This window comes from Myxine glutinosa, chromosome 1, assembly GCF_964187855.1.
Source record: "Myxine glutinosa chromosome 1, kmMyxGlut1.1, whole genome shotgun sequence".
NCBI classification, from domain to species: domain Eukaryota; kingdom Metazoa; phylum Chordata; class Myxini; order Myxiniformes; family Myxinidae; genus Myxine; species Myxine glutinosa.
Genome location: NC_136261.1, coordinates 372,380,838 through 372,452,926, shown reverse-complemented (window position 1 = coordinate 372,452,926; position 72,089 = coordinate 372,380,838). Strand labels below are relative to the sequence as shown.

The following is a 72,089-nucleotide window of genomic DNA, read 5'->3' as shown; positions in this document are numbered from 1 at the left end:
AACATCTCCATTAGCCACAATCCCTCCTGGACCAACTAAATATCTGAGTTGGCTTGCAAAGCTATTGCCTCATTGGGAATTCTCCATCATGCAAAGACAAATTGTAATTTTTAACAACCCACAAGGCTTACAGTTGCAGCCCAATGGAGTATTGCTTTCCTTCTGGGCTCATGTTCCTATTTCACACCTTTTCAACTTGAATCCACGGATATCAAGGCCTTCAAAAGCAGTGGAATCTCCTTCAGCAATGCGGCATCCCTGGGCCTGTTACTCCTGCATCGCTGACAGCTTGGTTGGCTCTCTATCTTCTCCTGTGTCCTTGCTAGCCTTTCACCCTCTCCCCTTTTAATGTTCTGTCTCCTCACCCTTCAACCCCCCATAGGGTTCTGCCACGAACTCACTTCTTGTGAAACTCCCAAAATCCAGACTCACTGCTCACATCCATCAAGGAATGACTTAACACGACAGAGAATGCCCGATCTGTGGTTGCTTTTGCAAACCAACTTTGTAACATATTCAACCGAAGAGATGTCAGAAGATAGACACTGAATCTCGAAGACACTCGGTGGTTGAACATGGAAATATGTGGGTTTATGTAATGGTCCTTCTGGTGTGAGACTGAGAGAAATGCCAGGAAGGCAAGGTGTGATCCATTTTGTTTGTCCAACCATTACAAATCGTGAGGCAGTGATGCAGCTGCTATATCTGTCTGTCTGCAGGATACAGTGCTGTACTATATAATGTGGAGTCATTTGTGCAATTGCTGGAAGCAAATAAGCCAGGTGTGATAGCTTTCTTGAATGCAGCAGTTAGTGAGCTTGACAAGTCGAACAGGATGCTACTTCATATTGATTATCGAAAATATGTCCAAGCCATGTTATATCGACATGTATCTTGACGATTTGTTTCAGATTCAAGCCTTCTTACCATTTCTAATTGCGAAGCAAAATCGTTTGCAAAGTTGAATGACACAGAATCCAAAATGATGATCCATGATTAGGTTCTTTGAAAAGACAAAAGACTTTCCATCTTTATCGATAATGGTTGACATGATTTTGCTTGCAATGGAAGTGCGCTTACCGAAACTACACACACTGTTTTGATGAAACTTGCCCACAACCTTCATCACTCATGATGTACAAAAGTTTGTTCACCGCATTTAAAAATATCATGGTCTCTGGGGGGTTTGAGTGATTGTTGCTCTTGATGCAGGTGAGCTTGAGGACCCGCGGTCTTATTTTTGCTTGGCTCATGGGGGCGATCCCCAAAATGTTGGGCATATAAATTTTTTGACCCCGGTAGTAATTCTTGCGAAAAATGCCAGGGGTATGGAAAAGGCCTCTTTATATGGTATGTGCCATGTGGCAAAGTACAGAAAAGAAGGGACATTTCATAGCTTGTAGAAAATGTCAAAGAATAGAAAAGAAGGCACTGCCCTCTCTCCACCTCACCCCCAGGAATACCTTTGGCTACGGCTTCCCCTTCGCTCCCACCTTTTGTTCACGTGTGTTGTACCGTCCACCAAACAGTGATGACTCCATCTGCATCTCGCTGTCTGATAATACGGGCCAACTTCTATTTACCCATCCCAACTCTCTCTTCCTCATATGTGGTGATTTCAATTGTCACCATGCCAGTTGGCTGGGTGTGGGTACCTCTCACCAGCCATGGCTCTTCAGCAAAGGACTTCTGTGACTCACTGGGACTGACGCAATCTGTCAATTTCCCGACCCGGATCTCAGTCAACGGAGCATCGTCTCTTCTGGACTTGGTTATGACTAACTTCCCTGAAAATGTCTGCTGCTCCAATCGGCTCATCTGATCATGTGCTTGTTAAAGTGGACATCTCTCTGACCATTCTCAGAGAGCCTCCTCAGCCTCCTCAGCGTCGTCGAGTCTGGCACTTCACTCAGGCCAACTGGCACGGTCTTCAAGCAGCCATCAATCATCTGGACTGGTCTCACATCTCTACCGCCTCTGACATCAACTCATCCTGGGAATTCTTCCAAAGTAAATTGCTCTCTCTCTCATGCACAGATTTATCCCATCTTGTCTTCAGTTGTCATACCCTTCCTCCCATCCATGGTACACGAATCTTGTGGTGAGGCTATTGCCCAGAAACAACTTGCTTTTGTCTCCTGGAAAGCAAATCCAATGGAAGGAAATCTCATTTCCTTTCACAAAGCCCGAAACAAGTGTGTGTCCACCCTCAGGAGAGCCAGGAAACAATATCTCTCCGTTCTCAGGACCGAACTCTCTTATCTGTCTCCCTCTTCCAAATCCTGGTGGCGTCTGGTCAAATCTGTTTCTGGTGTTTGTTCCCCCTCCATCCCTTCCCTCACCTCAAACGGCCACACGGCTGACTCCGCATGTGGAAAAGCTGAATGCCTCAACTCTGTGTTTGCCTTGAAATCTTGTGTCCCAAACCCATCCCTCTCTGCACCCACCGTACCCAGTCGAACCCAGCTGCTCCTGGACTCTGTGTCCTTTCCTCCTGACAAGGTGGAAAAGTTTCTGTCAACCCTCGACTCTGATTCTGCAACTGGACCTGACGGCATCAGCCCACGGGTCCTAAAATCCAGTTCTTCCGCTCTTTCACTCCCTCTCTCTGTTCTCTTCACCCTCTCTTTTGCTCAAGGTCATCTGACATCTGCTTGGAAATCTGCCAACATCACCGCTTTGCACATAAAGGTGCAAAAACAGATCCCAGCAACTACAGACCAATCAGCCTTCTCCCAATTATCAGCAAAGTCATGGAATCCATCATTGCTTCAGATATGAAATCTTTCCTCTTCTCCAATGGCTTGATTTCTGATCATCAATTTGGTTTCAGACCTGGACACTCTACTCTGGACATGCTGCTTCTGCTTTCTCAACAATGGATGGAGGTCCTCAATGCCAAACAGGAAATTAGAGCTGTCTCCCTTGACATATCACGTGCCTTCGATACGGTCTGGCACCCCGCTCTGCTCACCAAACCCTCCTCCTTTGGTATCCATCGAAATCTCCACGCATGGCTTGTGGACTTCCTCTCTGGTCATAGTCAATGTGTGGCCCTGAATGGGTTTCTCTCATCTCCTCTTCCTGTTCAGGCTGGAGTTCCCCAAGGCAGTGTTCTGGGCCGTGTGCTTTTTCTGGTCTTCATCAATGATCTCTCTGACTCTCTTGAAAATCCTCTCTTTCTCTTTGCTGATGACTCTACTCTCTGTCGCTCCATTCTTCATCCCTCAGATCGGCAGTCTGCAGCCTCCTCACTCTCTGCAGACCTGGACAAAATCACAGACTGGGCAAACAAGTGGAACATGTCTTTCAATCCTGACAAATCTCACACTCTTATGATGTCTCTCCGAAAAGACCGACTGGACAACCCTCCCATCCACTTTCTGAATAATCCTCTCCAAGAAGTTCTGTCACTCAAGCTTTTGGGTCTCACTATCTGCCATGATCTTTCCTGGGAAAACCACATTTCAAATCTGGCCTCCAAAGCCAGTCACCGACTGGGCATCCTCCGTCGTGCGAAGTCCTTCCTTGGCACACCTGAGCTCCTCAACACATACAAGGCTTTCATCCGTAGCTCAATGGAATACTGCTCTCCCCTCTGGGCTGGTGCTCCTGCCTCGTCTTCCGAGCTCGTCTTCACGATGTTGAAACCAAAGCATTCAGAATCATTGGAATCTCCCGCGATGAAGCTAACTCCAAGGGCCTCTCACTCACTCACCGCAGGCAGGTTGGTGGTCTTTCCGTCTTCGACCGACACCTCTCTGGCCTTGCCCCCCCAGCTCTCTTTGGGCTCTGTCCCACAAATATTCCTACAGGTCGCACAAGATCTACCTGCAACCCTCTTATGGTTAAACTGCCAAAATCAAGACTCTCTGCCCACCTTCACTCCTTCATTCCTCTTTTCTCCCACCTCTGGAACAAACTCCCTCACTCTCTTCAATCCCACTCCACCCTCCAGGTCTTTAAAACAGCTGTTCACCACCATCTCTTATCTTCCCCCATCCAAAACCTTGATATTTTCTACCCCCGCTAATTTCACCCCAATTGCACTTTTTGGGAATACCAACTTCTGTCCTGGAAGTCCTTGGTGTCCTTGTGTTTTATACTTCTCCCACCCCCCCCCCCCCTTCTCATACCTCCTCCCCCCAAGCCCTCTCCCTCCCACACATCTCCCTGCTCTCAAATGTTGTGTTTGTGTGCTTCCCCTTCTACACCCATCTTGTCTTCCGCTCCCTCTTTTTATATATTTTGTTTGTCTGGTTGATTCGTTTGTGATGTAAATGTTAGCTCTTTCACGAGCCTCGATTCAGTATACAAAAAAAAAAGAAAAGAATCGACATTTCATAGCTTGGACAAAATGCCAAAGTATAAAAAAGAAGTGACATTTCATAGCTTGTAGAAAATGCCAAAGTACAGAAAAGAAGTGACATTTCATAGCTTGTAGAAAATGCCAAAGAATAGAAAAGAAGGGACATTTCATAGCTTGTAGAAAAGGAGCGACATTTCATAGCTTGTAGAAAATGCCAAAGTATCGAAAAGAAGCGACATTTCATAGCTTGTAGAAAATGCCAAAATATAGAAAAGAAGCGACATTTCATAGTTTGGAGAAAAGGAGCGACATTTCATAGCTTATAGAAAATGCCAAATTATAGAAAAGAAGCGACATTTCATAGCTTGTAAAAAATGCCAAAGAATAGAAAAGAAGCGACATTTCATAGCTTGTACAAAATGCCAAAGTATAGAAAAGAAGCGACATTTCATAGCTTGTAGAAAATGCCAAAGAATAGAAAAGAAAGGACATTCAAAAAATCTCATGTGCATGTTGGTCTACCCTTATGTTCTGAGGAGGAACCAAGTAATGCTCCAGAAAAGTTCATATGAAGGGTGCCAATTTCATTCATTCAGCTGCATGAAGAAGTAAATGTATTTTATTTGCCAGATGTAGAGCGCCCCTTTGTAGTCCACCTCTGCTTCCTTTAACGATCAATTATTCACCATGATAAATAATGTTGATGACCTCTCTTCTCATGCAGTTGTATAAATAAAGAAGAGTTGATATTTATTTTGGAATCTATAAATGTCTAGTCTCCACTTTTTTTGCAAATACATTTTAAAATCATTTTGTGCAGTTTGTGCCTCATCGTTTCCACATACAGATGAACAATTCCGTTTACCTGGACTTATTTATTCTGTGCAGGGCGTTTTGGCTGCAAAGTGTCCTGAACTATCAAAGTGAAAGCAGCACCTTGAATCCCAACTCCATCAGCTGAAGCGGCAGGTTGAACAAACACAGGTATGAAATACCAAGGAATTGACGTGATTGAAGGAAAGAGAATTAGCATCTGGAAAAAATATTTGTTCTACAATGGGTGACATCACCACAGCTCAAACTACACAATATTACTTGCATCTCAGCCATCTCAGGCCACCTCTGGCCATCTACACACACTAGCCACCAACCACATGACCCAAAACAATTTCAATCCATGACCATTAATGTCAGATTTATTTTTAAATCCAACTGAACAGACTTTTTTTTTGAAAGTTGTCTCCTTAAAATGCTTTCAAGTTATTGTTTAAAATGCTCTTTTTGGATACAAAAGTCAGCTCATGGAAGAGCAATAAACAGAGTGAAAAAAGGAAATGTATTGACGGTGGGGCAGTGGGGCAAAAGGTGGAATATGAAAAAGTTAGGGAATTAATTAATGGGCAAAAAAGAAAAACAACAAGATGTGAAGAACACAGTAATCTGCAAGACGATTGGTTTGGGGAAGTGGGGAGTGGTGGTGAAAAGTGGTAAAATAGTTGAAGTGGTAAAATATTGCAGGTTTGGATGGTTCACGATGACGGGAGAGGGTAGTTGGATGCCAACATCTCGCCGTGGAGGGTAGAGCGGGATTGAACTTTTTCATGAAGATTGTTTCACAAGCCAGAGAAAAGAGTGGAGGTAGGCAGGTATCCTGTAATATTACTGCCCACCTTTGTGCAATTCCCTGGAAACAAACTCTGTCCATATCTGAACAAGTGTTGGTGTTTTTTTGTGATCAGGAAATCTGAAATTTTATTTTATTTCTTTCACTTTTAAAGATTTATACCTTTTCTGCCTAATTCTGTCCATCACATGCGAACTAGTTAAAATCTCCCTCATCTCGGTTGGGTAAATGTTGAAATTTTCCATCAACCCATCAACTCACCCCAATAAGTGTTGTGGATAAGGGTCCTGTCCAATACATTGTCCTTCTGAACGTACTCGTGCAATATGTCCTCATCCTTCCTCAGTCGGAATTCTTTGTTCTCTTTAGTTTTAACCTTCTTTCTGATTGTTTATTCTTGACTTTTAACTCTAATCACACAATGATTGATTTATTCCAGGATTCAGGCAAAGGGACTGTGGACAGGATGGAGGAAAAGCGATTGGCGTTGTACCAATATGTGGATAAATCCGTGGATCTGATGAAGAGTGGGGTGATCAAAAGGCAAAATGAGAAGATTTGTCTTCTTCAGAAGCAGATGGACAAGGTGAAGGAGCAGTTGAACTCTCTCCAGGAAACAAATTCCACATTGAAAGCAGCACTCCAGGATCTTGAGATTATTTCATTTTTACAGGTAGGCATTCTTCTTCACCTTTTACAAAAGTGGTAATGTTTAATTGTCAATATTTTTTAAATTACATTTTTTTAGAAGAGGAAAATTTGACTAATCATAAACTTTCAGGACATGAGAACCGATTGAATGCTCGGACTTGGGGTATTGCTCGGAGAGTGAATTAATGGTACATTGTACTTCAGAAGGACAATAACACAACATGAATATACCATCAGATGTGGAGATATCGTCCTTGACACAGACCCTGGAAGTTCATTTATCACTCTTGTTTCGGGATTATAGTTCCACATTTACCACAATATTTATGAAGCATTATTTACATTTATGACGAGAGCATTCATTAACGAAGAAGTCTTGAGGTAATTCACTTTTCTTCCTTTTCAGGGTTATAAGGATGTCATAAAAAGGTGAGACTGTGATGGTGTCCATCACATTGTTTGACACATCATCATGCTTTTTTCCTCCTCTCTGTTCCTTCTTCAGAACCATCATTCATTTTCAATCATCTCCAGATATATTTTATTTTCTACTTCTTCCAAAAATATGTAATTCACAAAAATGTCTCAACTCGTTCTCATTTGATGATCCTTGTTATGTAATGTAACCTGAGTCCATATTATATTGGAGAACATGAAGAAAATAAAAGTTTATCAAGTCTATTTGTTTCACCCATTCTCCTTTTCATATATGTGTTGAATTATACATTCTCATCGAAAGATTGGCACAAATATAAATTCCATCTATCATTCTATTTCAACCACAAGATTTTGTTTTTTTTTGTTTTTTTTTTGTATACAGAATCGAGGCTCGTGAAAGAGCTAACATTTATCACACAAACAAATCAAACAGACAAACAAAATATATAAAAAGAGGGAGCGGCAGACAATATGGGGAGAGAAGGGGAAGCACACAAACACAACATTTGAGAGCAGGGACATCGGGAGATGTGTGGGAGGGAGATGGCTTGGGGAGAGGTGGTGTGGGAAGGGGGTGGGGTGTGGGTGGGTGCAAGAAGTACAAAACACAAGGACAACAAGGACTTCCAGGAAAGAAGTTGGTATTTAAAAAAAGTGGATTTGGGGTGAAATTAGCAGGGGTAGAAAAGATCAAGGTTTTGGATTTTATTTATTTTTATTTTTTTTATTTTTTTTGTATACAAGATCGAGGCTCGTCAAAGAGCGAACATTAATCAAACAGAAAGACAAACGGACACATAAAACAAATAACATCGGAAGCGGTAGACAAGATGGGGAGAGAGTGGGAAGGACACAAACACAACATTTGAGAGCAGGGACCGAGAGAAATGGAGACATCGAGAGATCTGTGGGAGGGAGAGGGCTTTGGGGGGGGAGGCATGTGAAGGGGGGGGGGGGTGGGAGAGGTATAAACATATGGACACCGCCAGGATTTCCAGGAAAGAAGTTGGAATTTCAAACAAGGTGGATCTGGGGTGAATTAGTGGAGGTAGAAAAGATCAAGGTTTTGGATGGGGTAAGATAAGAGATGGTGGTGAACAGCTGTTTTAAAGACCTGGTGGGAGGAGAGGGATTGAAGGGAGTGTGGGAGTTTGTTCCAGAGGCGGGAGAAAAGAGGTATGAAAGAGTGAAGGTGAGCAGAGAGCCGAGATTTCGGCAGTTTAACCATCAGAGGGTTGCTGGCAGATCTTGTGCGACCTGTAGGAATATTTGGGGGACAGAGCCCAGAGAGAGTTGGGGGAGCAAGGCCGGAGAGGAGGAAAGATTTCATATCCGAAGCAATGCTGGATTCTATGACTTTGCTGATAATTGGGAGCAGGCTGATTGGTCTGTAGTTGCAAGGATCTGTTTTTGCACCTTTTTTGTGTAAAGCGGTAATGTTAGCTGATTTCCAGGATGCTGGCAGATGACCTTGAGCAAAAGATAGGGTGAAAAGAACAGAGAGAGGGTGATATAGAGCGGCAGAGCAGGATTTTAGGACCCGTGGGCTGATGCCGTCTGTTCCAGTTGCAGAATCAGAGTCGAGGTTTGACAAAAACTCCTCCACCTTGTCAGGAGAGAAGGACACAGAGTCCAGGAGCAGTTGGGTTCGACTGGGAAAGGTGGGAACAGAGATAGATGGGTTTGGGACGAAGGATTTTGAGGCGAACACAGAGTTGAGGCATTCGGCTTTGTCACGTGCGATGTCAACTGTGTGGCCATTTGAGGTAAGGGAGGGGATGGAGGGGGAACAAACACCAGAAACGGATTTGACCAGATGCCACCAGGATTTGGAGGAAAGAGACAGGTTTGAGAGTTCATTCTTGAGTGAGGAGAGATAGTGCTTCCTGGCACTCCTGATGGTAGACACACACTTGTTCCGAGCTTGGTGGAAGGAACTGAGATTGCCTTCAGTTGGATTAGCCTTCCAAGAGGCAAAGGCAAGTTGTTTCAGGGCAACTGCCTCACCACAAGATTCAGTGTACCATGGATGGGAGGAAGGGTAAGACAACTGAAGGCGAGATGGGATAAATCTGTGCATGAGAGAGATCAGTTTGCTTTGGAAGAATTCCCAGGAAGAATTGATGTCAGAGGCAGTGGAGATGGGAGACCAATCCAGACGATTGATGGCTGCTTGAAGACCGTCCCAGTCGGCCTGAGTGAAATGCCAGACTCGTCGACGCTGAGGAGGCTCTCTGAGAATGGCCAGAGAGATGTCCACTTTGACAAGCACATGATCAGAAGAACCGATTGGAGCAGAAGAAGAGCAGCAGACATTAACAGGGAAGTTTGTCATTACCAAGTCTAGAAGAGAAGATACTCCATTGGCTGAGATCCGGGTCGGGAAATTGACAGACTGTGTCAATCCCAGTGAGTCACAGAAGTCCTTTGCTGAGGTGCCATGACTGGTGAGAGAGGAACCCACACCCAACCAGGTGGCATGATGACAGTTGAAGTCACCACATATGAGGAAGAGAGAGTTGGGATGAGTGGATAGAAGTTGGTCCATGTTGTCAGACAGTGAAATGTAGATGGAGTCATCACTGTTTGGGGGACGGTACAGATCACATATGAACAAAAGGTGGGAGCGGAGAGGAAGCCGGAACCAGAGGTACTCCTGCGGGTGAGGAGGAAAGAGGGCAGTGCAAGGAGAGTGAGGAAGAGAGTTTTTGACAAAGATAGCCACCCCACCACCAGGCCGAGGCTCAGGTCTATCATACCGGAGGAGGGAGTAACCAGGAAGAGATATTATGGAATCAGAGACATCTTGAAGGAGGAAAGTCTCTGTTAAGCAGATCAAGTCTGGATTGTCAGAAGCAACCTGTATGGAGAGATCAGTCAGGTTTGAGCGAAGGCCCCGGATGTTTGAGGTCCATACCGCTAATGAAGAGAGAGGGGGAGCATCGGGTACAGGACAGGGGAGGGGAGGAGTAGGGTAAGATGAAGGATGAGAGGGGGAGGTAGGGAGAGCAGTTGATAGTGTGTCAGATGTTGCAGAAGAGATCCAAGAAAGGGAAGGATGAGGAGGATGAAAGGTTTGATGGTGAAGGGATGAGGCACAGTGAGGGGTTGTTTGAGGGGGGGCAGAGGAAAGTAGAAGGTTTGTGGGGGTGGAGGTATGAGATAGAAGGGAGACGAAGTGGGGAGGAGGCAGCTTGGAGGAGGAGGGGGGAGGAGGGAGAATTGGAGAGGAATGGTATGGGGGGAGAATTGAATGGGAGGGATTGGGGGGGAGTTTTGAAGGGGAGGAGTGAGGGGGGAGTTTAGGAGGGGAGGGGCAAGGGGGTTGTTTTGGAGGCAAGGGGCAAGGGGGGAGTTTAGAAGTGGAGGGGCAAGGGGGGAGTTTAGGAGTGTAGGGGCAAGGGGGGGGATTTGGAGGGGAGGGGCAAGGGGGGAGTTTAGGAGGGGAAGGGCAAGGGGGGAGATCAGGAGTGGAGGGGCAAGGGGGGGGATTAGGAGGGGAGGGGCAAGGGGGGAGTTTAGGAGGGGAAGGGCAAGGGGGGAGTTCAGGAGTGGAGGGGCAAGGGGGGAGTTTAAGAGTGGAGGGGCAAGGGGGGAGTTTAGGAGTGTAGGTGCAAGGGGGGGGATTTGGATGGGAGGACAAGAGGGGAGTTTAGAAAGTGGATGATTTATGAAAGACGAACATTGATAACAAATTGAGTTTGTTGTGATTTTCAAGTTAGCAATCCGATTCAGAACGATGGAGGAGGGATGGAATGAATGTGAATTTAGACCATGTAGTGAGGGAGACGTATAAGATATTGAATTTCTTTTTTTTGAAGTGGAATGAGTTGGAGAGGAAATTGAGAAAAGCCTTTTAAATAGGAAGAAACACATCGTGTTGTAATATACCACTGAATAAAACACAGAAGGGGAAAGGTTAAACATATTTAAATAATATTTAAACAGAACTGTGAACAATCTTATATGCACAAAAATACCAACGGGGGGAGAGCCGAGAGGGACCACCACGAGTCACGTGAACAGGGCAAATGGTGGATGGCAAGGAGATAATGGGGGCGGGGCGAACAGCACACCTGGACAGAAAATACAGGATGAGACAACAGTACACGTGGAGAAAAGAAAATAAATGTTTTTGTTTTTTTGTTTTTTTTGGGGGGGGGGGTGGGGATTTAGAACGTTAGACAGAGTATTATGTTCGGGGTAGAAGGGAAAAAACCAAGAGCCAAGCAAAACACGCTTAAGTTAACAAAACACCGACGGGGGTACAACTACAAGGCCACACACGAGGAGCAGAACACAATTAATTACGAGTTACAGGAAATTCAAACCAAAACTAACTATAATCAAACAATATCGCATGGACGATAAAATAACGAGTTGAAATTTGACAATCTATCTGGGGAAATGGGGGAGAAACACGTGGTCGAAGAACGAACGAACGAATAAGAATGAATAAACGAATGAGCACAGAGAAGGTAATGTCTTTTTTTGTTTGTTTTTTTGAGTTGAGATTTACATAAGGAAGTAGGCTTTGGGGTGGAAAGACTGGGAAAACAGAGAACGAAAGTTATTGGATCACAAACGACAGACCGCTGAGAGAAAAACAAAGCCTCAAGGTTGTACAGTGTACACTGTACAAGGCCTCAAGACCAAGATAAAATGATAAAATGGGGGATGGGGGAAGATAAAAGATGGTGGTGAACAGCTGTTTTAAAGACCTGGTGGGAGGAGTGGGATTGAAGAGAGTGAGGGACATTGTTCCAGAGGTGGGAGAAAAGAGGCATGAAGGAGTGATGGTGAGCAGAGAGTCTTGATTTTGGCAGTTTAACCATAAGAGGGTTGCAGGTAGATCTTGTGCGACCTGTAGGAATATTTGGGGGACAGAGCCCAGAGAGAGTTGGGGGAGCAAGGCCGGAGAGGAGTCGGTAGAAGACGGAAAGACCACCAACCTGCCTGCGGTGAGTGAGTGAAAGGCCCTCGGAGCTAGCTTCATCGCGTGAAATTCCAATGATTCTGAACGCTTTGGTTTCAACAGCGTGAATACGAGCTTGGTGTGAGGCAGGAGCACCAGCCCAGAGGGGAGAGCAGTATTCCATTGAGCTGTGGATGAAAGCCTTGTATATGGTGATGAGCTGAGGTGTTCCAAGGAAGGACTTCGCACGACAGAGGATGCCCAGTTGGCGACTGGCATTGGAGGCCAGATTTGAAATGTGGTTTTCCCAGGAAAGGTCATGGCAGATAGTGAGACCCAAAAGCTTGAGTGACAGAACTTCTTGGAGAGGATTGTTCAGAAAGTAGATTGGAGGGTTGTCCAGTCGGTCTTTTCGGAGAGACATCGTAAGAGTGTGAGATTTGTCAGGATTGAAAGACATGTTCCACTTGTTTGCCCAGTCTGTGATATTGTCCAGGTCTGCAGAGAGTGAGGAGGCTGCAGACTGCCGATCTGAGGGATGAGGAATGGAGCGACAGAGAGTAGAGTCGTCAGCAAAGAGATAGAGAGGATTTTCAAGAGAGTCAGAGAGATCATTGATGAAGACAAGAAAGAGCACAGGGCCCAGAACACTGCCTTGGGGAACTCCAGCCTGAACAGGAAGAGGAGATGAGAGAAACCCATTCAGGGCCACACATTGACTATGACCAGAGAGGAAGTTCGCAAGCGATGCGTGGAGATTTCCATGGATACCAAAGGAGGAGATTTGGTGAGCAGAGCGGGGTGCCACACCGTATCGAAGGCACGTGATATGTCCAGGGAGACAGCTCTAATTTCCTGTTTGGCATTGAGGACCTCCATCCATTGTTGAGAAAGCAGAAGCAGCATGTCCAGAGTAGAGTGACCTGGTCTGAAACCAAATTGATGATCAGAGATCAAGCCATTGGAGAAGAGGAAAGATTTCATATCCGAAGCAATGATGGATTCCATGACTTTGCTGATAATTGGGAGAAGGCTGATTGGTCTGTAGTTGTTGCTAGGATCTGTTTTTGCACATTTTTTGTGTAAAGCAGAGATGTTGGCTGATTTCCAAGCAGATGGCAGATGACCTTGAGCAAAAGAGAGGGTGAAGAGAACAGAGAGAGGGAGTGAAAGAACGGAAGAACAGGATTTTAGGACCCGTGGGCTGATGCCGTCAGGTCCAGTTGCAGAATCAGAGTGGAGGGTTGACAGAAACTTTTCCACCTTGTCAAGAGGAAAGGACACAGATTCCAGGAGCAGCTGGGTACGACTGGGTATGGTGGGTACAGAGAGGGATGGGTTTGGGACACAAGATTTAGAGGCAAACACAGAGTTGAGGCATTCAGCTTTTTCACGTGCGGAGTCAGCTGTGTCGCCGTTTGAGGTAAGGGAGGGGATGGAGGGGGAACAAACACCAGAAACAGATTTGACCAGACGCCACCAGGATTTGGAAGAGGGAGACAGATAAGAGAGTTCGGTCTTGAGAATGGAGAGATATTGTTTCATGGCTCTCCTGAGGGTGGACACACACTTGTTTCGGGCTTTGTGAAAGGAAATGACATTTCCTTCCGTTGGATTTGCTTTCCAGGAGACGAAGGCAAGTTGTTTCTGGGCAACAGCCTCACCACAAGATTCCGTGTACCATGGACGGGAGGAAGGGTATGACAACTGAAGACGAAATTGGATAAATCTGTGCATGAGAGAGAGCAATTTACTTTGGAAGAATTCCCAGGATGAGGTGATGTCAGAGGCGGTAGAGATGGGAGACCAGTTCAGATGATTGATGGCTGCTTGAAGACCGTGCCAGTTGGCCTGAGTGAAATGCCAGACTCGTCGATGCTGAGGAGGCTCTCTGAGAATGGTCAGAGAGATGTCCACTTTAACAAGCACATGATCAGCTGAGCCGATTGGAGCAGAATAAGAGCAGCAGACATTCCCAGGGAAGTTAGTCATAACCAAGTCCAGAAGAGAAGATGCTCCGTTGACTGAGATCCGGGTCGGGAAATTGACAGAATGTGTCAGTCCCAGTGAGTCGCAGAAGTCCTTTGCTGAGGAGCCATGGCTGGTGAGAGAGGTACCCACACCCAGCCAACTGGCATGGTAACAATTGAAATCGCCACATATGAGGAAGAGAGAGTTGGGATGAGTAGATAGAAGTTGGTCCTTATTATCAGACAGAGAGATGTAGATGGAGTCATCACTGTTTGGTGGACGGTACAACACACATATGAACAAAAGGTGGGAGAGAAGGGGAAGCCGTAGCCAGACGTATTCCTGGGGGTGAGGTGGAGAGAGGGCAGTGCACGGCGAGTGAGGAAGAGTTTTTGATAAAGATGGCAACCCCACCTCCAGGACGAGGCTCATGTCTATCATACCGGAGGAGGGAGTAACCCGTGAGAGATACTAAGGAATCAGAGACATCATGAAGGAGGAAAGTTTCTGTTAAGCAGATCACGTCTGGTTTGTCAGAAGCAACCTGTATGGAGAGATCAGTCAAGTTTGAGCGAAGGCCCTGGATGTTTGAGGTCCATACCGTTAATGAAGAGGAAAAGAGGGAGCATCGGATACAGAACAGAGGGGGGGAGGGGTAGGGTAAGATGTGGAAGAGGAGGAGGAGGTCGGGAGAGCTGTTGAAGGTGTGTCAGAGATTTCAGAATAGCTTGCAGAAAGGGAAGGATAGGGCAGACAAAAGGTTTGATGGTGATTGGGTGAGGGACAGAGAGGTGTATTTGAGGAGGGGGAAGAGCGAGGCAGAATGTTGGGGGAGATGAAGGTGAGAGTTGGAAGGGGGTAGAAGCGGGGAGGATGCTTTGAGGAGGAGGGGAGAGAGGGGGGAGGTTTGAAGGGGAGGAGTGAGGGGGGACTTTATGAGGGGAGGGGTTAGGGGAGAGTTTAGGAGGGAAGGGACAAGGGGGGGATTTGAAAGGGATGGGAGATGGGGGAGATTTGGAGGGGAGCAGTGAGGGGGGAGTCTAGGAGGGGAGGAGTGAGGGAGAGTCTAGGAGGGGAGGGGTGTGGGGGGAGTTTAGGAGGGAAGGGGCAAGGGTGGGATTTGAAAGGGATGGGTGATGGGAAGGATTTGGAGGGGAGGGGCAAGGGGGAAGATTTTAAAGGGATGGGTGATGGGGAAGATTTGGAGGGGAGGGGGAAGATTTGGAGGGGAGGGGGAAGATTTGAAAGAGATGGGTGATGGGGAAGATTTGGAGGGGAGGGGAAAGGGGGAAGATTTGGAGGGGAGGGGTGATGGGGAAGATTTGGAGGGGAGGGGTGAGATTGGATTTTAGAAAGTGTACGAGTAATGGGAAACGAACATTTATTGCAAAATGAGTTTCTTGTGACCTTTGAGTCAAAAATACGTTTAAGGATGCTGGAGGGGGGGGGGGGGGTGGAGTGCAGGTGAGTTTAGGGAATGTATGAAAGAGACACTGTAATAGATGGAAAAAATTTTTGGAAATAATACATTTGGTGAGCAAGTTGAAAGCATCCTTTTAAAGAAGAAGAAAAAGGTGTTACAATATACGACAGAATACAGTACTTCAGGGGAAAGTTTAAACATTTTTAAATTGAGCAGTGAAAACTATCTGGGGAAATGGGGGTGAAACACGTGGTCGAAGAATGAACGAACGAATAAGAACAACGAATAAACGAATAAGAACAACGAATAAGAACAGAGAAGGAAATATATATTTATTTTTTTTTGAGTTGAGATTTTAAACAAGGAAGTATGTGGTGAAATGACTGGGAAAACTGAGAGAACGAAAGTAATTGGAGCACAATCGAAGGACCGCTGAGAGTAGTTTATCGATATCTTCTATATTTGAGGCTTTTATAATATCATTTTACAAACCTTTTTCTACTCCAATGACCCCCTGACCTTCCTGAAGTTTTTTCTTTTTTCATACCAAGGCTCGAGTCGGTGTCACATTTTCAATCTCTGAAGATGGCACAACCCACAGTGTTGGACTTCTCCAAGGAGGAGAAGAATCTGGGCTCATTCATTGAACTCCATGAGATCTTTCTGAAGAATATAATGAGTGAGTGACAAAAATGTGCTATTTTGTAAGGAGAATAATTCTTTGGGGAAAATGAGATGCGAGAGAACCAGGAAGGATAATAGAAAAGTTAAAAGTATATAAATGACAAAGATCATTGTCTTCCTCTCATACACAACTTTCAAAAGGACATAATCTGTTGGGGCACCTTAGCGGTGTTTGGGGCACCTTAAAGGATACCGTACATCCGGGGCCTTCATGATTCAGAAAGTGTTCACACCCCTCGACTTTTTCACATTTTGTTGTGTTATGGCCTGAATTAAAAATGGATAAAATGTAGATTTTTTTGGTCAATGATCTACACATAATACCCCCATAATGTGGAATTAATTTTTTTAGAATTTCCTTTCACAAAATAATTTAAAATGAAAAGCTGAAATGTCTCGAGTCAACAAGTATTCAATACTTTTCCTATGACACTCCAAATTGAGCTGAGGTGCATCCAATTTCCTTTGATCATCCTTAAGATGGATGTTCAACTTAATTGGAATCCACTATGGCCAATTCAATCAATCAATCAAAATGGTTTGTCGAAAGCATGTCTGGCAGCGAATGGCTGAATTGCACATGCATACATATTCATAATTTTCAATCAAAGATTGCATACAAGATAAAAGTTTATAAAATACAATTAGTGCATTGACAAAAAAATGTTAAATTAAAAAACAAACATGGCACGTTTCAAACAGAGCTAATGGAGCTCAATTGATTGGAAATGATATTAGAAAGAAACACATCTTTCTATACAAGGTCCCACAGTTGACAGTGAATGTCAGAGAAGAAACTACCATAAAGTCCAAGGAAATGTCCGTATAACTCTGAGATAGAATTGTGAGGAGGCGTCCATCTGAGGAAGGGTATCAAGCAATTTCTAGAATGTTGAAAGTTATGTTCGACCAAACTGATCAACTGGGCAAGAAGCACCTTGGTCGAGGAGGTAAACAATAACCCAATGACCACTGTGACCGAACGATATTTCCTTGGCTGAGATGGGAGAACCTGCTGGAAGGATAAGAGTCTGCAGCACTTCACAAATCTAGGCTTTATGGCTGGATTTGTGAAGCCAGACAAAGCCACTCCTGAGAAAAATGCACATGTCAGCATGCCTGGAATTTTCAAAACGATATGTGAAAGACTCTGCGAGTGAGGCAAAATATTCTGTGGTCTGATGAGACGACAATTGAACTCTTCGGCCTGAATGCAAAGCGCTATTTCTGGCGGAAACAGAGCACAGCTCATCACCTATCTAACACCATCCCTACTGTGAAAAACGGTGGTGGCAGCATCATGCTGTGGGGATGCTTTTCAGTGGCAGGGACTGGGAGACTTGTAAGGACAGAGGGAACATTGAATGGAGCCAAGTACAGGCAAATCCTTGATTAGAACCTGCTTCATAGAGGAAAAGACCAAACGAGATTTTGGAGCTGTGAGGGCTGGTATTAATATATTTTCTTTGTTTCCTTTTTCCTGTTTCCAGGGGGACGGGGCAAGATAAATTATACTTGATTTTTGCATTTATTGCTTGAAGGTAAGGCGTGTGTGTGTGTGTGTGTGTGTGTGTGTGTGTGTGTGTGTGTGTGTGTGTGTGTGTGTGTGTGTGTATTTTTGTGTGTATCCCCAGCTCACTTGTATTCACAGGAAATGAACAGAACTAAACACCTCTCAGTCTCATCCACAGATATTTCTCGTATTTCCTATTTTTCCAGGAGTCTGATTTTCATCCAGGAGCAAAACAATTAGGGTTAATCATCTATGATTTGCCACTCGTTTAAATGCTGAAAATCATGTTTTAAAAGACTATTTGAGTTACACACTTCTCCCGAGCAGCGGCAGGTTAAAAGTGCCTTGATGAGCAGAAGCAAGTCCCTGAAAATTCACACACAGCACATGCGGGAAAGGCCTCGTTAGCATTCACACATTGTTCAAATCTGTTCATGTTTATAAATTGTTCCTTAAAGCAAAAAATATTTACTGTATAAATAAACAGCAGGGTGTCCACATTGATTGTGATGTTGCTTTATTTTCCTTCTTTCAACAGAGCCAGTGGAGCTCCAAATGTCTGAGCTGGACCAGAGCAGCTTGAGAAGACTTTGTAAGTGAAATGAAGGGCAATGGGACATGTAGGGTGAAGGGATTGAAAAGAATGATATTTAACGAGGAAATTCATTGTCTTTCTTTGGTTTTTCTCTTTTTCCATGATCTTTCAAAATTCCCACTTTCTTGACTTTAATTCCTTCCCTTTCCTTTGATTTTGTTTCCCTTTTTTATTCATTCTGATACACTTGTTTCTTTTCTCTCTTGCATGGTTTGTTTGTTCAACATAGTTAAAGCTTTCTTGTATTTCAAAAGTTCACTTTTAAAATTTTTCTCAAAAGTTATGAAGGAAAAAATATAAAGAAATTTCAAACAGATAATGCATCACCAAAACTAATTTCAAACAAAGAATGCATTTTCATCTGATCATGTGCTTGTGAAGATCAACATCTGTTTGGCCATTCTCAGTAAACAGGCAATCCTTACATCACTGCCTCATTTACACTTAATCAATTAATTGATTCAATCTGCCACAAACACTCCACTGGTTGCAGCATTACTTGATTACTTGTAGTGTAGCCACATACTGAGACTCTACAAATTATCAGCCTGAGTAGAATGTTATATCAGTTCATGATCATCAACTTCTTACAAACTGCATGGACATCTCCAATAACAGCATTCTATAATTATCTGCATTTGTGATTGGTTACTCAAAGTTGATAAAAAAAGAAAAGTAGGAGAGACAACTGAAGTTGCAAGAAGTCCCTGAAATTTTATAGGAGCTTCTTATACTTATGCAGAAATGAAATATTTGAACTTCTCATACTTTTAGCTTGGCCTATCCCGAGACAATAGTCTGGAGGCAGTGATGTCGGGATTGTAATGTGATGGCAATATTGTCAGCTACTCTCTAAAGTCTAAACCAACATCATCCAAATCTTGTTTCGGCCTTTTTTTAGACTGTAGTTAGTCATCCCTGCATTGCTTTTTTTTATTTCGTATAATTTTTTTTATTCACTTGTTTCTGTAATTTTTTTTACAACGTGGAATAACACAATGGTATGGTACTCAGAGGATACCCAATATTAAAAAAAACACCTTTAGAGGCCAGAGGATACCCAATATTGGAGCAAAAGTGCCAAGACATCTTGGTCAGCAATGTCAAACACTACACGTGTTCCTATATTGCCTTACATAACCCATGATCTTAATTATGCACGATCTTAATTTCACAACCCATAATGAGGTATTTATGCACGGCCAGATGGAAGACACTGTCTGGTTTTTACTGTTTTGCTGACTTGAAGTGTCAATAAAACTTATTAAACAGAAAGACGTTAGTCAAACACACTGTACACGTGACACACTTTTTTATCTGAGCATGCGCATAGCAAGGTTAAGGTTTGATCGAGTAGGGAAACTAGGATCTTTATAGCCGGTGAAGCCGGTGTTGTCAATAAACGCGTACGTATTATGTCGAAAACCAGATTATGCTGTTTCCCTTGGCTTGAGAATTCCGAAGCTCAATGGAGGCCGCCATCTTGCGGATGCGTAAGTATGCATAACAAATTGAAAACGTTCCATAGGAGTTTCTTTCACCCATCTTTGTTTGATTCACAATCTTATGCACCTCTAATTTATTATTAAAATACTTTAAGACCAACCTCGGCCCGCACGGGCCTGGTTATCTTCAACGAAACGCGTCACCAAACACCGGACCCAATGAGATTCGAGCATTTGAAAAAATATTTCTAAAACCAAATCATCCAATGGAGGCCGCCATCGACTGGATGCGGAAGTTTGCATAAAACAATTGCGAAAAAGTTCAATAGGAGTTTGTTTCACCCGTCGTTCTTTGATTCACAATCTAATGAACCTCTAATTTGTAATTAAAATACGTTAAGACCAACCTCGTTATCTTCAACGAAAATCGTCACCAAACACCGGAACCAAAGAGATTCGAGCATTTGAAAAATATTTTTTAAAAGCTTATTACACGTTTCGGAGGGTGAAAACGGCGTCAAATATTCTAAAATTGACGAATAATTATTTTTTAGAAATCTCGCGGCCGTAGGGGATAGTTTTTCACGGCCAGAAATATCCGAAGTTGAGACGGAATTCACCGAATTAATCAAGAAGTACATTTTATCAATTTTAATCTCAAGAGAATGCAAATGGTGCCTACTACACCTACTACACCTACGGTACCTACTTCACCTACGATACCTACTACACCTACCTACTGCCAACTACCTAACCTACTGATGCCATAGTGATGGGTAAAATAGTGGCAAGAGGCTTTGGCTTCGCCGGCTCATTGCGGCTTTGCAGTCGGGTACTAGTATTTAAATATCAATTAATTGACCATTGACCAGTCCAGTCAATGCAGTATGCCAAAACAAAGATGAAAGGAACACGAAATGTCAATTCAAATATTTATTCAATTCAGAGTTCGAGTGGATCCCTTGTTCAGGCTGTTCAATAAGACAGCATCAGTGATGCGCCGATGTAGCGAATCTGCCGCCGAGAAACCGTGACTGGAGATGGTTATTGATCATGGGGTTCGCTTTTGCCTTGACCTGTGACTGGAGGGTTCGTGATCACGTGTCCCGTGTGCGGTTCCGGTTTGTAGCTATTATATTATTTTCATAAATGTAACACTGAAAAACAAGGCATTTCCTGAGGCATGATATTTCTGCTGATATCATTTGATTCCACATTATCACGCACAACGCCGACACTGAGGCAAATATGTCTAGCGGCCCCGCCTCCATCAAGCTGATTGGCTGTCACAGCCACGCCTACCCTGGTCCTATTCTTTTGCAAAGGAATGTAGTTTTATGTACTTTTCGTGGAATCATTTCAAGCTATTAGAATTATAATACCAAAGGATGTCACAGGAAGTAAAATTCTGTCGGATGGTCGCCGAATCATTGCCATTGATGCAGAGGCAACTCAGAAATATGCCGTCTGAAGACGATTATTATGAACGACAAGATGAATTCCCGGAATTCAAGATGAATTTGACTGATCTATTTTGTCCTTGCTTTTTTTGCCTTGGCCATGGTCTGGAGAACTCAAAAGTGATCCCTGCCTTGATTATCAGGTGAACAGACCAGGTAGGCTCTCATATGTAGCCGAAGCGACTTTTTAAAGAGGATACTCAAACTTTAGTTTTGTATGTAGCAGATGGGACCGACATTTTTTTCCGCGCCATCCCGACATAGAAAGTACCAGCGTACTCTCTGATCTATACACGAGTAAAAAGCTCGTCAAAAATGACGGGTAGGAACAATTTATTCAATGGTGCAGCCTCGTGAGCGTGCCAAAGTCTGAAGCCTCGGCCTAGTGTCAGGTGTACTCATGTCTTTTTTTATTTATTAGACATCTTACGGATGTAAATGAAAACTCGTTTTACTCTGCACACATTGCACATCAGGTGCAGCAAATTTCACCTCCCTGCCCCTTGTATTTATTGTTATTTTTAAAAAACGCTTCTGCACACCGCCCTTGAGGCTTGTTTTGCAAGCCACCACCTACACCTCCAATTGAAGAGACAATTACTATTTCATGGAAAATGATTTTCATGTTTTTTTTGTCCTCAAAAATAGACCGTAGTGAACACATTCGTTTTAAAAGATTGGCCTTTAAAACCTTCCCTTGTGAAGGGGGATAGACATCTGTACAAACACACAAACTGACACTGTGGTTTATATGGTAGATATCTGTCTGTACTATTTCTGTACTATTGTCTGTACTATTTGAGATATGGGAGTTATAAAATCACAAAAATCCCATTTGATTGTCATGGGGTGAAATTGATGTCATGGAAACCGTTAACATTTAAAAACAGCTAAATTGATTGTTATCTCTACCTCCAAAGGTGGATGAAGGTGAGGTTTTCACCCGTTGGTCTGTCTGGCTGATCGTTTGTCTATCTGTAAGCAGGATATATCAAAAGGTTATGGGCGAATACTGACGAAATTTTGTGGACATAATCTGTGTTTTACAAGGACGAATTGATTTGATTTTCGTGAAGATCCAAATCAAGATCCAGATACGACAATTTTAAGTGATTCTTCACCATTGAGTGATCGGGACAAAAACGATATATAGCACAATATCTCAAAGTTATGGACGGATTCAGACAAAACTCGGTGGACGGATTGTGCAGGTGACAAGAACAACCCGATTACATTTTGGTTCAGGTCCGAATGCAGATCGGCCCATCAGTGGGATACAAAACGTAAACTCAGGTGCGTGTCTGCGTTCCAGCGAGTGCCATTCCAGGTTTATCTTCTTTGATGTTTTAGCCCGTTTTGATTTTGGTAAACGAATTCAGCGACCAAATCTGCAAATCTTATTCAAATTTCACGTCAATCGGATGTAAATTGACCATTTTAGATAAGTTTGACCTTGACCGCTTGAAAACATGGCTGACAAAAGGTGATCGAGCAAATCGACTGATTTCAAAGTGCTGATGGAGTAGAATGTGGTGATGCAAACCGGAAGTCTCTCAACAACGACTCTGTGCCAAGTTATCGAGCAAAAATTATGTCAGGAAACATGACGTTGCTGTGACCTTGACCTTTTGACCTCAAAAACAATAAGCTTATAACCTTTGACGAGCCTTAGCAGTTGGTTAACTTTCATTAAGATCGGTGAAGAATTCGGACAACAGACAGACAAACAAACAAACTAAATAAGACCAGTTCGCTTTGTAATGATTAAGAATCCTCTACAAACAAAAACATAATCGGTAAACAAATATACAGTACAGCACTGTACTTGTGAATCTTTGATTGTGTAAATAGCAAACACTTCTCGAATTGCATATAGTACTCGCATAATAATGATAAACGGGACATTATCTCCATGAATACGGGACAAGAGCATTTCATTCTTTCCAACAAGAAAGTTTTTCATCCTTCGTGTTTTCTCTAAGCATTCCTTCATTTCATGTTCGATTCATTAATTCCTCGTTTTTCCACCTGTGAAACCAACTTCCACATTCTCTTCAATGTCATTCTTCCCTCCAGGTATTCAAGACACCTGTCCACCAACATCTCAATCCAAAATCGATCGTCCCCAATCCAAAACCATGATCGTTCCTGTCCTCGTTATCCACCCCAGTTCCTCCTCCTTCCAAATTTCCATCTTCACCTCCTTAGAGTTTCCTTCTGTGTCCATGTTGTCCACACCTTGGATCACCTTGTCCATCCTCTGCATCCACTCCTGCCTCACATTCCTCCCCATACCCATTGTTTATCCAAGTCTCCCTCGATATTGGCCTTCAACTAGACTAGACCATTGGTGTTTCCCCCCTCTCTCTCCACTGTTCCTTGTGCGTCCTGTCACGTCCTGATTCGTTAATCACACTCACACTTCCACGAGCCTCCACGATGTATTATAAAAAGAACGACACTCTAGACGTCACAACGCAGACCGATATGCCTCCACCCACATTATTACCAAGTTTAATTCAAATACCTTCAGCTGTTCACAGGATATCACATTTTTACCTGACATGACATCTGACGTTTGACCTCTTGATGCCAAAATCTAATCACTTTATCTTTGCATCATTTATACTTGTACCAAATTTGATAAATATCCCATGACTGGTTCACAAGTTATCACGGTAACAGATTTTACCTGACGGACGTCTGACCTTTGACCTCTTGACCCCAAAATCGAATCTTTGAATCTTTACCTTATTATACACACCTGCACAAAGTTTGACTAAGATCCCTTCAGTCGTTCTTTAGTTGTCGCGGACGGACGGACAGCCGGACGGACAACCCAATTACAAAATGGTTTCAGTGACTTGGTCGGTGGAGGCACAAAAAAGGGTGGAATATTTCACCTCCACAACTTTAGTACAAATGAGATAACCGGCTGTGTTTCTGGAAAAAGGAAAACTTAACTCCCACATCCAGCCACACCTCCACCCCCCCACCCGCCACCCGCCCCCCTCCCTCCACTTCCCAAATCCCGCGACTGCAATAACTTCAGGTGAAGAAGAAACCCCTTATGGTGAGATCAAACAAGAGATTCCAGTAACTTCACGGTGAGCTCCAGATGAAATGAGTGGATAACTTCAACTCATTCACAAGATGTTACTTCTGTTGTTGTTTCGTATCCAGCCTTCGGCTGCTGGTTGCATCATTTTCTGGAAGTGTGGCTGTGCCGCAGACGCAGTGCCACTGTTAACAGTAATAACTACAAGGGCACTCGGTAGTGGGATTACCACCGGCAGAGTGCATACCTCTGGTAGAGTTTCTACCTTAGGCAGTATGTATACTCTTGGTAGTGGCCATACCTCCAGCATACCTCTGGTGGAGTGCATACCTCCATCAGAGTGAATAACCCTGGTAGAGTGAATACCTCCAGTAGATGGTATACCTCAGGTTGAGTGCATACCTCCAGTAGAGGGCATACTTCCGGTAGGGTGCATACCCCTGGTAGAGTGCATACCCCTGGTAGATTGCATACATCTAGTAGAGTGCATACCCCTGGTATATTGCATACCCCTGGTAGAGTGCATACCCCTGGTAGAAGGCATACCCCTGGTAAATTGCATACCTCTGGTAGAGTGCATACATCTGGTAGAGTGCATACCCCTGGTAGAGTGCATACTACCGGTAGGGTGCATACCCCTGGTAGAGTGAATACCCCTGGTAGAGTGCATACCCCTGGTAGAGGGCAAACCCCTGGTAGGGGCAAACCCCTGGTAGATTGTATGCCTCTGGTAGAGTGCATACCCCTTGTAGATTGTATACCCCTGGTAGAGTGCATACCCCTGGTAGAAGGCATACCCCTGGTAGATTGCATATCCCTGGTAGAGTGCATACCCCTGGTAGAGTGCATACTTCCGGTAGGGTGCATACCCCTGGTAGAGTGCATACCCCTGGTAGAGTGCATACCCCTGGTAGAGTGTGTACCCCTGGTAGAGTGCGTACCCCTGGTAGAGGGCAAACCACCTGGTAGGGGGCAACCCCCTGGTAGATTGTATACCTCTGGTAGAGTGCATTCACCTGGTAGAGGGCATACCAGGGTGATTTATTCCATTTTTATCTCACTGATCGAATCCGGATTCGAACCTTCACCAAAATCGAATCACCTCTTCCTTGTCACACACCCAACTTATCCACCAAGTTTCGTCCGAATCTGTCCATAACTTTTTGAGACATCGTGCTGTATATCATTGTTCGCCCGATCATTCAATGGTGAGGTTGGTGTTGGCTTCACGGTTAAGGTGGCTGGCTTTAAATATTCGGGTCCTGAGTTTGAGCCCCTGCCATGATGTTGAACACCAGGTGGGCTGACACAGCCTGTCATCCTTTTGAGGTGGGCAAAATGAGTACCTGCCGACTGGTAATGGGGGCATTGCATCAGTGCACGTCCTGTCCCCAGAAAATGATGCAGCCAAACAGCCACAGGCTGCATCTGAACCACCACCAATCAATGAAGAAGAATCCCGAAAATAATTCTCGTATCCGGATCCGGATCTTCACCAAAATCGAATCAATTCTTTCTTGTCACCTACCCAACCGGTACACCGAATTTCGTCCGAATCCGTCCATACCTTTCTGAGATATCCTGCACACAAACAGACAGGGTAGAAAACATAACCTCGGTCCACCTTCGTTGGTTGGAGGTAACAATAAAATTCCTTTCACGCCATTTCATTGGCTAAGGAGTGCAGTACTGACCAGGTCGCCACTCCGACGCAGGATACTCGAATGGTTTATTACTCCCAGTAAGCTGGTACTCACCTGGTCCACCTTGGAAGGATGACAGGTTGAATCAGCCCACCTGGACCCGGTTGCTCGAAGCTCTCCAGTGGATAAATATGTGATATCCTTCCAGCAACAGGGCCCAGGTGTTATTTTAACGGTAAGACAGGTGCTCAATCTCAGGACCTTAAGATGTTAAACCCGCCACCTTAACCGTTAAGGTAACACCAGGTTTATGTTACCCCATAACCCATTCACAAGATGTTACAATTTCCATGAAACGTCATTATTTTTATTTTAAAAGAAAATCGAACGAAGGCGAAAATTAAATAACCGGATGTTCGGGGGAGGGTTTTGTTATATGGGAACAAGAGGATGTTCGGGGGAGGGTTTTGTTATATGGGAACAAGAGGATGTTCGGGGGAGGGTTTTGTTATATGGGAACAAGAGGATGGTCGGGGGAGGGTTTTGTTATATGGGAACAAGAGGATGGTCGGGGGAGGGTTTTGTTATATGGGAACAAGAGGATGGTCGGGGGAGGGTTTTGTTATATGGGAACAAGAGGATGGTCGGGGATTCCTAACCAGGTACAGAAAGGTGAATTGTGTTTCGTAAAGAAGATGAAATTAAAAATGTATTTAATATTTCAAATGTTATAAAAGAGATTAATGTATTTGTGTTTCTGTCCGTTTGTCTGACAAAGTCTGTGACCCCGCGTCGTGTCCACAGATGGACGGACCCCGAGTCTGGACCCAAACTCTGCACATCGACGGATCAAGATCTCCCGGGATCTCAGGACGGCGACTCGAACCGAGACCGACAATCAGTTCCCGGAACATCCTGATCGGTTTGATTTTTGGTCACAAGTTCTTTCCTCTGATTGTTTCTCCTCGGGTCGTCATTACTGGGAGGTCGATGTGAGGTCGAGTAGTCGGTGGAGAATCGGAATCTGTTTAAACTCCATGGGGAGGAAAGGGGGAGGGAATGAGTGCAGGTTGGGAAGGAATCCCGAGTCTTGGTGTTTACGGAAATATGAAAACAAATACTACACACGGCACAACAATCAAAGAACCCATGTCCTGTCCATGCCGGGGGATCCTGAACGGTTTGGGTTCTTGTTGGATTGTGAGGAGGGAGAGTTTACGTGTTTCCGGGACTCGCAGGTTCTGCACGTGTTCAGGGGGAACTTCCTGGTCCCCGTTAAACCCGCGATTGGCGTTTATGATGATGATGACTCCGTGCGGTTTTGCTCGTTTTAATGATTTTGTTCATTCCATTGTGTTCGTTCATTCCCTTCTGATTATTTGCTTTGTGATTATAACAATGTATTTACAATCTGATTGTTGATTTGTTAATAAAGTTTATAAAATTAAATACATTTATTGTTTTTCTAATTTGGTGTTTGATGAAAATGCATTTATTTCCTTCACATTCCTCACATATTCACAACAATATCTGGGCATGACGTATGTCTAATGATTTTGGGATGAGAGAAAAAGTCATGGGACGTGGTTTTCTGAATTGTTGGAGTGAAAAAAACCCCAAGAATCACATCAGACTCCATCCTCATCCTGTCAGATTACCGTCTCCACCAACACTCCATCACCAACGTCTCCACCAACAAGTTTCTGTCAACCCTCAACTCTGATTATGCAACTGGACCTGACGGCATCAGCCCACGGGTCCTAAAATCCTGCTCTGCCGCTCTATCTCACCCTCTCTCTGTTCTCTTCACCCTCTTTTTTGCTCAAGGTCATCTGCCAGCATCTTGGAAATCAGCAAACATTACCGCTTTGCACAAAAAAGGTGCAATAACAGATCCTTGCAACTACAGACCAACCAGCCTTCTCCCAATCATCAGCAAAGTCATGCAATCCATCATTGCTTCGGATATCAAATCTTTCCTCTTCTCCAATGGCTTGATCTCCGATCAATAATTTGGATTCAGACCAGGTCATTCTACTCTGGACATGCTGCTACTGCTGTCTCAACAATGGATGGAGGTCCTCAATGTCAAACAGGAAATTAGAGCTGTCTCCCTTGAGTATATCACGTGCCTTCAATACGGTCTGGCACCCCGCTCTGCTCACCAAACTCTCCTCCTGTGATATCCATGGAAATCTCCACGCATGGCTTGCGGACTTCCTCTCTGGTCGAAGTCAACGTGTGGCCCGAAATGGCCCATTGGGAGTACTTGACAATGTGCCAAGTTTCAAAACATTTCCATTCAGTCGTTTCCGAGAAATATTTTTTAATTATTTGCGTTTAATCCAAGATGGCTACCATACCACGTGACCTATGACATCACAATTATCATATAAACATTCTGCATGGGTGTCACTTCTATCCTGAAAGTTTCGTCTGAATCGGACATATGGTTGCTGGGATAAACGAGGTCTCGCCCGTATGGACGGACGGAAGGACGGATGGACAACCCGAAAACATAATCCTTCCTGCCACCTTCGGGGGCAGAGGCATAAAAAGCAAATGAAGGCAACATCCCTCAACATAAATGGAGGCCGCAGCTGTATGCGGTGTCTCGAGGTGTTACAACTATTTCAGAAAGAAAAGATTGATATTTTCAGGTTACAAAACACATACACCCACCAATCTTGTGAAGACGAGTGGCACAGAATGTTTAAAGGGTGCCATGTTTTTTCCAGTGCCGTTGAAGAAGCTAAAGCGGGGGTGGCAATAATCTTGCATCCTCGTCTCCAACCATCTGAGAATCACTACAGAGAGATTTGTAAGGGTTTCTTCATCGCTGTGGATTTTATCAGCAGAAATCAAAAGGTTAGCATTATTAATTTGTATTGCCCCAGTCACAGTGCTGAAAGGGCTCTATTTCTTCCAAAATTAGCGGATTATTTAAGCACTGTTGATTTGACGAGTTTAATTTGTATGGGGGGAGACTATAACTGCACACTGAACCCTCGACTGGACAGGAACACTCCTGAGCCACATGCACCCAGTGCAAAGTCCTTGGCACAACTTGTGAAAAAATACAAACTTGGAGATGTATGGCGATTACAAAAGCCAAACACCCGTCAATATACATGGGTGTGCTGTGCAAAAAACTGGTTAACTATGGGCCGACTGGACAGATTGTACGTGAACCAAGGAATGGTGAATCTGGTTGGGAGAACATGTGTATGTCCTTCTGGCTTTTCTGATCACCATATGATTGTAATGGAATATGAAGTGACCAATATCAGCAGATGATGGAAAAAAGACTCTTCTGGCCGAACTGGTCAAAGAGCGTGCGGCTGGAGCAATGATTCACCTGCGGATGAGCAGAATAAAACTCGAGACTCCAAACAAAGATTTCTTCAAAATTCAGAAGGCCGCCAACACTTATCGGCAGATTCAGAGTATACGCTCGTCCGATTGTGTACTGACTTGCCAGAGTGACATTGAATACTGAATGCAAGAGTTTTACTCAAACTTGTTTATGCCAAGAACTGTATCTAAAACGACAGCAAATGAGATGATTGAACTTCTCCCATCTCTTTCTGAAGAGCAGCAACGTCAACTGGAATGTGACATTTCTCTTGAGGAGCTCACTGCAGCATTAAAACAACTCAAAGACGGCAAGGCCTCTGGACTTGACAGACATCCTGCTGAATTCTCCAAAGTTTTTTTGAATTTTCTGGGTCCTGCTCTAATTGAGACTTTTCATGAGAGCCTAGATCAGGGGCAATTGCCCCTTATCTGCAGGAGAGCTGTCTTATGTCTTCTTCCAAAGAAAGGGGATTTGCAGCAGATTACAAACTGGCGGCCTGTGTCATTGCTAAATACTGACTACAAGATTGTGTCAAAAGTGCTTGCAATGCGTCTTAAGAAGGTCATCTCTTTCTTAGTTGTAAATGACTAAACGTATTGTATACCTGAACGATCCATTTATGACAGTGTTGTTTTTGGTTGGAGATTTGATTACTATTGGTCAAACTGCGTCTCATGGTTTTGGGTTACTACTCATGGTTTGGGTTTTGGGTTTTGGGTTAGGAGAAAGCCTTTGACAGTGTGGATCACTCATTTTTGTTTGCAGTTCTTACTCGAGCAGGATTTGGAGAAAATTCATTTCTTGCATAAAACTTTTATATAGCAATGTATCATGGCTGCTAAAAGTAAATAACAGTCTGTGTCATCCTTTACCCTTTCAGTGAGATACTGTCCATCGAACCCTTACTGGCTCTCCTTCGTACCACCTTATCTGGGTTGTCCTTGTCAAACAATTTCAAAATTGTTAAGTCAGCGTATGCGACGACTTGTGTGTTGTGGTTAAAAAACAGGAAGATGTTTTTTGAGCTATCCCGTTGTTTCCCCAAATTTGAAGTTGCTTCATCAGCAAGAGTAAACTGTAACAAGAGCTTAGCTCTTTCTCTGTGCCCAGATACCCTTTCCTCATAACGGTCTTCACACGCAGTTCCCCCAACTCTTCCAAGAGGAATGTTATGGAAAATGTATGGGTTTAAATACTGTCCTGTCCATAGCTGTGAAGACCAGCCTTGGATGAATAGCCGAGACAGTTTTACTCTGAGGCGACCAGCCGAATATATAGTGGTTATTTTTGAGGTGCGCGAGAGGAAAGAGATGTGAGGTATTTATCTCACGAAACACATGGGTTTATTCTGAAACCACAAACAAGTAAACACGACAAGGAAATTCAAAAAATAAGTTTTAATGAAAATAAATCAAGAAATAAAATGAAGGCCGAGGTGAAACTAAATCCTATTTTGCGGTCTCACACACTCAAAAACACACAAGTTAAAGATAAAATCAAAATATAATCCCTTCAGCCGACACTTAACTTGGCGTCACAACGAGTACTTTTAGGAGCTTGGTGGCTGTTGAAACTGGGGTAGCCAGTCGTGCGGGAAGTGCTCCAAAATGTTGGCATCTAATGCCGCATGTCGAAGGCACTACAAGCGTGAGGCCAGCAAATTAGACAGCCTCCTTTCGATTCTCTCCCGTCAAGTGCAATGCGGCCTTCTGCTTCCAAGACCCCAGCAGTCGTCCAAAACCTTGTGCAAAACACTGCCGACGCAGCAAAGAGCTCCTTGCTTCCCAAAACGTGCCCAACACAGTCAGCACACAATCATCCATGATCAGAACAAAATCGTCCCTTCTTCACCGACCAAGAACCAGCCAAGAGAAAGCGACGCACTCTTCTTCCTCCTCTTGAGACCCAATCACCCAACGTCCCTCCCACTTCACCCTGCCCACAACCTCTCGGCTAGTCATGCCCCTCCGGGGCGTGGCCTGTTTCCTAGGGTGCTTTCGAGGCTGGGCTTAGTCCGATCGGCAATGTTCGGGTTCTGTCAGCATGCATTGGAAGGTTGTTGTCATTAAAAGTAGATTTTCATCGCCAGCCTTGCAAATGTAAAACGTAAAAGGAAAGTCAGATAAAGAAATCACATAATGGGGAAAACTAACCTTAATCCCTAACTAATTATCACTGCTTCACCCCTCGTGTGAGGGCACATAAACAATCTTAAGCTACAGTTTCCCTCCTTAAATACATCGAGATTTCTCCTATGCGTCCACAGTCCACGCTGTAATTATACAATCCTACCTTTACTATGGGATTCCATCATCTACCCCCACAAACGTAACAATACTTGGGCATCCATTTGGGAACTTCAAGCTGTATGCAAAAGAACTGGGATGGTTTCTGAGATAACATGAAGCAGAAACGATTAAAATGGAAAGGAATGCTCCATGTCTTGTCACATAAGGCATTGGTAACCATGATAAACAACCTGGAGGTATCAATCGTATGGCATAAGGCCATCGCACTCCAGCATCCTCAAGCTCTGATCACCAGCATTCAAAAGGATCTAATTGATTTTTTTTCTGGGGAGGCCACCACTGGCTTAAGCGTTTATTTATAGTTCTGGAAAAGTTTGGTCTCGGAAGTGTTTTTGTTGCTCACATTAAAATGTTATGCAATCAACTTTATCCATTATTTAAAGTCAATAATGAACTGATACTTTCAGAGGGGGATTCGTCAGGGCCGCTCTCTGTCTGGTATTTTACATGTCTTGAGTATTGAACCGCTATCGATCGTGTTTCGGAAATTTTTTGTGGGCTTAAAAGTGTTGGCAGAGCATGAAGTGAAAGTGTCGGCCGATGCGGACGACGTTTGTGTTTTGGTTAAAAAAAAAATGCCAAAGACGTTGGTTTGGTTGAAGAGAACTTGGAGTTATTTAACAAAGCGACAACAGCTGTCGTAAATTGGGGCAAAAGCCAGGCCTTGTGGACGGGTCAGACCAGTGGACCCTTGCCTTCCCTTCCACTTCAGCTCAAATGGAGTTTTGAAGGTATTAAATACCTGGGAGTGTTTCTTGGAAATGAAAATGTGGAAAAGAAGAACTGGGAGTGGTTGGTGGATGCCTTTGAGCAAAGACTGATGAAGTGGAGAGGCTTGCGTGTTCAACTTTCATACAGGAAAAGTGCTCAACAATCTTGTGGCTGGCATCCATTCTGTGGCATCGTTTCAACACGGTGCAACCCCTAGAAAGTTTGGGGAAAAACCTACAGAGGATTATGGTTGACTTCCTTTGGAGCGGCAAACACTGGGTTCGTCCTGGACTGCTGAGTCTTCCCGTGGAAAAAGGAGGTCAAGGCCTTGTGGACTTGATCAGAACGATTATGGCCTTTCATATGACTGCGATTAATAACCCGTCGGGCCGTGGAGTTATCTGTGGCCTGGTGGCCTCGTGGCCTCAGGGTCCATAGTGATGATGAGTCCAAGTACGCACCTCGAGAACCTGGCGCGTGTGCCGATACCTTGGCTGTGCACACTGAAAAATCATCACAGGCTATCAAGTTTGGTCTCAAAACTTTACGAAGAGGTCCATCTACTTGATACAGTTTACTAAACAGTACTTAAGGTTTCATTTAAATAATGAGAATAAGTCCTGCTCATTTGATTGAGAAATGTGATGAAGATATCTCAAAAAGTTGTGGATGGATTCCGAGGAAATTTTGTGGAGAGATTGGAAGTGCGAGCAGGACGAAATGATTAGATTTTGGTGAAGATCCGGATCAGAGAATTATTGAAGTGATTCTTCACCATTGAGTGATCGGGCTAAAACGATATAGAGCAGGATATCTCAAAAGGTTATCGACGGATTTGGACGAAACTTGGTGGAGAGGTCGAGAGTGTGAGAAGGACTAATCGATTCGGATTTGCTGAAGATCTGAATATGGATTCGGATATGAGAATTTTTTTAATTTCGAAGTGATTCTTCACCATTGAGTGATAGGGCTTAAACTGATACAAAGCACTATATCTCAAAAGTGATTGATGGATTTAGACGAAACTTGGAGGACAAGTTGGGTGTGTGACAAAGAATAATCGATTGAACTTTGCTGAAGATCCGAATCCGGATATGAGATTTAAAAAATGTTTTTAAAAGTGATTCTTCACGAGAGTGATGGGGCGAAAAACGATATATAGTATGATGTCTCAAAAAGTAATGTAGGGATTGGGACAAAACTTGGTGGATGAGTTGGGAAGGTGACAAGAACAATCCGATTAGATTTTGGTTAATTTGGTTATTACCTTTAGGTGATCCTGTGGAGATGGTTCTCCTAGTTTCTGGACTAGGTGAAGAACCAGGCAATCTTCTTCTTATTATTTTTCTTCTTCGTTGCCTTCCACATGCTCGTCTTCTTCTTTGATACTGTCATGGATCAATATTTGATAAATCGATTAATTGATTAATCAATAAATCAAAAATAATATTTAGAGCCAAATCACTTGGTTACTGTGGTGTCCGAATATTAGCTTCCGAACTCAAAAGGTACATGAGATATTGTCCAAATGTGAAAGAAAATAAATAAGTGATTAATAATGAAAAATCTACAAGAAAAACACAATGTGTGTTGTGTGTTGTGTGTGTGTGTGTGTGTGTTCCCCTACATAAGGGTAGGTTTTAAAGGCTTTGAGTAGCGCTTTTGGAGGGATTTGAGTGGGGGGAGGGAAGGGGTTAATGGGCAACCTTTGAACACGACTTAAAAACCATCCACCGGCTGAATGAATGAATGAATGATCGTTTTAAGGCCATTTTTCCCCGCTAGAGTGGGGGTTGGCCTTGCAGGCCCCATGACCTCATGGGGCCCTGTTTGAGGCAATGTTTTATGGCCGGATGCCCTTCCTGACGCCAACCCTTAGTCGCCTCTTACGATGCGCAGGGATACGGTGTACCTATTCTAAATCGGGGTACACACCGTGATCATTCATCCAGCAAGCTGGTACTCAATTTGCCGACCTCGGAAGGATGACAGGCTGAGTCAACCACCCCGGGGTTAATTCAGCGATCGACCGGGATTCGAACTGAGGATCCTAGGATCCCAAGCTAGCCCCCTAACCACCAAGCCATTAAAGGAACTAAAAGACTTTGGGGACCCAAAATACCCAGAAGACCCCAAGGACAAAGAAGACCCCAATGACTTGGAAGACCCATAAGACCCCGAATATCCAAAAGACCCTGAAGACCCTTGAAGACACCAAGGTCCTAGTGGACCCCAAATACCACAATTATCCCAAAAACCCAAAATGCCCCAAATACCCCTAAATACCCCCCAAATCCCAGAGGACTGGAAAGACCCAAGGACCCCAAAGACTCAAATTACCCAAAATGCCCCAAGGATCCAAAATACTCAAATGAGCCAAAAGACTCAAATGACCCAAAATACCCCCAGGAACCAGAAGACGCCAAAACACAAAAGACCCCGAAGACCCAAAAGACCCTTAAAGACCCAGACGACCCAAAGACCCAGGTAATCATGTTTCAATAGCATGTAATTAATGGATGTACTGCACTCACATTCAAATAGTATGTATTTAATAGACGTATTCAGTCAGGTTTCAATTATATCTACAATATAAAACAAAATGTGTGTTTGTGTCTGAGTGTGTGTCCCCTTCAGAAGGGTAGGTTTTAAATGCTTTGAGTAGTGCTTTAGGTGGGATTTGAGTGGGGGGGTTTAATGGGCAATTTTTGAACATGCCTCTGTGTCCACCAGTTAAAAGACCTAAAAGACTCTGAGGACCCAAAATAATCTCAAGAACCTAGAAGACCCCCGAAGACCCAATGCACCCCAAACACCCAAAATACCCCTGAGAAACAAAATACCCAAAAGACCCTAAAATACCCCAAATATCCAGAGGACCCAAAAGACCCCGGTGACTGAAAGGATCGAAAGACCCAGAAGAATGAAAAGACCCAAAAGATCCCAAGACCCAAAATACCCCCAAAGAACCTTAAAGACCCAGAAGACCCAAAAAATCCTGAAGACTGAAAAGATAGAAAATACCGAGAAGACCGAAAGGACCCCAAAGACCCAAAATACCCCCCAAAGACCCTTAAATACCCCAAGGATCCAGAGGACCCAAAGGAATCAAATGACTCAAAGACCTAGAGAACTCAAAAGTCTCAAATGACCCAAAAGATGCTGAGGAACTAAAAGACACAGAAGATGCTGAAGACCCAAAAGACCTCAAGGACCCAAATGACAGAGGACAAAAAAGACCCTAAGGACTCCAAAGACCCAAAAGAAGAGTAATTATAATAATAATAATAATAATAATAATGCATTTATTTTATATAGCGCTTTTCAGGAAGCCCAAAGACGCTTTGACAGAGTGCAAAACATAATGCATAGCAAAACATAAAAACAATTGCAAAAAAAAGAAGAATCAATAGGGAAATATTCAAAGCACAAAGGAGGGAGAAGGAGAGGAGATAGTCAGGGGTTAGATGCTGTGGGTTAAATGTTGAATGCAGTGTTGAGCAGGTGGGTCTTGAGTGATGTTTTGAATGTGGTGAGTGAGGAGGAGTCTCTGATGGTGTGAGGTAGCGAGTTCCAGAGGGTGGGAGCAGCGATGGAGAAGGCCCTGTCCCCCCAGGATCTAAATTTGGTCCGGATGGGGGGGGGACAGGAGGTTGGCACCAGCAGAGCGGAGGTTGCGGGTGGGAGTGTGTCTGGAGAGGAGGTCAGCCAGGTAGGATGGGGCCAGGTTATGGAGGGCTTTGTAGGTCAAGAGGAGGATTTTGTACTGGATTCTCTGGGAGATGGGGAGCCAGTGAAGCTTATAAAGGACGGGGGTGATGTGGTCATGGGTCCGGGAATGGGTGAGTAGACGGGCAGCGGAGTTCTGAATGTATTGGAGTTTATTGGTGATTGTTGAGGGTGAACCATAAAGGAGGCTATTGCAGTTGTCCAGACGGGAAGTGATGAAGGCGTGGATGAGGGTTTCCGCAGCCATGGAGGAGAGGGATGGACGGAGACGGGCGATGTTTTTCAGGTGAAAGAAGGCTGTCTTTGTGATCTGTTTAGTGTATTTGTCGAAGGAAAGGGTTTGGTCAAAGATGATGCCAAGATTCCGGATGTGAGGGGAGGTGGATACTGGGAAACCGTCGATGTTGAGGGCAAAGTTATGGGTGGACTTGGTGAGCGTTTTTGGGCCAATGATGATTATTTCAGATTTATCACAGTTAAGCTTGAGGAAGTTGATTTGAAACCAGGATTTTATTTCAGTGATGCAGTTTGTCAGGATAGAGTGGGTGGCGGTGGAGATGGACTTGGTGGAGATGAAAAGCTGGATGTCATCGGCGAAGCAGTGGAATTGGAGACCATGACGGCGGATTAAGTGACCGAGGGGGGACAGGTAAAGGATGAAGAGGAGGGGGCCAAGAACTGAACCTTGGGGGACACCTTGGGGGAGGGGAGCAGTGGGGGATTTGCAGTTATTGATGGAGATGAACTGGCGTCTGTCAGAGAGGTATGATTTAATCCAAGAGAGGGCAGTGCCGGTAATGTTAAAGGTGGTTTCAAGTCGGGTGAGGAGGATGGTGTGATCGATGGTGTCAAAGGCGGCGCTGAGGTCGAGGAGGATGAGAATGTTGAGGTTGCCAGCGTCAGAGGAGAGGAGAAGGTCGTTGGTGATTTTGAGGAGAGCAGTTTCAGTACTGTGGTTGGAGCGGAATCCGGATTGGAATGTTTCATACAGGTTATTGGCAGAGAGATGATGTTTGAGTTGAGTGGCTACAGCGCGTTCCAAAACCTTTGACAGAAAGGGTAGGTTGGAGATGGGTCTGAAGTTGTTTAGGGTGTCAGGGTTTAGTCCAGGTTTTTTCAGAATGGGGGTAACAGCAGCAATTTTGAGGGATGGTGGGACGATGCCTGTAGACAGGGAGGAGTTTATTGTTGCAATGATAAGTGGAGAGAGAGCAGGAAGGGAGGCCTTGACAAAGCTGGAGGGGATGGGGTCAAGAGTGCAGGTGGCAGTTTTCATTCCGATGAGGAGTTCAGAGAGGTCAGTAGGGGAGACTGGGGAGAATTGAGACAGGGGATGGCAGGATAAGGGGGGGCAGGTGGTTTGAGGGGGAGCGGGTGCAGCGGTGGTCAAGCTGTTGTAGATGTTTTCAATTTTGCGTTGGAAGAATGAAAGGAAGGAGATGCAGAAAGGAATGAATTATGCCTTTTACATTGGAATTGTAGACGGTGGCTTGCAAACTGAGTCTCAATGTCGGTATACAGAAGCGGTATTTTATTAATCACAGTAAATACAAAGCACAGGGAGGTGAAATTTGCTGCACATGATATGCAATTCGCGCAGAGTAAAACAAGTGTTAATTTACGTCTGTATGATGTCTCATAAATAATGAAGATATAAGCACAGCTGACATTAGGCCCAGACTTCAGACTTTGGCATGCTCATGCAGCTGTACCGTCAAAAACTGTTCCAACCCGTCATTTTTGATGGACTTTATACTGGTAAATAAATAATAATTGTAAAAAATAATGAAATTATTAAACAATTGGCTAATATAATACCTAAACCAACACCGTTTCATCAGAATCTGTAACATAAAAAACATGAAGCAATTCATTGATTAATTACATAATTGATCGATTAATTGACTAATTAATAAATCAAAATATCCTTTATAGCCAAATTACTTGGTCACTGTCATGTCCGAATATCAGTTTCCCAACTCACAAGGTGCCTGAGATATTGCCCAGATGAGAAAGAAAATAAATAAATGATTAATAATGAAAATAAATAAATAAGAATCGTAAAAAATAATTAATATATTAATCAATTGGCTAATAGCATACCGAAACCACCATCCTTTCATCCAAATCTGTAACTTTTTGAAAATTAAGTAATAAATCGAATAATTAAATAATTAATTGATTAATCAATAAATCAAAAATATCTTTTACAGCCAAATCACTTGGTCATTGTGTCCAAATATCAGCTTCCCAGCTCAAAGGGTTCCATCTGCCAGTAACCCTCTCCTTATTGTGTTCAATCTCCAATCAATATATCGTTTGGTGATTGTATACCTGTATCATGATTGTATACCTGTATCATGATTGTATACCGAAATTCTCACCCTGATGAGACAAGCGTTGGTTGGAACACTAAAACTGGTTCATTGAACTTAACGATATTATTTTAATAACACACTGCATTTGTGATTCTTTAAAAAAAAACTTTAGGACAGGAGGACAGCTGGCTTTAACGTTTCCACGTGGAAAAAGATTTAAGAAAAAGACAGGACGGGCGTCCTGGATTCGAACCCAGACAAGTACCCCGCCGAATGACGCTGTTGTGAAACAAACACGATCAACGTCCGTCACGTAGCAACGGCGTCGCAACAAAGGAGGTCGGAGTTCCTGAGAGGCCGGAGATCCCCGTGAGGCCGGGGTTCCCGCGAGCTTGAAGTTCCCGCGAGGCCGGGGTTCCCGCGAGGCCGGAGTTCCAGCGAGGCCGGGGTTCCCGCGAGGCCGGGGTTCCCGCGAGACCGGAGTTCCAGCGAGGCCGGGGTTCCCGCGAGGCCGGGGTTCCCGCGAGACCAGAGTTCCAGCGAGGCCGGGGTTCCCGCGAGGCCGGGGTTCCCGCGAGACAGGAGTTCCAGCGAGGCCGGGGTTCCCGCGAGGCCGGGGTTCCCGCGAGACCGGAGTTCCAGCGAGGGCGGGGTTCCCGCGAGGCCGGGGTTCCCGCGAGACCAGAGTTCCAGCGAGGCCGGGGTTCCCGCGAGACCGGGTTCCCGCGAGGCCGGGGTTCCCGCGAGGCCGGGGTTCCCGCGAGACCGGGGTTCCCGCGAGACCGGAGTTCCCGCGAGCTTGAACTTGAAGTTCCCGCGAGGCCGGGGTTCCCGCGAGCTTGAAGTTCCCGCGAGGCCGGGGTTCCCGCGAGGCCGGAGTTCCAGCGAGGCCGGGGTTCCCGCGAGACCGGAGTTCCAGCGAGGCCGGGGTTCCCGCGAGACCGGAGTTCCAGCGAGGCCGGGGTTCCCGCGAGACCGGGGTTCCCGCGAGGCCGGGGTTCCCGCGAGGCCGGAGTTCCAGCGAGCTTGAAGTTCCCGCGAGGCCGGGGTTCCCGCGAGCTTGGCCGTCCCCTTGAACCGCTCAGGACATCGAGAAATCACTGCACAATGGTCGATCCCAGCGGCCCCGAGCTGCCGAAAGTTGGCACCGATCGTGACGTCATTGAGAAACGTCCTAAAAATGTGAGCTTCGTTCTCTCACTCCCACGAAACGGGCCGAGTGGGTTCAATGAATTATTGACACGAGTTAATGATTGGTTAATTGTGAGATAATGACGTCACTGCCGAATGGAGATCTTCATTGATCTGTTACTGTTGCTGTTCCATCTGAGAATCCCGTGTGCGAGACCGAAGTTCAAATCCCATCCATAAACGAGATGTGTTTCTTCATTGTCCACAAATGTCCTTGTAATGAATGTAAAAGTGCATTGATGTCTATTAACGTCTTTGTCCTTCATCGGATTGATGTATAACAGTACAAGCTCCAACATGAACGTTCTCACTTAGATCGATGTAAACAATTAATTAATTAATTAAGGGTACAACGGAGGATGTCTGAAGGTTTCTGGACGTCGGAATCCTCAATGACAACACGTGGGTCATTAAAAAACGTCACTCAGATTCCTATTGATTATACCTGTACCTGTACCTGCACCTGCACGAGGGTCTTCAAATAACGTCACTGAGATTCCTATTCAATATACCTGTACCTGCATGACGGACTTCAAATAACGTCACGCAGATTCCTATTGATTATTTCTGTACATGCACCTGTACCTGCACCTGCACCTGCACGAGGGTCTTCAAATAACGTCACTGAGATTCCTATTCAATATACCTGTACCTGCATGAAGGACTTCAAATAACGTCACTCAGATTCCTATTGATTATATCTATATCTACTTGCATGAGGGTCTTCAATTAACGTCACTGAGATTCCTATTGACTATACCTGTATCTACCTACACGAGGGTCTTCAAATAATTTCACTGAGATTCCTATTGATTATTTCTGTATCTACCTGCACGAGGGTCTTCAAATAATGTCACTGAGATTCCTATTGATTATTTCTGTACCTGCACGAGGGTCTTCAAATAACGTCACTCAGATTCCTATTGATTATTTCTGTATCTACCTGCACGAGGGTCTTCAAATAATGTCACTCAGATTCCTATTGATTACTTCTGTACATGCACGAGGGTCTTCAAATAACTTCACTCAGAATCCTATTGATTATTTCTGTACATGCGCGAGGGTCTTCAAATAACGTCACTGAGATTCCTATTGATTATTTCTGTACCTTCACCTGCACGAGGGTCTTTAAATAACGTCACTCAGATTCCTATTGATTATATCTGTATCTACCTGCACGAGGGTCTTCAAATAATGTCACTGAGATTCCTATTGATTATATCTGTATCTACCTCCACGAGGGACTTCAAATAACGTCACTCAGATTCCTATTGATTATATCTGTATCTACCTCCACGAGGGACTTCAAATAACGTCACTCAGATTCCTATTCAATATGCCTGTACCTGCATGAGGGACTTCAAATAACGTCACTGAGATTCCTATTCAATATGCCTGTACCTGCATGAGGGACTTCAAATAACGTCACTGAGATTCCTATTGACTATACCTGTACCTTTACCTGCACGAGGGTCTTTAAATAACGTCACTCAGATTCCTATTGATTATATCTGCATCTACCTGCACGAGGGTCTTCAAATAATGTCACTGAGATTCCTATTGATTATATCTGTACCTGCATGCGGGTCTTCAAATAACGTCACTCAGATTCCTATTGATTATATCTGTACCTGCATGAGGGTCTTCAAATAACGTCACTCAGATTCCTGTTGATTATACGTGTGCGAGGGTCTTCATTCATGCTTCGTATTGATTATACCTGTACAAGGGTCTTCATTCATGCTTCGTATTGATTATACGTGTACAAGGGTCTTCATTCATGCTTCGTATTGATTGTACGTGTACAAGGGTCTTCATTCATGCTTCGTATTGATTATACGTGTACAAGGGTCTTCATTCATGCTTCGTATTGATTATACCTGTACAAGGGTCTTCATTCATGCTTCGTATTGATTATACGTGTACAAGGGTCTTCATTCATGCTTCGTATTGATTATACGTGTACAAGGGTCTTCATTCATGCTTCGTATTGATTATACGTGTACAAGGGTCTTCATTCATGCTTCGTATTGATTATACCTGTACAAGGGTCTTCATTCATGCTTCGTATTGATTATACCTGTACAAGGGTCTTCATTCATGCTTCGTATTGATTATACCTGTACAAGGGTCTTCATTCATACAGGTGTATGAACGTGTTACGCTTGAGCTACTTTTTCCAGTGTAAACTTAATTTGTCGATTCCGGATCATGCATGTATCATGTATGAACCAACATGACCATATTGGTGTGTGATGGATGTACTGTGACTGGACCCACAGAAGTATCCACGCCCCAAAGGTGCGGTCGTGTTTCGAGTGGACTCACCATGGAAGCGTCTGCACACGACGCACACCCTGAGCAGCGCCCGGGCCGTGTTTGACTACTTCGATCCCCAGGTACGTAATTACTGATTGGGTGCAGAGGAGAGGTGAAGCACATCGTGCTTGTTGGGACAGGGTGGGGCTTGATATCTTCCTCGGTCCTGGTTATACCTTCAGTACGCTGAACACACATTCAACGGACGGCACACGTATTGATGAATCACCCTGCATGTGAACCACCAGGTTGACAGTTTATACCTGGGTCGGGATTCAAACCTAGGCTAAACAGCTGAGAGGTGAGTGCCTCGAAGCTATCCCATCAGCCTTTTGTTCAAATAATTTGGGGGGAGGGGTAAGGGATGGGGGGGGGGGGGGGTTAAGATGAAAATTGATGATTTTAGAAGTTTGACCTTGAGTTGACCTTTGACCTCAAATAGTTGCTTCCCCGATTCAATGATGCACTATGCAATTGATGTTTAATTTTCAAGCCAATCGGATGAAAAATGACAATTTTAGCAATTCGACCTCAAGATTACCTTTATCCCCGAAATCAATAGGCTTCTTCATCATGATCAACTCCACCATCTGGTGAGGTTTCGTCACGATCGGTTTAAAATTGTGACCTGTCGGCGATTGACATACAAACATACAGAACAACGAACAAGACCAACAATATAAAATCTTCCATTTTGCAAGGAACAAATAGCCAAGATCAAATTCATCGACCTGACAATAACATCGCGGCCGTGTTACTGACCATTGATCGATTAATGTGTCCTTGTTGTTCGTCCCAAGGCCCCGCTCGACGATCTGGATTTCGTGCTCAAAGCACAGTACGATCACAGCACGGACTGCCTGCAGGACAAGAGCAGGACTGTGATACAGAAGGAAACTTTGGGGGATGACCATGGGTGAGTGGGAGGCCAACTTAAATTAAGGGACAGTGTCATGAAATGGGTCACTTTATTTTTCATTGGAACAGCAAGTAGTTTAATTTAAGTCGAGTTTAACTCGTTTTTGTGGTTTAATCGTAAAATTAAAAACATCCCACGCAAATCCAAAATGGCGACGGATGTTCTCAAGATGGTGGAAGGAGGTTCGATGCGAATGGCATTGACATCAGGGCGAGTTAGGCCTCAAGTTCAAAGAAGGGTGATTAGAGCTGGAATTTGTTCAGGATTCCGGCGATAAGTCGCCGACTCTTCGCGAAGGGCACCGTGGGATCTTTACCGTCCACCAACGAATGCTGGCAGAAGGGACATCCATTTCGCATCCATCCGAAGTATGTCACACAAATTGATGACTCATTCTGCCTGTGAAACACTTGGATGACAGTTTACAGCTGGTTCAGGATTCAAACCCAGGCTTGACAGCTTAAAGGTGAGTGTGCGTACCTCGAGGCCATCCTGCCATGGTGTGGGGACGACAAGGCATAAATAATTTTAATTATATAATGAATGCTACTTTCACAAATTGAACTAGAAAGCATGTGCAAATGCAAGGCCCGTCCGCCTCCGTTTGTATTCATTCGGCATCTTCTCCTTCCTCTTCTTCTTCTTCTTCTTCTTCTGTATGTTCAACATAACGAAAACAGTTTCAAAGAAATGCAAAATGAAATTGATGATCATATGCATTGACCTTGACCTTTAACCTTTTTATCAAATAAAAAAACAACTGACTCCCACCTTTTGATTGGTGAACCAATCCAGTGACCCGATATGCAAATTCCTGAAATTTTAGGTGGATAGGGTGAAAATTGGTGTTTTTATGCAACCTTGACCTTTGACCTTTTAGTCCGAAAAACAATCTGCTTCTAGATTTTGATTGGTGAACGAATTCTGTGACCCAATATGCAAATTCTTAAACTTTCAGGTCAGTCGGATGAAAATTGACGATTTTACGTGTCGTTTACCTTTGACCTTTTGACCAAATTGTTAACTTGCCTTCTCCGTATTATCATAATAATGGTTTGGTGAAAATTTGATGACAAAACTCAAATGGTAAAAGAGTTTTGGCTCGGACACACACACACACACACACACACACACAGACACACACACACACACACACACACACACACACACACACACACACACACACACACACACACACAGAAGTGATTACAATACCCCATCTCATGCTGCGCAGGGAACTGACTAATACGGCATTCTCTTATCTATATGCTTCGAATGATCACCGCAATCATTAATCAACGCTTAAAATGAATCAGCCAATCGGGTTGAAGTGCACAATAAATTTAGAAGCAAATACATTATCATTATTACATACAAAATCTGGATTCTAAAAATACAGGACATGTTCATACTTACACACCTGGTGTGTCCGTGTAGGTTTTGTCAGCCAAAGAGAACAAAAGGTATCCACGTCACCATGGCAACCTATTGATGAAATTTTGCATTGTTTTCTAAAGATGGAGGGCAATGCAACTTATGATATGTTGTGTGAAATAGTAAAACGTGATTTCGTGACGAGCACTGTTTTGTCCTCTTGATTCAGACGGATTTTGAAGAACATACCAAAGGAATTAGTGCTGGATGATGACCCCATGAACCCCCCTCTCGTGAAATGGACAAACCTGACCAAGAGCTCCATTTACAGCAGAAAGGGAACAATCGGTAAGACACAGTTTCTTTGGCATGAGCAAACGCTGAACGTCGTGTTTTATACCCTCTCCCCTTCCGTCGAGATCACTCTGCTCTCTCACCCTCCTCGGCTCCTCCAATACACGCAATCTTCCATTATCCCACTCCTGCTTCAAACCTCCATGTCTGTCTGTCTCGAAGAAATTCTTTTTTGCAATCCCATAAACCGAAAGGTACAGTTATTCAGGTTTGTGCCGCTGATGCAGTGCCCCAATTACCAGTGAGCTGTTACTCAATTTGCCGAACTCGGAAGGATGACAGGCTGAGTCAACAATTTGCCGACATCGGAAGGATGACAGGCTGAGTCAACAATTTGCCGACATCGGAAGGATGACAGGCTGAATCGACCCCCCTGCCGTTCATTTATTTTTTTTATTTTTTTTTGTATACAAGATCGAGGCTCGTGTGGTGTCAGAGCTAACATTAATCACAAAAAAACCAACGGACACATAAAACATGTAATAAAGGGAGCGGGAGACAAGATGGGGAGAGAGGGTGAAACACACAAGTACAACATTTGAGAGCAGTGACATCGGGAGATTTGTGGGAGGGAGAGGGCTTGGGGGGAAGAGGCGTGGAAAGGGGGGTGGGTGGTGGAGGGATAAAACACATGGACAGAGCTAGGACTTCCAGGAAAGAAGTCGGTATTTCAAAACAGTGGATCTGGGGTGAATTAACAGGGGTAGAAAAAAATCAGGGTTTTGGATGGGGGAAGATAAGAGATGGTGGTGAACAGCTGTTTTAAAGACCTGGAGGGAGGAGTGGGATTGAAGAGAGTGAGGGAGTTTGTTCCAGAGGTGGGAGGAAAGAGGAATGAAAGAGTGAAGGTGAGCAGAGAGTCTTGATTTCGGCAGTTTCACCAGAAGAGAGTTGTCGCAGATCTTGTGCGACCTGTAGGAATATTTGTGAGACAGAGCACAGACAGAGCTGGGGGAGCAAGGCCGGAGAGGAGTCAGTAGAAGACAGAAAGACCACCAACCTGCCTGCAGTGAGTGAGTGAAAGGCCCTCAGAGTTAGCTTCATCGTGGGAGATTCCAATGATTCTGAAAGCTTTGGTTTCAACAGCGTGAAGCCGAGCTAGGTGTGAGGCAGGAGCACCGGCCCAGAGGGAAGAGCAGCATGACATTGAGCTGCGGATGAAAGCCTTGCATGTGGTGAGGAGCTTTTTCAACCCAATTTTTTTTTTCATCCTTTTTCAACCTAATACATCGATCGACTGGGATTTGAACTCAGCATCCTCGGATCCCAAGCCAGCTCCCGGACGGCGAAGCAAACACCAGGCTGGGGAAGGGGGCGAGCGGGGTTAAGGCCAACTCCACTCTTGGGTTACTGACCTCCTTTACTCTCGTAGCCAACATGTGGCTCTCAAGGGAATCATTTCATCCATTCCTCCTGTTAAGGCTGGAGTGCCGCTAAGCAGGGCTCTGGGCCCAGTCCTATTCCTGATCTTCATCAATGATCTCTCCGATTTTGGAAAATCCTCTTATCGATTTGCTTATGATTCCACACTCTGCCGTGACATCCCTCATCCTTTAGACAGGCAGGCTGCATCCTCTTCCATCTCTTCAGACTTTGAAAAATCACAAGATGGTCAAATACTTGTAATATGTCTTTCAATACTGACAAATCTCACACTCACTATTTCTCCAAGAAAGGACTGCCTGGGAAACCTTCCGATCTACCTTCTCAACAACCCTCTTCAGCAAGTTCAGTCATTCAAACTCCTGGGTCTCACTCTCAGCCATGATCTCTCTTCGGCAATCCACATTTCAAAGTTGGCTTCCAAAGCCAGCCACCGACTGGTCATCCTCCGTCATACAAAGTCCTTCCTTGGCACACCTGAACTCCTATCCACCTCCAAGGCCTTCATCTGCAGCTTGATGGAGTCCTGCTCTCTCCTCTGGGATGGCTCCCCTGCATCACATCTTACTCAGCTTGACAATGTGGACACCAAGGCCTCCAAGATTATTGGAAGATCCCCCAATGAAGCTGAGTTTTTGGGTCAATCACTTTACCGTCGCAGAGAGATCATTGGTCTCTGTGTTCTACCCCTACCTTTCTGGTCTTGCACCCTCTGCTCTTCCCATACTTTGTCCACCCTCCCCCTCCCCAGGTTTCTGCAGGGCGCACGTGGTCCGCCATCGACCCCTTCATGGTGAAAATCACAATATTCAGAATCACTGCTCACATCCACTCATTAGGTCTTCTTTTTCCCACAGTGGAACAAACTTCCATATTCTCTTCAATCTCATTCTTCCCTCCAGGTTTTCAAGACAGCTGTTCCCCACCATCTCAGATCATCCCCAATCCAAAACTATGACCATTTATACCCCTGTTAACCCCCACTCTCCAACCTACCCGTTTGCATTTTTCCTTCTTGAGAGTTTGCTTCCATCATCCGTCTTGTCCACTACATGGATGCTCTGCTTCCTCACCCCTCATTCCTTCCCTCTTTCCTTATTTGTCCAAGTCTCCCTCTAGTTTATCCTTCAACCTCGCTATTGGTGGCACCCACCCCCCCCCCCTCTCTCTCTCCAAAATCTTATTGGCTTGTTCCTGTCAGCTCACCAACTCATCCACCTAGTTTTGTCATAACTCGTCCACAACTTTTTGAAATATCATGTTATTTATCATTTTTGGCCCCATCTCTCAATTATTTAGAATCACTTCAAAAATAATTAATGTATCCTTATCTTTACCAAAATCGAAACTGTTCGTACTTGTCACATTCCCAATCTGTCCACCAAGATCCATCCGAATCCGTCCATAACTTTTTGGGATATCGTGCTGTATATAGTTTTTGGCCCCGTCTCTCAATGGTGAAGAATCACTTAAAAATTTGAGTATTCGGATCAGGATCTTCACAAAAATAGAATCACTTCATCCTTGTCACACACAACCTGTCCGCAACATCTAACCTGTTCATATTTTTTTGGAGATATCCTGGTGACAGTTAGAGAGAGAGGGGTGAAAACACAACCCCAGGCAGAGGTAATTACAAGAACATGCATTTTTTACATTACGTACCTATTTCTCTGAGATACCCTTGTTACCTCTGCCACCAAAGGTGGACTGGTGAACAGTTTACGTTTTGTATCTCAGAGTAGACCAGAAAATCACAATACAGAATCACATTGAATCAAAATCAATCACAGGAATCACCATAGATAGGTCCAGTCCATCATACCCTGATCTACTCCTCGTTTTTGGCCATCTTATTATTATAGATCTAACGTATGTATGTTTATATGTTTATATGCGACCAAACGTCTTCTTCTTCAAATAAAATTAAAACCCAAAACACAGTCCGTGAACTCTAAATTACGTTTGGACTGCTGAGACACCTCAGACGTTTGACGACCCTCCCTGAAGACCCAAAATACCCTTGAAGACCCCAAAGCACCTGAAGACCCAAAAGACCCAGAATAACCGGAAGACCCAAAAGACCCCGAAGACCCAGAAGACCCAGAATAACCGGAAGACCCAAAAGACCCCGAAGACCCAAAAGACCTCGAAGACCCAAAAGACCCTGAAGACTTTGGACCATAACCCAAGACCCCAAAGACAAAAATTTAGTAGCCGGATCCGAATTTTCACCAAAATTGAATCTATTCCTCCTTGTCACATGCAGGACATCTGTGCCAAATTTCGTCCGAATCCGTCCACAACGTTTTGAGATATTTTGTTCACAAACGGACAGACAGACTGACAAACAGGGGTGAAAACATAACCTCCATCCACCTTTGGTGGCGGAGGTAATTACAAGAACATGCACTTTTTACATTACGTCCTTATTTCTCGAAGATACCCTTGTAACAAGAGTGTGTTTGTTTGCTGTGACTCCATGACATCACAATGCGTTGGGTGCAGCAGTAAATACTTAATGAAATGCTGAAAGTGCAGTGGCTTTGTCCTATCTCTCCCCTGTTCAATTGAGAACCATTTTGTAATCTTGAATAACTGAACCTTTTGGTTGATTAGTCTGTTTCGTCTGTTTTTCAGTTGGACGTTAACCACTATTTCCGGACCGTTAACCACTCTGGACATGCTGCTTCTGCTTTCTCAACAATGGATGGAGGTCCTCAACGCCAAACAGGAAATTAGAGCAGTCTCCCTTGACATTTCACGTGCCTTCGATACGGTCTGGCACCCTGCTCTGCTCTCCAAACTCTCCTCCTTTGGTATCCATGGAAATCTCCACGCATGGCTGGCGGACTTCCTCTCTGGTCGTAGTCAACGTGTGGCCCTGAATGGGTTTCTCTCATCTCCTCTTCCTGTTCAGGCTGGAGTTCCCCAAGGTAGTGTTCTGGGCCCTGCGCTTTTTCTGGTCTTCATCAATGATCTCTCTGACTCTCTTGAAAATCCTCTCTATCTCTTTGCTGACGACTCTACTCTCTGTCGCTCCATTCCTCATCCCTCAGATCGGCAGTCTGCAGCCTCCTCACTTTCTGCAGACCTGGACAAAATCACAGACTGGTCAAACAAGTGGAACATGTCTTTCAATCCTGACAAATCTCACACTCTTACAATGTCTCTCCGAAAGGACCGACTGGACAACCCTCCCATCTACTTTCTCAACAATCCTCTCCAAGAAGTTCTGTCGCTCAAGCTTTTGGGTCTCACTATCTGCCATGATCTTTCTTGGGAAAACCACATTTCCAAGCTGGCCTCCAAAGCCAGTCGCCGACTGGGCATCCTCCGTCGTGCGAAGTCCTTCCTTGGCACACCTGAGCTCCTCACCACATACAAGGCTTTCATCCGCAGCTCAATGGAATACTGTTCCCCCCTCTGGGCTGGTGCTCCTGCCTCACACCTTGCTCGGCTTCACGCTGTTGAGGCCAAAGCTTTCAGAATCATTGGAATCTCCTGCGATGTAGTCAACGCCGAGGGCCTTTCACTCACTCACCGCAGGCAGGTTGGTGGTCTTTCTGTCTTCTACCGACTCCTCTCCGGCCTTGCTCCCCCAGCTCTCTCTGTGCTCTGTCCCCCCAATATTCCTTCAGGTCGCACAAGATCTGCCTGCAAGCCTCTTATGGTTAAACTGCCAAAGTCTAGGCTCTCTGCTCACCTTCACTCTTTCATTCCCCTTTTCTCCCGCCTCTGGAACAAACTCCCCCACTCCCTTCAATCCCACTCCTCCCTCCAGGTCTTTAAAACAGCTGTTCACCACCATCTCTTATCGTCCCCCATCGAAAACCTTGATCTTTTCTACCCCCCGGTAATTCACCCCAGAGTCCTTGCAGTGTTCATATGTTTTAATCCTCTCCCACCTCCCCCCAATTCCTCCCGATGTCCCTGCTCTCAAATGTTGTGTTTGTGTCCTTCCCCCTCTTCCCCCTCTCTTTTGTGTCCTTCCCCCTCTCTCCCCATCTTGTCTGCCGCTCCCCTTGTTTTTTGTGTTTTGTGTGTCTGTCTTTTTGTGTGATTAATGTTAGCTCTTTCACGAGCCTCGATCTTGTATCCAAAAAAAAAAAAAAAAAAAAAAAAAAAAAATGGAATTGCAAAAAATAATTTCTTCGAGACAGACAGTTACGGAGCTTTGAACCAGGAGTGGGAACCTGGAAGATTGCGTGTCTTGGAGGAGCCGAGGAGGATCGGTGGGCCGACTTTAGCAGGATTGCTCAACAATGATAAGGCATCGTCGACCTTCAGAAAAAAACGACATTCTTGAGGGTTGAACATCAACCTTCGTTGAAACTATCAATCAGATTACCAACTGCAAATCTTTTTTTGCAGAGAGCTATCACACAGCGAATACAAAGAACGGCTTCAGCAGAAAGGAAGATGGAGCTTTTTACTGCTCGTAACCTGCCCACAGACAAACACGTGTGTTTTACTCATCATGACCTTTATGCAAACTTGTCATTTTGTGAAAACTAAATAATAAAGCATTGATCATCATACACTGAGCCAGTATTTTTCAATATTCACTTTAAGTGGCAAGTAGTTGATCAGGGGTAGACCCTGAAGGTTTCTAGGATAACAACATCTAAGCAGGAAGTCATAAATGTAGGTTCTCTGTTCTGGTATGAAAGCCGAGCAGTCTTGATATCCTCACTGCAACAATCCCACCAGAATAGGCCAGTAATACACAAGAGGAGAACTGGAAGAGGTGTAATGGGTACCTTGGATGTATAATGCCAGTCAGGAGCTTGTGAGAAGGTCTTCCTTTCGTAAGAGGCCTTTACAAGACGAAACAGACTAATCGCAAGCGTTTCACTGTTTAATGGAGTTGTCTGAAATCTCTGCCTTCAGAAATTATATCTTGAAAAACTAGAGGGATGGGGGATGTGGATCAGTTTATATCACCAAGTTGACCAAGATGCAGTAAAGATAGGACAGGCCAAATGACCAATTTCATCACAACCTGGAAATGATTACCAAATAAACTTGCATACTGTGGTGGTCGAGTATTTATTATTCACGAGGAGACTGGTCTGGTTTCCTAGAAATAGTGGTTAACGTCCAACTGAAAGCAGAAATGTTCAGCCTTGCACACCAAGCTTCAGGAAAATGAGGTAGTCTCAGAAGAATGACTGTTGCTTTCAGATTGGCAGTATAAAAAACCCAGCTAGATCACTAATAACCTCGAGGTTGAGAATAATCAATCTTCCCTCTCTGTTCTGGTATACATACGGTACCTTTATTAAATTGTGGTTGCCTTGATGCCCTCAAGGAGAAATGCAATGGTCCACAACACCGACAAAGATAGGACTGGCCAAATATCCCGAACCTAATAAGAAAGAAAATGCAATGTAATGTTGTTCCAGTTGTGGAACACTCTAGAAATTGTTTTATACCCTTCCTCAGATCTACGCCTCCTCACAATTCTATATTGGAGTTCTATGGACAGTTCCTTGGACTTCATGGTAGAGTTTCAGACCTGACATGCACTGTCAATTGTAGGACCTTATATATGTAGAAAGGTGTGTGTTTTTCTAAATCAAGTCCATTCAATTGAATTGGCTCCAGGAGGACTCCAAGTTTTAGAGACATCTCAAGCATGATCAAAGGAAATTGGATGCACCTGAGCTCAACTTGGAGTGTCATAGCAATGGGGTTGAATACTTATTGACTCGAGACATTTCAGCTTTTCATCTTTAATTAATTTAGAAAAACTTTAAAAAAAAATCACTTTGACATTATGGGGTATTATTGACCCAAAACAATTTGGAGACAATTGAGTTTTTTTTGTCACTGATCTACACATAATTATGTGTAGAGCAGTGACAAAAATATCTCAATTTACTCAGGCTGTAAGAACAAAATATGAAAAAGTCAATGGGTGTGAATACTTTCTGAAGCCACTGAAGTCTGTCGACGTGTTCATGCAGAGGATGGCTCCAAGTTTCAAATTAGGTACCTCACCTCATCACTGAAGGAGACATGCTATGTTTGCAGAGGAATTTCCAGACATTAACACTGGCAAAAATAAATTTCCTGAGCTAAGGCTAAATCATGTTCTCCTGAGCAGCAAACTACCGGATAATATTTGCCGATGCAGATAACATGAAATTTCATTCCTGCCATCAGTGCCCTCCATAAGATATGGTTGAATCCTCCATGCTATTATACTCCCATAATCTACGAGTGACCTTATTATGTATGCCAGCTCACTGTAAATGCTGGAAGAACTACGAGCCTCGATGTTGTATACAAAAAAACAAACAAAAAAAAGCTACATGGTATACATACAGTCACGTGAAAAAGTAAGTCAACCCCATGTAAAGTTTTGACTCTTTCAACATATTTCAACATACAGCTATTTGATCTTCATTTCAACAATATTGATAGATAACAGTGATATAATATAACAAATATCATGAAACATTTACATTTTGTAGTCCATTGTATAATTTAAATAAACATAAATGCAAATTTTGCATGTGGAAAAAATAAGTACACCCTTGGCTCTAATAGGTGGTATTGCCCCCTTTGGCAGAAACAACCTCAAGTAGGCGTTTCTTATAACTGTCCACCAGTCTCTGACATTGACTGGGAGAAATTTTTGCCCACTCCTCCATGCAGAATTCTTTCAGCTGTGCGATGTTTGAGGGGTTTCTTGCATGCACAGCTCGTTTCAAATCCCCCACAACATCTCGATGGGATTTAGATCCAGGCTTGACTTGGCCATTCCAGAACCCTCCATTTCTTTCTTTTCAGCCATTCCTTGGTGGATTTACTGGTGTGTTTAGGGTCATTGTCATGTTGCAAGGTCTACCTTTGGTTGAGCTTCAACTTTCCGACAGATGGCCTCACATTATCCTCAAGCACCCTCTGGTACAATGAAGAATTCATCGTGGATTATATGATGGTGAGCTGCCCGGTCCCTGATGCAGCAAAGCTGCCCCAAACCATAATATTTCCACCACCATGCTTTACAGTTTGTATCAGGTTCTTGTGATCAAATAACGTCTTTGGTTTTCGCCAAACATGTCTTCTGGTACTGTGGCCAAATAGCTCTACCTAAGACTCATCTGTCCAGAGCACATTGTTCCAGATGTGCTGGTCTTTGCCTAGGTGTTCATTGGCAAACTTTAGTCTTGTCCTGATGTTCTTTCTGGACAGCAAAGGATTCCTCCTGGCACACCTCTCATGCAGATCAAATTTGTGCAGCCTCTTTCTAATGGTAGATTCGTGCACTTTGACATCAACAGTGGCAAGAGCTACCTGTAGGTCCCGTGATGACATTCTGGGGGTCTTCGAGACTTCTTTCAACATCTTGCGGTCTGCTCTCGGGCTGAACTTGCTGGGGTGGCCTGGCCTGAACAAGTGTTGTTTGGAATCTTCTCCACTTGTAGATGATCTTCCGGACAGTCGAATGATTGATTTCAAATTGTTTGGAGATCTTTTTAAATCCATTCCCAGACTCGTAGGCATCTATAACTTAGGCACTGCTCGGCCAGCGTATACTGCCGTGGTAAGCCTCGCATCCCCACTTGATCGCTCGTGAGGTCCTGTACGTGAACGCAGGGAAAGAGAATCGTCAACGCTCCACCATCTCTCCACTGCCTAATCACTGAATCGTGAGCATCCACCCGTCGAGGGCAGTAGGCAACCCAAGGTGATAGCTTAAAATGGCCCATTTACGTGTACGCGATCTGGTAGGGCCATCCGACATCCTGCAGCACTGGCGGACTATGTAACAGTAGCCGAAAGCCCGGGAATGATTGAGACACACCCGTTCAGTGAGCAGCCATGATGGAATTACTTTATCACACATACGTCACAGGAATGCGTCATCAGTCCCTCATTAGTAAATGTATGAGCTGTGTTGTAAAAATCAGACGTACAACATTGTCCCAATTGTAGGTTTAATTCAGAATCGATCTCTAGTAACACCTGTAAGAAATCAGCAAGAGTGATATCAGTATACCGTTATCATAGAAGTAATAATGAATTGGCAATTGGCACAAGCAACAAGCAAGCTTGGAACATCTTGCAATACACACCATTCGTATATGCACTACCACACAGGATAAATGTCACAGGAATGAATCGGAGCAATGTCCGTCCGAGTTCTTATGGAAGCCCCTCAGTGGTCGGAGCCAGCATAGCACCTGGGTTCAACTTAGACACAATTTCATTACATTCTCCCCTCCATTAAAACTACACTACCACTAGGACTGAAATCAACCTAGCAAAGCATAGTAGCAGAGTAATCAGTTAGCAACGGTCCATGTCAGTCAGTCCAACCATAGCGGTCGGGGTGGCAAATTTCTCTCCCGGCACGGGTCCGGTAACCACCGGGTACCACATCCCCAAGGCCGGAACCCCCCGCATCAGAGTATCCACCGAAATCGGGTGACGGCGGTGGCCCCACAGGGCCAGCCGGATCGGGTGCATGTAGCGGTGGGGAAGCCGGTCGATGCTCCATTGTCGGATCAACTGTGTCATAAGCCGGCTCGTCAACATCCCCGCATGGGGCCAGATGGTGTACCGAGACCGTAGACTCCCATCCATTGGGCAACAGCACACGAGCATGCTTGGGATTGGCTTGGTGAACATGCACCTTATCTACAAGCGGGTCATATTTACTCATGCGAACCGTGCGTTTGAGAAAAGCCGGTCCCGGCTCAGCAAGCCAACCCGGTAAAGATCGGGTACTGCTCGAACGCCACGGGTAACGAAACATACGGTCGTGGGGAGTTTGATTTGTAGCGGTGCACAATAAAGTCCTGATCGAGCTTAATGCCCCGGGTAGCGACCAAGCCCATTGGTCCAGTCCTAGTCCACGAGACTTAAGGCTCAGAGTAACAGCCCTCCATATAATGCCATTAAAGCGTTCTACCTGTCCATTCGCCTGTGGCCTATACGGAGTAGTATAGCTAGAAGCGACATTATGCTGGAGCAAGAAGTTCCTCACATCCTGGGACAAGAACACCGCGCCTCGATCGGTGTACACATAGGCCGGATTCCCAAACATAGAAAACAAGTTCCGCAGACACCGGATAACTGTAGCAGCAGACATATCACCGCACAGGAAAGCAAAAGGGAATCTAGAGATCTCATCAACGATCGTGAGTAGCTAATGAGAATTACTCAAAGCCGTTGAAGCCGGCAGGGGACCTTTGAAGTCCATCGCTAATCTCTCCCATGGCCGAGTGGCCTAGACCAGCGTATCCATCGGAGGGTTGTCGAAGCGAAGTTTGAGTTCAGCGCAAACGGAACAAGTGCGACAGAGCCGACGAACATCCTCAACGGAATAGGGCAAGTTATGACTGCACACATAATGAGCGAAACACGTCACGCCGGGATGGCACAAGGTGTCATGAAGAACATGCAGATCCTCAAAAGAGGTGAGGCTCGCACACATCGCAGGCTGTGATAAAGCATCGGCAACGAGGTTAACCCGCCCCGGGCGATATTTGATTTTGTAACAGAAATCGACGAGCTCGATCCGCCAGTGAGTGATTTTCTCATTCTTAATGCGTTGAGCATACTGCGATTGCTGCATGTCATACATAAAGGCAACACTCTGTTGATCTGTGATGATTTGAAAACATCGTCCGAGCAAATATGGACGCCAACGCCTGATCGACTCGACGATGGCATATGCCTCTGTGGAAGTGTAAGTTTATGAAGCAAGTAATTTTTATGAGGCAATTGAAGCAAGTAATTTTTATGAGCCACAACCTGCTTTCCTAGTCTGCAAGTTTTTTTTGTGGTTTCCATGCAGAATGTGGGATTTTCTACAGTTGGCAAGCTATCTCCAACTGACTAGGTTCGTTTGCTCGAGAAAAGTAAAACTCTTCGTATAAGGCAATGGCAGATCGCATATTGCCATGACAAAATCATTTTTCTAACTGAGGGGAATATGTAATACAGATGGGATGTGTTTTGGAAAATAATGTAATGTTAGATCAAGTATGTCTTATGGAGTTATATAAGCAAATTGGAGAAAAGGGCATTGTTTTCTTTTAATCATGAAATAATACAACTGGAGCCATAATGTCTACCGAGGCTCTTTGAAGTGATTTGTTGGGTTATCGAGGCTTACTTGCCAAAGCGCTTGGTAAACAAATGCTCATTATGACAAATCGTTTCAGCTTGAGGTCTTAACAAACTACCATTGTTTTAATAAATTAGATGTAAATATTTGTAGGGTGTGTCCCCTCCCACTTTTGCCTACGTGACTTCTGGGGGATGGTAGTTCCGAAGTCCATTCTCAACTTAATGTTACAACTAGGTTTTGAGAAAAATTATGTTTAGAACTAAAAATTGCGTGCAGTATTGAGTTTTAAAATAAAACTAAACTGAACAATGGTTCGGAAATAATAAAGTATAAAATCCATGTAAGCTAGCTCTCTCTGGCTCTCTGATTCTCAGTAAAATCTTTTGTGGGATTGCAGTATGATTTGACTTCTGAGGGATAAGATGAGTTTGCAGATTGAAAAAGGATGGGATTGCCATAGCTATTGAGTGACTGTTTTAATTAAATAAGGACTTTTCTTATTTAATTGCATGCCTATTTTTAAGTTTTAACATGACTTATCAAAACTCATGTTACTCGTGTGTTAATTCGCAATATGGTATAATAACCCTTGCAGCAAACAATAAATGAATTACAGATAAAACCACAAAATGGTAAATCATTTGGTATAGTTTTAATAATAAAGGCACTGTAATTATTTTATGACTGAGGATAATATTGTTTTAAAAAATGTGCTTTGAAATAAAGTAAGTGGTCTTTGTTCTTGTCGTGTCGAAAATGAGTAAAAGATATATCCACTTCGCTGAGAATGACCTTCAGATGTTCTTGAAGTCTTCATACGGGATTAGAGAGACGGGGGCTCCGAGGTGTTTGGCAGGAGACAATGGAAAAGCAGAAAACCGCATTAAAAAATTTGAAATGCAAACCTGCTGTCAGCGGGGAGCACCCTCATCCCCCGACACTTGCTCCCTCCCACCCAAACTTTGCCCAACCAATCCTACTGCTCTCCTCCCCTCTCTTCGCTCCTCCCCCCTCCACTTGCTCCTCCCACTTGAAAATGTATAAAAATCAGAACGGATGACCAAATAGCCAGGATTAGCACTGGGTCTGTAAGATGTTGGTTTGCTGTACTTAGGATGTTTTACTTGGCTGGTCGATTCTGTATGTTTACACTGTATGTTAACTGTACTCTATGCATGCTGGTGTTTGGTGTGGCATTTCTTTGTGCATCCCTACTGTACCAGGATTTCATTTGGGACCTTCTGTGAATCTTGAAATGTATTTTTGTGAATTGTAATATGGTTTGATAAAGGTTATTGTTTCTTGCTGTGTATTTCCTTGTAGACAGAAAGTGTTGTCCTCCTCGGGAATTAAAATATGTGACTCTCTTCTGACATTGAACTTTTTGGTTCATCTATTACATACAACTATAGGAAAATATCCCTAACACCTCCTTTTCGACAGACGAATGTCTCCAATCCGCGGAGGAGAGAGTCCTTGAAAAGAAGGCCACAGGGCGCCCCCCCCCCCCCCCCGAGAGAGTGTCACAGCTATCGCGTGGTCCGACGCATCACTTTCCAAAATAAAGGACGTGTTTTTGTCAATCGTCGACACAGCAGCACCAGCGATGTCGGACTTCAGGCCATGAAAAGCGGCCTAAGCAGCGTGACTCATGGGGAACGCATCGCAATCCACAAGCGGGCAAAGCTTCTCGGAGAAATTTTGAACCCACTTAGAATAATGAGCAAACAGCCCGAGAGCACGCTTCAATGAAGCAAGATCGCAGGGCGGGGCCGTGTCGAGCAAAGGTCGCAGACGCTCCTTATCCCGGAGCGATAGAGCCATGGGTCACGGTGTACCCCAGGAGATCTATCGTGCGAGCAGAATAGCGTAATTTAGCCTCGTTCATAGTTAGTCGATACTTGTGCGCAACCTCGAGGAAGCACTTCAGATTAGCATGATGATGTTCTTTGTCGTACCCGCAAACCGTGAGATTATCCAGATAAACAAAGACATCGGTTAAATTCTCCTTAGCGATGAGGTCGTTGGTGTTGGTGGCTGGCCTGGCTAAGCCTGGTGTTGGCTTAGCGGTTAGGGTGCCAGCTTGGGATCCTAGGATCCTGAGTTCGAATCCCGGTCGATCGCTGTATTAACGCCAGGGGGTTTGACTCAGCCTGTCATCCTTCCGAGATCGGCAAATTGAGTACCAGCTTGCTGGGATGAATGATCCCAGTGTGTATCCCGATTTCGAATAGGTACACCATATCCCAGCACGTTCCCAGGTACACCAGGTACACCATATTTAGCTCTTTCACGAGCCTCGATTCAGTATACAAAAAAACAAACAAAAAAAAATCGTAAGAGGCGACTGAGGGTTGGCGTCAGGAAGGGCATCCGGCCAGAAAAACATTGCCTCAAAAAGGGAATCATGATTGTCATGGGGCCCGCAAGGCTAACCTCCGCTCTCGCGGGGAAAAATGGCCTTAAAACGATCATTCATATTTTTTTGATGAGGTGTCCATAGCCCTTTGGAAGCATGAACCCATTCGTGACCCAGAAAGGTAGCCCGGTGAACTAGTACAACCTCTGGCCAGATTCAAACGCAGTGTAGATGCGATCTGCCGTGGAGATGGGAATCTGATGATACGCACTACGTAGATTGAGAGTGCTATATACCGAGTACTGTGCCACCTGTCGTACCAGGGAATCCATTCCTGGGAGTGGGTAGGCGTCCAATTGGGTAAACTGATTAATCATCTGCGAATAGTCGATTACCATGCGTTTGCGGTGTGATTCGGTTCGTAACACCAAAACCTGGGCCCGCCAGGGCGACCGACTAGGTTCTGTGATACCTTCCTTTAGTAGTTGCGCAGTCTCTTCCGCAATGAATTGCGTCGCGATTTAACAGCAACCGGTATACAGTCAGTAGTCATATTGGGAAACAGCAACAGTGGCTCAATTTCTATCCCTGCAAGAGCACACACAGCAAGAGTATCAGCTCCTCCAAATTCCATTTCCAAACGCCCATGTCGCCGGAGAAAATCGTGTCCTAGCAAAACTTCTGCACATAATGCTGGTAACACCATTAAATGCACATCCGGAAACATTCGACCCTTAATCACAAGCTTTAGTCGACATTCCCCCCGAGTGCTGAGCCACAGCCCTTGAGAAGCCATGAAAATTCTGCGTTTTGTCCCGAGAATCGGCCAGCCATGCTTCTGAACAAGTTGTAAATCGACATACAGTAACTATCAGTGGAGCCCGTATCGATTAAAGCATTTGCAAATTTCCCCTCTATCATGAGTGGAATAACAGCACTGGCCAGTCCCGGTGGCCCTGCAGTAGTCGAGTCGTCGAGAGGTGGCGCTCGAGCCTCGCGTGTGGATCCGACACCCGCTAATGTCTTTCGTGTAGTTAAAGTCAAACGTGGGCCGGTCGGGCCGTCGGTAGGGGGCGCTCGAGCCATGCGTGGAGATCCCTGCTGTCATATATTCAAAGTAGATCGTAGGTCGATCGTGCCGCCACTGGAGGGCACTCGTGCCATGCGCGGAGATTCGACGCCGGCGTACGCCGATCGGGAAGCCGAACCCGGAAGTGGGCTGGGCGTCGAAAGAATTCCTGTCAAGGACGGTCGAGCCGCGTACCGCTGTGATTGCGCGACTTGTTTAGTCGGCGTGGCAAGTCTCATCAAGGTCGAACGCTCAGCTCGGGGCCCACGGAGAGGGGCGATTCAAATCAAGGCCGTGCGAGGCGCGCGAGGCGCCATTTGTTCCACAGGCGAGGAGATAAGCACATTCAGCATTGAGCGAGTTCGCCGGCCCCGTGACGAACGACAAACTTTTGCAAAGTGGCCTTTCTTCGAACACAAATGACACGTCGCCTCCTTAGCCAGACAAACTGACCTGAGATGGGTCCGGTTCCCGCAGAAATAGCACTTCACGATATTTCCTGGCTTGGGTCCAGCAGCAGCGGCCGCTGTCAAACTCGGGTCGGGGTCCTCGAGCGCATCAGGTGCCTCCAATTCCAGCGAGGATGCAGCATCCTCTAGCTCGGTGGTAGCTCTCTCCGGTCGTGTCGATCGGGATATCCCTGCAGTGACGTATGGGCGTTCATACACGTCGGCTTATACATGCGCTTCGGTGTACACGTGAGATAACCGAAGGGCTGTTTCTAGGGTCAAATCGGCTTCTTCAAGTAATCTTTGTCTGATGACCTGCGATATAATGCCTGAGACAAAAGCATCGCAAGCAAGGTCATCACAAACTTGTGCATGGGTGCGAGTCTCGGTGGTACAGTCCTTGAATGGTCAATGGTCTCCGTGGGTTCTTGTCGACGAGACGCTTGCAGATATCGGGTGTAGACCACACTCCGAGTTTTGATGTAAATACGTTTCAGCTCGGCCACAGCAGCATCGTACAGAGCGCACTGAGAGATAGACATGTACACAGTATGGTTCACCCTGGACTGCAACACCGCAAGCTTCGTGACAGCGGTGATTTCCTCCTGCGCATCCAGATGATTTGTCAGGAGCTTCAACCAGTGTAACAATTGTGCAGATGCGTCTGGCGCTTGGGGGTCCGCGCTGAAAATTGGAACTTGTATCAGCTTATGAGCCATGTTGTTCTCATTCAGGACGAAGAGACGATTCTGAATTAATTGTTGTAAAAATCAGATCTACAACATTGTCCCAATAGTAGGTTTAATTCAGAATCGATCTCTCGTAACACCTGTAAGAAATCAGCAAGAGTGATATCAGTATACCGTTATCATAGGAGTAATAATGAATTGGCAATTGGTACAAGCAACAAGCAGGCTTGGAACATCGAGCAATACACACCATTCGTTTATGCACTACCACACAGGATAAATGTCACAGGAATGAATCGGAGCGATGTCCGTCCAAGTTCTTATGGAAGCCCCTCAGTGGTCGGGGCCAGCATAGCACCTGGGTTCAACATAGACAAAATTTCATTACAAGCTGTACTTCCACAACAGACTACCTGTGACCATGGCTGGTACATTTGAAAGCTTGGACAATTGATCCTAGAGTGCCTAAGTGTTTTTGCTTCTGGTTCATAATTTTGTTGTCACTAATTACTTGTTCATCAATTTTATTTTTAATTCCCATTAAAGGGAACTGTTGCAAAGTTAAAACCGAAAACACAAGGGGATGTTACAGTGCTCGGATGTTGTGCAGTCTGAGGCCGGTGCGCATTCGCGGATCCACACTGGTGGGAATGGCAATGCTTATGAAAGGTGCTGGCAGAACCTGTTTCATTGAAGCCTGAATGATCCACCGATCTTTGTTCTTGACCTCCACTTGAAACACGTATCCAAGCAACAACACGTGACCGACGTCACACCGACCCCTCGTACGTGCTCCACTGAGTACCGTTCTCGTTACCTCCGCCACCGAAGGTGGATGGAGGTTATGTTTTCACCCCTGTCTGTTTGTTTGTCTGTTTGTTTGTGAACAAAATATCTCAAAACGTTGTGGACGGATTCGGACGAGTTTTGGTATAGATGTAGCGTATGTGACAAGGACAAAATCATGAGATTTTGGTGAAGATCCGGATCCGGCTTCAATAATTTTTTAAGTGATACTTCACCATTGGGAGGTAGGGCCAAAAACGATGCATGGCAAGATATCTCAAAAAGTTATGGATGGATGTGGACGAAATTTGTTGGACAGGTTGTGTGTGTGACAAGGACGAATAGATTCAATTTTGGTGAAGATCGGGATCGGGATCCGGATCCAGCTAGAAGAATTGTTTAAGTGATTCTTCACCATTGAGCGATATGGCAACCAGGCGGAGGTATGCTCTCTACTGAGTGCAGTTATATTTACCCTACGCTCGCGAAGCGAAAAGCGAGGTTAAGCATTCAGGTACGTACGTGTGCCGTACGTGTCTGCATTAAAACACTAGAACGCCACTCAGTAGAGCGCATACTCCCGCCGTAGGTTTAGTTGGAATAATACGTTTTGTTTAACATCCCCTCTCCCAAAAACAATAAATGAAAAAGAAAGTAAGCTCTAACTGTCAGAGAATTTATTTTGATATATCTCGGAATTAGAGGAGAAAAACATCATTTAAGAATAAGAATAAAAGCTTGAATGCAGTAAAACAGAAAAAATCTTTCCCAAAAGAATTTCCCAAAAAATTCCTGGATCTGGAATAATATCCTGAGCTTCACCAAAACCTAATCAATGCTTCCTTATCCCAAGGGCAATCATCCCACCAACTTTCATCCAAATCCGTTCAGAACCTTTCCAGATATCTTGTTCACGAACACACGAACATATGAACACACACACACACACACACACGGATGGACACGATCGAATGCGTTACTCCCTGGCCGGAGTAATAAACCTGAAAATCGCAGAGCCAGAACCAGAATTATTTATTTGATCTGGGAAGCCCATGCGAGGTTTCTTCTTCTTCAGCCTCTCACAACCCTGGGTGATTATGTGATCTTAAAAAAAAAAAAAAGTTGGAATTTTGCCAAATCTGTTTTATTCGTTTGTTGGTATACCTCAGCCATTGACAAATCTGGAACTAAGTCTTTATAAGTTCATCAAATACTGACTCCACGAATGACATTCGCTGAGCTAAATGTTGATATCTCTTCTGAGGCAAAAAACAAACAAACAGTTTTAAAGCATTATACATATCAAACGATACATTTTATGAAACGGGGAAACCTAATACATGTAATATTATGAATCCAAGTCTCAACTGAGGAGATGACCAGTTTAATAAACAGCACAGCAAGCCACGTCACTCGGCCTCGTATCACTCATCCGGCCTCACAGCCCCCGCCATCCTTCGCCTAGGCCACGCCCTACGCTCACATATTCATATGACATCCCCCTTTCTCCAAAAAAAATAAAAAAATAATAATAATAGACAAGTTCATACAGAGCATCAAATGGCTGGAAACAAAAGGAGAGAGAAAAATAAAACAAAAAGCAAATCACAGTATTACAGGGTGAATTGCAATGCAGTTCAGGATGGCTATCCACTCACATATTTACCTTAGCTAGACCACTAGGAATCAAATATCCAGCCTGACAGGCCGTCTGACCATGCGACCAGATCGAGTTTGGGATGTTGGTGGTGTGGTAGGTGCTTGGGTATGTGGAGATGATGGTGGCTCTTCGTCAGCACCCAGGTGTCCCTTGGCAATGGCACGGTCAACATCGGTATCGTCGAGGGAATTCTGGAACATCTCGGACTCCGGCCGCCTTGGCTGGGTCTGTTGAGCGTGTCGGATGTGGCTGCGATTCCACCTCAGGATGTTTCCTGTTTCCGTGACGACTTCGTACGACCTTGGCTCAGAGCGGGTGGTGGACACTATTGCTGGTTCCCAAGTGTGAGACCGCCCAGCCTCCTCGAGAACCCGAACTCGTTGGCCCGGTTGAAGTGGCCCAAGATCGGGGCCAGCCCGGCAGTCAAAGTATTCTTTTTGGGATGCTTGCCGACATTCAAGTGCATCTAGGGTTGCGTCCCGATTCGGTGAAATCTTTGGCACCTTGGTAGGCAGGTTGTATTTCATTTTCCTCTGATTCAGTAGCTCAGCAGGTGATGCGAGGTGGCTGTCGATGGGCGTGGTCCTCAAAATGAGGAGGGCCACGTGTGGGTCAGCACCAGAGAGCTTTGTTTTGTGTAGTGTGTTCTTTATGGTTTGCACTTGGTGTACTATGAAGCCGTTTGATTGCGGGTAGTGTGGGTTTGAAGTACGTAGGTTGAAGCTCCAGTCCTCAGCAAAATTTTTTTAAACGTGGCTGCTAAAATGGCCTCCTTTGTCGCTCATGAGAGTCTCTGGAATGCTCTGCTCTGAAAATACCAGCCGCAGAATACCAATTACGTCGTTACTCGTTGCCCCTGTTGGAAGTTTTCGAACAATGGGAAACCTGGAGTACACATCTGCGAGCAGGAGGTAGTCATGTCCATCCAGGTGGAATAAGTCTGCAGCCAGTGTTTGCCATGGCCTGGTCGGGATCTCGTGTGGGATCATTGGTTCCTGGTACTGCCGACGCTGATGGGTCTGGCAGATGTGGCAGGAGCCAATCCAGTTTTCAATGTCCTTGTTCACCTTGGGCCAGAACACGCAATTGCGTGCCCTGAGCTGGGTTTTGAGGATACCGAGGTGGCCCTCATGTAGCTTCCTGCGGGTTTCATGTTGTAAACTGGCAGGGATAAGGAGCCGGCCCCCCTTCCACATGACACTGTCTTCAACACTCATCTCATCGCGATAATTCCAGTATGGCCTCAGTTCCCTGGGCAGATCATGGCGCCTTTCCGGCCATCCAGTCATGATGACTCTCCTGAGCGTGATTAGGAGGGCATCTGCATCTGTGGCTTTCTGCACTTGTTGCGTCCTCTGGTGACTGAATTGGAGGTGCTCCACTCAAGCTGGATAGTTGGTGCTTGCATTGGTGCCAGCAAGCGAGACAGTCCATCGGCTAGGAGCATGTCTTTGCCAGCTTTGTACTTTATGCGTGTGTCATACCCCTGAAGCCGCAGTAGCATCCGTTGCAGTCGGGGTGGGGTAGCAGTGAGGTTTTTCAAGCTGATCATTTCCAGGGGCTTGTGGTCACTCTCGACAACGAAGGGCCGACCGTATAGGTAAGTGTGGAAGCGTTCGCACCCGAACACAACGACTAGCATCTCACGCTCAATGTTGGCATACCGTTGCTCCACCTCGGAAAGGCTCTTTGACGCAAAGGCGATGGGCTTGTTATCTTGCATGAGGCAAGCCCCAAGGCATTTTGTGGAGGCATCGACCTGTAGTATTGTGGATTTGTGTGGGTCAAAGTAGGTTAGGCAGGTCTCCTGGCAGATGGCGTCCTTGACCTTTTGGAAAGCCTGGCTGTGGCTGGTTGTCCATTCTAGTTGCTCTGATTTCATCAGTTCCTGAAGGGGGGCTGTTAGGTCAGACAGCTTTGGTATAAATGGGCCCATGCACGTAATGATACCAGGTGCCTTGCGAAGTTCACAGAGGTTTTTCGGGTCTGGTGTTACGCGGTCCTCTCGGTGACTACCTGGTCTCGGTGACCCCCGGACCGTGAGAGGAACTTCGCCAGAAAGATGTATTATATATGCGCTTTCGTAACGCAATCCATATGAATTCCACCCAAGAGAAAACTGATTTTCAATGATATATTTCAATGGTAATGATACCATACAATTTCACTGATACAATCAAGGATATATTCCCCGAGCAATCAACCATCAACAATTCACAATCAACAATCAATCCCCTAGATGATTAAGATGGCCATCTTACATACGTGTGTCCCCTTTTGTACTCACGACCCCCTTTGGTCTCTGTCCCTCACAATGTCTCTGGGCCCCTCCTGACCAAGATGATGGTCGGCTTCGCCGCACACGGGCGGTTGAACGAACCCCGGGCGGACGTGTTTCCACCGGGCATGTATCGTACCGGGAACCACGGCTGCAGCACCCCTCCTGGCCAAGCGAAGCGGGTACGGTAAAGCAGGCAAAGCAACGCACCGCTTGCAACGCGTTTTAGGCCCCAACGTGCGACCTGTACGCGTCTTTGTAGACGGTGCGGCGAGCGGTGCCAGACGCTGGGTCGGTGCACGGCCCCCACGGCAACTTGACGTGTCAACCGGGTAGGTACACGTCCCGGTAACTCCTCTCGCCAGACGGGCTTGGGAACGCAGCTTTTCCACGCGGCTCAATATCGATCCCACCTCGTCGGAGCGGGGCGAGGAAGAAGAATCCTCGTTGCTTCCCTGGACCTCGTGTCTTTCTTCTTCCGTTTCCGGTCTCTTTTTTCCCAGAAGGGCTCCTGACCCTCCAATCACAACAACCCTTAATCGACTACCCAGTGATAAGCAAAGACCTGAATTGTAATTCACATACCTTCACATAAATATGTAACACTGGTAAGCTCTGGATTGCGTCCAATTTTCCTGGGTCTGGGTGGGCACCTTGTTGGTCAAAGATGAGACCAAAAAATGAATCTGTAGCTTTTTGATGTTGCACTTGTTGCTGTTGAACTGCAGGCCGAATCTGGCAGCTGTTTTCAAGAGGTGGTGAAGGTTTCGGTCATGGTCTTGCTCCGTTTTGCCGTAAACGGCAACATCATCAGTAATGCCGATGACACCTGGGCATTGCTCAAGAAATTGGTCCATCTTGGCTTGGAACACGTCCTGGGACATCACCAGTCCAAACGGCATTCGCTGGAAGCAGTAACGGCCATATGGTGAGTTGAAGGTCATGAGCAACTGGGAGGGAGGATCGAGCTTGATTGACCAGTACCCATTTTTGGCATCCAGCTTGGAGAAAACGATTGAGCCTGCAAACTTGTGCGTCAGCTCTTCAAGCGTGGGAGTACGGTGGTGGCACCTCTTGATGGCACGGTTCAAGTCCTTCGGGTCCAGGCAGAGCCTAAGTTTGCCGTTTGCTTTCCGCACGTAGGTGAGGCTACTGACCCAGTCTGTAGGCTCGTCGACCTTCCGTATGATGCCCTGTCTCAGCATTATGTCCAGTTCTGACCTTACTTCGTCTAACATCTGGATGGGGCATCGACGTGGTGCGTGTATTACAGGGGGGCACATTGGGGTCTACCACGATGCGATACTGGCCTGGGAAGTTTCCAATGTTGTCAAATTGGTCTGGATACGTGCTCAGCAGGTCATCCAACGTGTTAACTGGCTTGTCACCCATGCAGTTCTTCTTCACCGAGCAGTGCAGGGTGAGGAGTTCAAGGTCCCTACAGGTGGGCAGGCCGAGGATTGCGGGGCCAGTGGCCTTGACTACGAAGAACTCTGCATCGACCCACTGGGTATTCCTTTTCTTTCAGGGGACGACAAGGGTGCCAAATTGCCGAATTTGCGAGCCATTGTAGGCCGTTAGTATTGTCTGGGGTTTCTCCGGAATACGACCAGGTAGCGGCAGCCCAGAGGAGTCGACATTTTTGGGATACAATTTTCTGTATATCCGAAGGGGCAAGGTATTTCCCTCTGCCCCAGTATCGACCTTGACTCTCAGGGAGTGAACACCAGCTCGGTCAGGTAGTGAAATGGCCAGGTCCGTGAAAATCTCTCACCGGGAATCCATGGTCTGGCTGTGGATTTTGATGGTGGTGTACCTCAACGTGTCGCAGTCCCCGTCGGGGTCTTCATCTCTCCCCAGGGTGTGGATGGGCTTTCGGGCGAAGGATTTGTGCCCTCTGGTGTCTGGGCGGGTTGTCTGCCGGCCTTGTTCTTGCCTCGCTCTTGAGAGACAGACGGCCTTCTAGTGGTTTTGCTTTCCGCATGCCTCACATGTTGAGCCCCATGCTGGGCATCGGTGTCGGGGTTTGGGTGGATGCTGTCTTCCACAGAAACGGCACTCTTTTGGGTGGTACCCAATGGTGTGGACAAAATTGGTTGCCTGTTGGGTCTGGGTAAACTGCTGCATGTGAGTGACAGAGGCCTCATGTGCCCGACTTATTTCCAGGGCTTGGTCCAGCGTGAGAGAGTCATCCTTCGCGAGGAGCTCTTTCTGTAGCTCCTGATACCACGTCCCCGCAATGAGCTGTTCTATTATGCACTCGTCCGCCTCGGGGGTCTTGAACTTGCATTTGTTCTCTTGCTGGCGACATCTGGAGATGAAATTGTCCACAGTTTCATCTTCGTCCTGCTTAAATCGCTGTAAACAGAAACGAGCCACACGGTAATTTGCCTGGGGTTTCAGCTCAGCTTCAAAACACCTGCCAAACAATCGCTGGCGTCACAGTGTTAGGCCTTGTGCCGTCGGCGTTCTCAAGGCCCCATGAACTGTAGCGTCGCAAGCCTTCCTCACCTGATAGCAGGAGAATGTGGTCGACTTGTTTGTCACCTGCTACATCCTTCACAGAAAAGTACAGCTGGGTACGCTTTCTGAATAGCTAGAAGGCTTCACCGAGGTTTGCGCTGGTCCAATCCACGCGAGGCATCATGGGTGCGTCCGTCATTGTGAGCTTGGCTACGAGTCCCGAGATGGGGTTCCAATCGGGTTCGTATGTTCGCCTTTCGCTGCCACCATGTAATATGATGAATCCAAGTCTCAACTGAGGAGATGACCAGTTTAATGAACAGCACAGCAAACCACGTCCCTCGGCCTCGTATCTCTCATCCGGCTTCCCAGCCCCCGCCCTCCTTCGCCTAGGCCACGCCCTCCGCTCACATATTCATATGACAATACACACTTTGGTGGTTTTAAAATGACAGAATATGTCTTTATTAGAAAAAAAAAAGAACATTGAAGACGACGCTGCTAAACAAATACACCGCTCTAACGCATAACCACGAGTTTAAACTACATTTAAAACAAATATGAAAACTATTTTCATATCACAATGTTAAATATAGAATATATAGAAGATAATGTTAAAAAAAAATAGCCCGATCTTCCAATGGTAAAAAAATCCTTCAAAAAATTCCTGGATCGGGAATAATACCCTGAGCTTCACCAAAAACTAATCAATTCTTCCTTATCCCAAGGGCAATCATCCCACCAACTTTCATCCAAATCCGTTCAGAACTTTTCCAGATATCTTGTTCACGAACACACACACACACACACACACACACACACGCACACACACACACACACACACGCACACACACACACGCACACACACACACACGCACACACACACACACGAGTGAATGTATTACTCCCTGGCGGGAGTAAAAAAAACATTTTCTCGGCGACCTTTGGTCCAATTGACACGAATTTTTTTTTACCATGGAAGCGCCTCCTGTAGAATGTTTTTATTCATATTTATGACGTCACCTGTCACGTCGTACGGACGGCATCTTGGAAAAACGTTATACCTCTATCTCCCAAACTGCTCAATGGAAAAAATTGAAAGATTGCTCATTGTCAAGTAATCACCATGGGGATTAAGATATGTTGATGGTGATGTCATCGCTTCCTTAATGATGACTATGCATGGATGACTTAATGATAAATCTTGTTTGGAAATACGCCACGATAAAGCTAATTTAACATTTATATACACCTCAACGTGCAACCCCATTGACGGCAATGGCGGGCAAACTCGCTCGGGGGGAGACAACCCCCTTGGGGACGAGGGCAAATGATTGCACTACAACCTTCATTGTGTAAACCTTCGACATCCTGTCAAGTTTGGTTGAGATTGGATAAGTATCGACAGAATGTATTGGCGTCAAAAATTAATCAGACAATATGATTATGATTAAGATTATGCTGCTGCTGCTGCTGCTGCTTTGCTTGATCACGTGATAAACGCGTGGTTTGAAGATCATGTGACCTGCCTTCCGGATGTGGGGACGCCGCCATGTTGGCTGCAATACACGAGGCATAGTTAACTCTGGGTTCCTGTGTTCGTGTGGTTTATTCGGCGAGAAACAACACGTGACATGATTGCGTGATAGGTTTGTCACATCAGGTAAGTTTGCTTTACTCTCCTGTTAAATTTGGTTGGTGTGGGATGTGGTGATAGTGCTTCGGGCCTTTTCGCAAGTCGATCAAAGCAGGTTTGATAAATATTTAATGGCGAACCTGTCGTCTTGTACACCTGGCTAGACATCTTCCCTGTGGGGAGTGAGGAATGGGTGAGACCTTGGTGAGCTTTCTTCAAAGTGGATGGGGGTGCAAAATATATATATTCGGTTTTTCTTTCACAAGAAAATAAACTTAAGGTGAAAAACATGTTAAAAACCTTGCTGATGTTATTAAAATAACCACGTGACGTGGTGAGATTTGAATGCGCCGTGGATCGCGCTCTCGTACGAGACTGCGTCATCGCGTTCGTCAGATGGAAGCTCCTCCCTTTGAGTTCACTTCGCGGGTTTACACGTTTCTCAAAGTTCAGCAGGAGAGGAAACGTGTCCGTACTCTACCCGGGTTAAGGAATTAATTATTAATGAAAATGTTGTATGATAATCGTTTGTTTCACTCTGGTAATGAAGGAGTGTGTAGCGTGGAGAGAGTGCAATCGGGAAGATTCGTGTGGTTCTGCAGGATGACGTCGGTTTCAGCACGCGGTCACGTGCTCCCTGGGCAACCACGCCCAGTTTCATGATTGTCTTTTGTAGTTTATGAAGAAGAAGAACCAAAAAGAACTGTGTAATGTTAAGATTAAGATAACACGTGGTATGAGGATCTAGTTATTCATTCATGATAACATTACAATGTGAACATGGAGAGAAAGGAATGAAATTGTATTCCACAAAAGATGATTCCCGTGGAATCTCGAACTTTCCACCGTCTCACAATACTGTATACTTATTCAGAACTCCATTACAATCTCAACCTTCACTTGTTGAACTATTACAAAGCGGATCAGCTGATGGGGTGAGGGCGAGTAACAAACGTACAGTTGGTAGTTGTGTTGGTCACACGTGTTGTGCAGTGTAACCATTGTACAGTTGGTAGTTGTGTTGGTCACGTGCTCCCTGGTCGGGTTACACATATTACCAGAAAGTGTTGTTCTGGTGCAGCACCGGCCAAGGGCGAACACGAACCGATGTGATTGGGGATGTTAGTTTTGGGTGTTATTGCTTTCACCACCATAAGGGGATGGAGGTTTTGGGCTCATTTCTGTGTTTGTCTGTGAGCCTGATATCTCAAAAAGTCATGAACGGATGAAGACGAAACAAGGTGGACGAGTTGGGTAAATGACGAGAACAATCGGATTAGATTTTGTTTCAGGTCCGAATCCAGATCCGTCCCATCAGTGGATACAAAGTGTAAACTGTTAACTGTTCAACATAGTGGAGGTTTGCGCCCTACCAAGTGCTGTTCTAGTTGTGGAATGTGTTTCATATTGTTGATGGGGTTTGTTGGGGTTTGTGGGGTGAATATGTTGGTGGTGAGATGAGTTCATGTGGTGATGTGGATGTCGGTTTGTTTTGGGGGGCGCGGCATGGAGTTCAGGGTGCCATGGGTGCATGTTGTGGTTGTTGTGGTTGTGGTGGTTGTGGTGGGGGTTTTATGGTGAGGCATGGGAGATGTTTTTTTGATGTTGAAACAATTAAAATGTCATTTCTTAATTCGACCGAAATTACATCTGTATTTCGTAACTGTTAAGTATGTGCATGGTGGGCGAATGAGTAAAAAGGTTTTCCAACACGTAGCAGAGGGATGAACCATGTACACGTGTGGAATCCGAATGGATGGGAAAGTGTAGTCACGTGAAAAAGTAAGTACACCCCATGTAAAGTTTTGACTTTTTCAACATATTTTAACACACAGCTATTTGATCTTAATTTCAACAATATTGATAGATAAAGGTGATATAATATAACAAATATCATGAAACGTTTACATTTTGTAGTCCATTGTATAATTTAAATAAACATAAATGCAAATTTCGCATGTGGAAAAAGTAAGTACACCCTTGGCTCTAATAGGTGGTATTGGCCCCTTTGGCAGAAACAACCTCAAGTAGGCGTTTCTTATAACTGTCTACCAGTCTCTGACATCGACTGGGAGAAATTTTTGCCCACTCCTCCATGCAGAATTCTTTCAGCTGTGCGATGTTTGAGGGGTTTCTTGCATGCACAGCTCGTTTCAAATCCCCCCACAACATCTCGATGGGATTTAGATCCGGCTTTGGCTTGGCCATTCCAGAACCCTCCATTTCTTTTCAGGCATTCCTTGGTGGATTTACATTTTACTGGCATGTTTAGGGTCATTGTCATGTTGCAAGGTCCACCTTCGGTTGAGCTGCAACTTTTCGACAGATGGCCTCACATTATTCTCAAGCACCCTCTGGTACAATGAAGAATTCATAGTGGATTCTATGATGGTGAGCTGCCCAGGCCCTGATGCAGCAAAGCTACCCCGGCCCTGATGCAGCGAAGCTGCCCCAAACCACAGTATTTCCACCACCATGCCTTACAATTCGTATCGGGTTCTTGTGGTCAAATGCTGTCTTTGGTTTTCGCCAAACATGTCTTCTTGTACTGTGGCCAAATAGCTCTACCTTTGACTCATCTGTCCAGAGCACATTGTTCCAGAAGTGCTGGCCTTTCCCTCGGTGTTCATTGGCAAACTTTCGTCTTGCCCTGATGTTCTTTCTGGACAGCAAAGGTTTCCTCCTGGCACACCTCCCATGTAGATCAAATTTGTGCAGCCTCTTTCTAATGGTGGACTCGTACACTTTGACATCAACAGTGGCAAGTGCTATCTGTAGGTCCCACGATGACATTCTGGGGTTCTTGGAGACTTCTTTCAGCATCTTGCGGTCTGCTCTCGGGCTGAACTTGCTGGGGCGGCCTGGCTTGAACAAGTTGGCAGTTGTTTGGAATCTTCTCCACTTGTAGATGAT

The 72,089-nt window shown here is 45.1% G+C and overlaps 3 protein-coding genes across 3 annotated transcripts in view; all 3 read left to right on the top strand.

Annotated features, from left to right (window-relative positions):
* Window positions 1-15,481: 15,481 nt before the first annotated feature.
* LOC144889537 (tripartite motif-containing protein 14-like) lies at window positions 15,482-27,178 on the top strand. The gene is made up of 3 exons (XM_078770177.1): window positions 15,482-16,010; window positions 18,067-18,120; window positions 26,534-27,178. Exons 1-3 carry the CDS (start codon window positions 15,917-15,919, stop codon window positions 27,061-27,063), a joined length of 678 nt encoding a protein of 225 aa, XP_078626303.1. The 5' UTR covers window positions 15,482-15,916; the 3' UTR covers window positions 27,064-27,178.
* Window positions 27,179-38,822: 11,644 nt separating this feature from the next.
* Window positions 38,823-50,240, top strand: LOC137419544 (protein CFAP276-like). Its single transcript, XM_078771051.1, has 5 exons — window positions 38,823-39,336; window positions 41,628-41,744; window positions 42,465-42,580; window positions 44,187-44,305; window positions 50,069-50,240. Exons 1-5 carry the CDS (start codon window positions 39,262-39,264, stop codon window positions 50,137-50,139), a joined length of 498 nt encoding a protein of 165 aa, XP_078627177.1. The 5' UTR covers window positions 38,823-39,261; the 3' UTR covers window positions 50,140-50,240.
* An 18,834-nt stretch (window positions 50,241-69,074) lies between these two features.
* Window positions 69,075-72,089, top strand: part of LOC137415224 (E3 ubiquitin-protein ligase TRIM7-like) — a 34,453-nt gene continuing 31,438 nt past the window's right edge. The window contains exon 1 of the mRNA XM_078770173.1: window positions 69,075-69,203. The gene's annotated coding sequence lies outside the window, so the exon portion shown is untranslated. The remainder of the gene's footprint in view (window positions 69,204-72,089) is intronic.

What these genes read in the sequence shown, in the direction of transcription:
- LOC144889537 (XM_078770177.1), top strand. Translation starts at nt 15,917, where the DNA reads ATGGCACAACCCACAGTGTTGGACTTCTCCAAGGAGGAGAAGAATCTG. An exon ending in CTTTCTGAAGAATATAATGA is followed by an intron (nt 16,011 to 18,066) that starts GTGAGTGACAAA and finishes TTCTTTCAACAG; the next exon opens with AGCCAGTGGAGCTCCAAATG. An exon ending in GAGCAGCTTGAGAAGACTTT is followed by an intron (nt 18,121 to 26,533) that starts GTAAGTGAAATG and finishes TCGTGTCCACAG; the next exon opens with ATGGACGGACCCCGAGTCTG.
- LOC137419544 (XM_078771051.1), top strand. Translation starts at nt 39,262, where the DNA reads ATGGTCGATCCCAGCGGCCCCGAGCTGCCGAAAGTTGGCACCGATCGT. An exon ending in TTGAGAAACGTCCTAAAAAT is followed by an intron (nt 39,337 to 41,627) that starts GTGAGCTTCGTT and finishes CTGGACCCACAG; the next exon opens with AAGTATCCACGCCCCAAAGG. An exon ending in TTGACTACTTCGATCCCCAG is followed by an intron (nt 41,745 to 42,464) that starts GTACGTAATTAC and finishes GTTCGTCCCAAG; the next exon opens with GCCCCGCTCGACGATCTGGA.